Source organism: Pongo abelii, chromosome 10 (assembly GCF_028885655.2).
Source record: "Pongo abelii isolate AG06213 chromosome 10, NHGRI_mPonAbe1-v2.0_pri, whole genome shotgun sequence".
Taxonomy (NCBI): Eukaryota; Metazoa; Chordata; class Mammalia; order Primates; family Hominidae; genus Pongo; species Pongo abelii.
The window spans coordinates 53,578,742-53,639,689 of record NC_071995.2 but is presented as its reverse complement, the minus strand read 5'-3'; the positions used below and the strand labels follow the sequence as shown (position 1 = coordinate 53,639,689).

General features: G+C 52.3%; 5 protein-coding genes and 1 long non-coding RNA gene across 14 annotated transcripts; 2 read left to right on the top strand and 4 right to left on the bottom strand.

Moving 5' to 3' along the window:
- Window positions 1-10,007: 10,007 nt before the first annotated feature.
- On the bottom strand, window positions 10,008-12,778 carry LOC100440135 (uncharacterized). Its single transcript, XR_656297.4, has 2 exons — window positions 12,506-12,778; window positions 10,008-12,206 (listed from the first exon to the last, which is right to left on the bottom strand). It is a non-coding gene; the product is annotated as an uncharacterized LOC100440135 (long non-coding RNA).
- Window positions 12,779-13,479: 701 nt separating this feature from the next.
- Window positions 13,480-16,361, top strand: CD63 (CD63 molecule). Its single transcript, XM_009247858.4, has 7 exons — window positions 13,480-13,556; window positions 14,493-14,681; window positions 14,868-14,942; window positions 15,035-15,130; window positions 15,569-15,709; window positions 15,935-16,018; window positions 16,205-16,361. The coding sequence occupies exons 1-7, from the start codon at window positions 13,491-13,493 to the stop codon at window positions 16,268-16,270; spliced, it is 717 nt and encodes a 238-aa protein (XP_009246133.1). The 5' UTR covers window positions 13,480-13,490; the 3' UTR covers window positions 16,271-16,361.
- RDH5 (retinol dehydrogenase 5) lies at window positions 16,206-22,057 on the bottom strand. Of its 2 annotated transcripts, none has more exons than XM_009247855.4 (5): window positions 21,355-22,057; window positions 20,354-20,700; window positions 19,901-20,159; window positions 17,791-17,954; window positions 16,206-17,518 (listed from the first exon to the last, which is right to left on the bottom strand). In XM_009247855.4, exons 2-5 carry the CDS (start codon window positions 20,661-20,663, stop codon window positions 17,295-17,297), a joined length of 957 nt encoding a protein of 318 aa, XP_009246130.1. In that variant the 5' UTR covers window positions 20,664-20,700; window positions 21,355-22,057; the 3' UTR covers window positions 16,206-17,294. The 2 variants fall into 2 exon arrangements, with proteins under 2 accessions (XP_009246130.1, XP_002823420.1); XM_002823374.6 differs by having other exon boundaries at window positions 20,354-20,695.
- A 112-nt stretch (window positions 22,058-22,169) lies between these two features.
- BLOC1S1 (biogenesis of lysosomal organelles complex 1 subunit 1) lies at window positions 22,170-25,834 on the bottom strand. The gene is made up of 4 exons (NM_001135495.2): window positions 25,687-25,834; window positions 24,878-24,950; window positions 22,646-22,778; window positions 22,170-22,372 (listed from the first exon to the last, which is right to left on the bottom strand). Exons 1-4 carry the CDS (start codon window positions 25,829-25,831, stop codon window positions 22,262-22,264), a joined length of 462 nt encoding a protein of 153 aa, NP_001128967.2. The 5' UTR covers window positions 25,832-25,834; the 3' UTR covers window positions 22,170-22,261.
- On the top strand, window positions 24,410-55,563 carry ITGA7 (integrin subunit alpha 7). Of its 8 annotated transcripts, XM_063712164.1 has the most exons (27): window positions 24,410-24,526; window positions 29,401-29,472; window positions 38,357-38,484; window positions 38,584-38,663; window positions 40,408-40,663; window positions 41,169-41,300; window positions 41,573-41,692; window positions 42,643-42,850; window positions 42,984-43,177; window positions 43,534-43,622; window positions 43,738-43,865; window positions 44,014-44,109; window positions 44,285-44,346; window positions 44,494-44,663; window positions 45,130-45,279; window positions 45,914-46,029; window positions 46,581-46,773; window positions 46,856-46,936; window positions 47,029-47,108; window positions 47,221-47,295; window positions 47,428-47,530; window positions 48,230-48,406; window positions 48,572-48,703; window positions 51,187-51,300; window positions 51,842-51,940; window positions 52,045-52,170; window positions 54,842-55,563. In XM_063712164.1, exons 4-27 carry the CDS (start codon window positions 38,589-38,591, stop codon window positions 55,070-55,072), a joined length of 3,207 nt encoding a protein of 1,068 aa, XP_063568234.1. In that variant the 5' UTR covers window positions 24,410-24,526; window positions 29,401-29,472; window positions 38,357-38,484; window positions 38,584-38,588; the 3' UTR covers window positions 55,073-55,563. The 8 variants fall into 8 exon arrangements, with proteins under 8 accessions (XP_063568234.1, XP_063568235.1, XP_054383251.1 ...); XM_063712165.1 differs by lacking the exon at window positions 41,573-41,692; XM_054527276.2 differs by lacking the exons at window positions 24,410-24,526; window positions 41,169-41,300 and adding an exon at window positions 25,834-25,964.
- TMT1B (thiol methyltransferase 1B) lies at window positions 55,523-58,480 on the bottom strand. Its single transcript, XM_002823379.4, has 2 exons — window positions 57,884-58,480; window positions 55,523-56,318 (listed from the first exon to the last, which is right to left on the bottom strand). Exons 1-2 carry the CDS (start codon window positions 58,379-58,381, stop codon window positions 56,082-56,084), a joined length of 735 nt encoding a protein of 244 aa, XP_002823425.1. The 5' UTR covers window positions 58,382-58,480; the 3' UTR covers window positions 55,523-56,081.
- Window positions 58,481-60,948: the final 2,468 nt, after the last annotated feature.

Genomic DNA, 60,948 nt, shown 5'->3' with positions numbered 1-60,948 from the left:
GGGAAGGGTGGGAGGAGATGGCTGGAGGCTGTTATACTTGGGGAGAAATCTAGATCTCTGGATTTCTAGCTATATCTTTGGATCTGCAGGGTCTTAGAAGTCTGAGAAGGGGCTGGAGGTTGCAAGGGTGAGCATGGGAAAGAAGTCTGCGCTCAGATGCACAAGATGAAATACAGATGTGGGACCAGCCCTAGTCTTCAGGTGTGATCCTGGGCAGTCAGAGAGCAGAGTAGAACAGTACAAAGGTGAAAAAATGTTTTGAGGGTGCTTAACTTCTGACTTCAGGTTTTCCAGGCTTATTTCTGGATCTGAAAGCCCTGGAGCAATAGTCAAATTGAAAATGTTCGGGCCAGGCTGGGCGCGGTGGCTTACGCCTATAATCCCAGCACTTTGGGAGGCCGAGGCGGGCGGATCACCAGGTCAGGAGATCGGAGATCGAGACCATCCTGGCTAACATGGTGAAACCCCGTCTCTACTAAAAATACAAAAAATTAGCCGGGCATGGTGGCGGGCGCCTGTAGTCCCAGCTGCTGGGTAGGCTGAGGCAGGAGAATGGCGTGAACCCTGGAGGCGGAGCTGCAGTGAGCCGAGATAGCGCCACTGCACTCCAGCCTGGGTGACAGAGCGAGACTCCGTCTCAAAAAAAAAGAAAAAATGTTTGAAGGAATCAGGTCTTGCTAATTTCCTGGCATCCACAATGTTTATTTAATAAATGGATGAACTTTATTATTGGGCTTCTCAGAATAGAGGGGCATTGGTTTCCTCTCTGGAATTAAAGCCCAATAAAATGTCTTAAAGTTGGCTTGGCATAGGCATCAGGAGCACCAGACATAAGGATAGAGTTGGGTTGAGGAACTGGAGTAGAATAAGGGAAGAAACTGGGGATCCAGGTATGAGGGGAGGAGGTTGGGTAGGGGTTAGGAGGACCAAGCTGGGGAGCTTTGAAGAGACAATCCATTTCCATGGGTAACAGAAACTGAAAACAAAACAGACTGGAACAAAAACTTAGCTTGTTCCCTCCCTTGCTTTCAACCAAGACATGGGCATTTCAGCATTTCACCAAGTTTCTTCATCTATAATATGGGGCTACAATCCCTACCCTTAACTGGTTGTGGGGATTCCATATAAGCAATCGATAGTGGCCTTCATGGGCTTCTTCTCCTTCATGATTCTTCCTTTCCTTTCTGATTTTTCAGAGCAGTGATTGCCTTTAGCACATATTCTGGCATATCCTATGTCGTAAAATGTTTCTCTGTCATTTCTTCAGCAAAATTGGAAAGGCTGTGAGAGCAAAGTTGGTGTCACCTCCTTCTTCTCCCTTAAGAGAAGGTAGTACAGACTTCACTTCCTCACCAAACATGTATCTAGTGGCAGGTACAAAGATAAATGAGATGCAAAAGTAAGTAAGACTCAGCTCCTTTCCTCAGAGAACAGATAAACTAGAAAAGACACTAGGTAGGCCAGGCACGGTGGCTCACGCCTGTAATCCCAATACTTTGGGAGGCCGAGGTGGGTGGATCACCTGAGGTCAGGAGTTCGAGACCAGCCTGGCCAACATGGTGAAACCCCGTCTCTACTGAAAATACAAAAATTAGCCGGGCATGGTGGTGTGCACCTGTAGTCCCATCTACTCAGGAGGTTGAGGTGGGAGAATCACTTGAACCTGGAAGGCGGAGGTTGCAGTGAGCCAAGATCACACCACTGCACTCCAGCCTGGGTGACAGAGCAAGACTCTGTCAAAAAAAAAACCAAAAAAACAAAACAAAACAAAAAAACAAAGAAAGAAAGAAGGAAGGAAGAAAGGAGAGGAGAGGAGAGATTAAGTAAACAAGACCAGCCAGAACTCTAGGCCAGATGCTTCCTGCGTATCTCAATCTGGATGTTTCATGGCACTTCAAGTATCATAGGTTAGAGAACCCCTTCTTTCTCCCTAAAATGTGTCCCATCCTGCAGCTTTTCATTTTAGTGAATGACAATCATCCAGGCTAGAAATCTGAATGTCTTGTTTCACCCTTGTCCTCTTGACCATTTCTGAATCTTTGCACAGGTTGTTTCTTCTTCCTAGAACAACTCCCCCTACTACTTCCACTCTCTTCCACCCACCAATCTCTTGGCCAAGTTTACTCTTTCTTCAGGTCTCAGCATAGATCCCATCCAAGAATCCTTTCCTGACTTCAGGTCTAGAGTAGCTGCTTCTCCCAGATATATCTGCACCATTCTGTGAGGTATGGAGATTAATCACCTAGCTTCTAGACTAGAAGTAGGCTGGCTGGGTTCAGGTCCCAGCTCTCTCCCTTTTCTGGTTGTGTGAACTTGGACAAGTTATTAAACCTCTTTATACCTCAGATTCCTCACCTGTAAGATGGGGATAATTATATATATATATAGAGAGAGAGAGAGAGAGAGAGAGAGAAACGGAGTCTTGCTTTGTCGCCCAGGTTGAAGTACAGTGGCGAGATCTCGGCTCACTGCAACCTCCACCTCCCAGGTTCAAGCGATTCTCCTATCCTCAGCCGCCCGAATAGCTGGGATTACAGGCACGCGCCGCCAAGTCTGGCTAATTTTTGTATTTTTAGTAGAGACGGGGTTTCACCATGTTGGCCAGGCTGGTCTTGAACCCCTGACCTCAAGTGATCCACCCGCTTTGCCTCCCGAATTGCTGGGATTACAGGCATGAGCCACTATAGCTGGCCAAGGATAACAATATTGTACCTATTTCGTAAGGTTATGAAGATTAAATGTCTGAAAACCTGTTCTAAATGCATTAGTTATTACTGTTACCCCAACTTACAACGCTCACCTTGGGAGACCAGAGAGAGCAAGAACTTTTTCACCAAAGTATTCCTTAACAGCTTTGAATAAAGAATGAATGAGCCCTGCTAAGTGAACTTGATAAGAGTTGGGTGGGGGAAAGAAAACAGTGTATTTGTATATATGAGGGGTTATTGGTATTTGTCAAATACAGGGAATTGGAGTCAGGAACATTTGAGACAGAAAGGATTTCTATCTCCTGATAACCTCCTCAGTTTCCAAGACTAAACATAATCCAATAAGTGGACAAGACTGCCATCTGATGGTAGAATCTGGAATATCAGCTCCTTGGAGGTGGAACTAAAAGCACGGCTTAAGGGTTTTATTTTTGCATACGTTGTACATTTTCATTTTAGACTTTTAGTTTGAAAAGTTCCATATCATAATGCATTAAGCCTTGTCCTTTCTCCAGCATCTCCTAGATCTTGCCTATTTCCTTGAGTTCCCTCAGGTTTGGTCCTGTTGGGATCCCCTGAGTTTCAGGAATTAACCCCTGGGAGGTTTCTTTTAGGAGCTTCAGAACTCCAGCTGCCCCAGACTCCCTAAAAATGGGGCACTGGTGGCTTTACGGAAAATAAGTTCGGGGGGATCTGGACATTAGATCTTTCCTTATCCTAGTACATGCTAAGGTTTGGGGCCCCGCCCACTGTCCTAGTCTCCCTGGCAACTGTCTTCCTGCCAAGGGTGCCCCTCTCCCAGAGTTACCCAGGCAACCTTCAGGCCCGCCTTCTTCAAGGTCCTGACTGGTTCATAGCAAATGTGGGTCGCAGCCTAAGGGAGGCATTTAGGCTTAAAATGTACGAGCTGCCAGGAGAGAAGGAGGCTGTGTTCCGGGGGAAGGTATGAGGTTTCAGGACCTGCTAGAGAGAGAGGTGCTTGGGTAGATGGTCTGCTACATCCTCAGGAAGAGCTGCAGCTCCCTGGAGCCTGTCACCGGGGTCTGAGGCCAGAGTTGCCTGGACCGTGATCAGAAGTGCTGCTGCCAGAACAGGGGAACCATTGTAAGGGAACCCTGTAAGGGGGGACTCCCGCCACCCTGCACCTTCACCACAATGGCCACCTCCACACCCAAACTGCCTTGTCTATCAGAGCTAGGCTCAGTGGGGAGTAGCTATTTTTCTCCCCTCCCTGGGGAGGATCCCTAATCCTATCTCTTCTTCCTTTTTTTCTCCTAAAGTTTCTATTTTGAGGGTCAGTGGACTCATTCTTTGGCACTGCAGGGCTTTCTAAGGAGGGGAGGGGCTACATCTCGTTGAGATGTAGCAGAGGGGAGAGGCTTACTCCCCGGCTCTCCTGCTCTCCCTGCATGTGCCTCTGGGGGAGTGGGGAGGCTATTCTGGGCTAGGGGGTGGTGTGTTAGTAGAGTGGACCCCTTCCAGTCCTCTGCCCACAAATTCTGCAGCTCCAGAGAGGATGTCACTGTAATTACTGTCCTCTCCCACACCACATTCTAAACCCTATAATTATCTTGCTGGGATCACTTGGCAGTCTTGTTAACCTCTTTAGCCCCAAGGCCCTCTAAGAGAAGTTGGGAGTTTGGAGAAGGGGGCCAAAGAGTTTGTGTTTGGGGTGGTGGGCAGTGTGGCAGGATACAACTGGGGGACTCTAAGAATCATTTGGGATTATGTCTTCCTTTGCCTCTGGCATCCCTCCTGCTCATCCCCAATCTGTCCCCTCTCTTCTTCTCATGGCAGGCCAGCTCTACAACACCACTGGGTGCAAGCTGCTGCTTATCTTCATTCTTGGCCTCCCTGGGGTCCCCACCTCTTCCCTGAGTTCTCACCTACTGCTCCCTCTCTGGGCCCATGGTGGGTCCTCATTGCAGGCCCTATTTCTGGCAGTGGCCAATGCTGCCAGCAGGAGGCACCACTATTCCAGCTGCTGCTCCAGGAAAAGAACGGGTCTGAGTGCAATGTCAGCTTCTCCAAGGACCTTAAAACGCTGGCAGATGGGCTGATCCAGGAGGCGACAAAGCAGTAGCTGGGCTGCCAGGTGAGGGAGCTGTTGGGAAGCAGGGAGGAACTGCAGGAGTGTTCAGAGGGAATTATCTCTCCAGAGGGAATGAAGGAGAAAGCAGAGGGTAGTGAAGGTCAAAGTTGTCAAATGAGGGGCATGTGTGTGTGTGTGAACGGTGAGGGTGTGAGGATGACCAGAGGGTCTGGCTGGGATCTGGGAATGGGAGCCTGAAATTGGTGAGGGCAGGAGAAACTGGTCTGGGCTCTACCGAGGGGTGCCAGCACTCCTCACCCCTAGTTCCCTGGGCTGCAAGACCACATCCATGGGGAATAACCCAACAAGTTTGAGAACAGCCTGGGTGAGTGCCACAGGCCCTTCTTCTTTGGCAGGTATCTCAGGTCCTCTGCTGCCCCACTGCATCCCCCAGCCTGTGCTAGGCAGCTTCCAGAACCCAGGGGTTCTCTTTGTCATAGCCCTCTCACCACACTGTATTTTTTGTCTGTGCCTATAAGGTTGTAAGCACCCTGAAGGCAGGGACATGTCTTACTTATCTCCATGTTTAGGCTCCCCATACATGGATGAATACATGAATGAATTTTTCCTAAGCCCCTGCCTAGGCCTTTTGGCTTTTTAGTCCCAAGGAACAGAAACCTGAGATAACCACCCAGTCCCAGCATCACCTCTTTGTCATTTCTCCTATGTTCATCTCTGTTCCATCCTAGGAAAAACTTTAGTTGTGAGGCTCTGTGACTCTCAGGTAGATACCTCTGTGCTCCTGTGCCTGGTTCTGGGCCAGAACCACACAGCAGCTAAGATCCTGGCCAAGGGAGTGCATAAACAAGACATGAACCTGGACGAGGCTCTCAAGCAGGATGGGCTGGAGCTGTTCATCCTGCCCACTCACCAGCTGGGCATTTGGATGGACCTCGTTGTTAATGATGGCACTGGCTGGGAAGAGACCGGGACAGGAGTGACAGTGAGGGGCCAGAGGTCAGGAACTAGGGGCCCAAGAAATGGGGAAAGGAATCGAGGCGGGCCCTAAGGACAGATCCTGGTGGGGGGTGGAGCTGGAGTGTGGGGTTGCAAGAGGAGCTAGACCTTGGGGCTTGAATTGGGGGGTCTAGGCCAAGGCCAAGGCTAAGGTGAGTGTGAGGGGCAGAAGGAGGCTGATTGTCCCTCCCACCCTACCTTGGCTACGTCAGTTGGGGTGGGGTATCCAGATATTTCTCAAAGCAAAATCATTTTAATTCCCATGAGTCTAAAAACAGGGTATGATAAAGCCTTATCATTCTTTTTTGTTTGTTTTTTGAGGTCTTTGGAGAAGGACCTCAGAATGCTAGCAGATGGGCTGATCCAGGAGTGTTGCTCTGTTGCCCAGGCTGGAGTGCAGTGGCATGATCTCGGCTCACTGCAGCCTCCGTCTCCCGGGTTCAAGTGATTCTCCTGCTTCAGCCTCCCCAGTAGCTGGGATTACAGGCACGTGCCACCACACCCAGCTAATTTGTATTTTTAGTAGAGACGGGGGTCTGTCCATGTTGGTCAGGCTGGTCTCGAACTCCTGACCTCAGGTGATCCGCCTGCCTCAGCCTCCCCAAAGTGCTGGTATTACAGGTGTGAGCCACTGTGCCCAGCCACCATTTTTTATTTATTTATTTATTTTTTTGAGATGGAGTCTTGCTCTGTCACCCAGGCTAGAGTGCAGTGCTGAGATCTCACTGCAACCTCCGCCTCCCAGGTTCAAGCAATTCTCCTGCCTCAGCCTCCTGAGTAGCTGGGACTACAGGTGCATGCCACCACGCCCGGCTAATTTTTTGTATTTTAGTAGAGATGGAATTTCACTGTGTTGCCCAGGCTGGTCTCAAACTCCTGAGCTCAGGCTATCCATCCACCTCGGCCTCCGAAAGTGCTAGGATCACAGGCATGAGCCACTGCGCTCGGCCTGGCCACCATTCTTTTTTTTTGAGATGGAGTCTTTGTCACCCAGGCTGGAGTGCACTGGCACGATCTCGGCTCACTGTAACATCCGCCTCTTGTGTTCAAGTGATTCTCTTCCTCAGCCTCCCGAGTAGCTGGGATTACAGGCACATGCCACCACGCCCAGCTAATTTTTGTATTTTTAGTAGAGACAGGGTTTCACCATGTTGGCCAGGCTGGTCTCGAACTCCTGACCTCAGGTGATCCACCCGCCTCGGCTTCCCAAAGTGCTGGGATTACAGGCGTGAGCCACCGCACCCGGCCCTGGCCACCATTCTTAAAGTAATAAAACCAATTCCCTTAATTTATTCTGCGATCCTCACAACTGCCCTGTGAGGTGGGGAAGGGAGTTGTTTCCCTCCTACTCAACTGGGAGAAAGCTGAGGCTCAGGGAGAGAGGTCACCCCATTCGTGAGCAGCAGAACCAGGTCTCACACCAGGGCTTCTGGCCTCAGAAAGCATCTTGCTGGTGGCAGGTGTGACAGCACTGGAGTGGTACATCAAGACCCTGGCAGGGTGTGGTGGTTCACGCCTGTAATCCCAGCACTTTGGGAGGCCAAGGCAGGTGGATCACTTGAAGTCAGGAGTTCAAGATCAGCCTGACCAACATGGTGAAACCCCGTCCCTACTAAAAATACAAAAAGTTAGCCAGCGTGGTGGTGGGCACCTGTAATCCCAGCTACTCAGGAGGCTGAGGCAGGAGAATCACTTGAACTCGGGAGGCAAAGGTTGCAGTGAGCTGAGATCTCGCCATTGCACTCCAGCCTGGGCAACAAGAGCAAAACTCTGTCGGGAAAAAAAAAAAGAATTAAAAAAATTAGCTAGGTGTGGTGGCTGGCTACAGCCTGTAATCCCAGCTATTTGGGAGGCTGAGGCAGGAGAATCACTTGAAACTGGTAGGCGGAGGTTTTGGGGAGCCGAGTGCCACTGCACTTCAGCTTGGGTGACAGAGTGAGACTTCGTCTCAAAAAAAAAAAAAAGACCCAGATTCTTACCTGCAGGTTGACCTGTTGACCCTGAGTGGCTTTACCTCTCTAAGCTCCACTTTCCTGGAAGTGAGATAAAAAGGGACTTTGGCAATATGTTCTTCTGGATACCATGGTAATGTAGTCTTGCCAATTATGAAGGGTGTGGCCTCCCCCAAAAAGTTGGAGCAGAGATGGCCACCCAGTGACTGGAGACTCCTTTTTTTTTTTTTGAGACGGAGTCTCACTCTGTTGCCCGAGCTGGAGTGCAGTGGCACAATCTTGACTCACTGCAACCTCTGCCTCCCAGGTTCAAACAATTTTCCTGCCTCAGCCTCCTGAGTAGCTGGGATTATAGGCATGCACCACCACGCCTGGCTAATTTTTTTTTTTTTTGAGACAGAGTCTCGCTCTGTTGCCCAGGTTGGAGTGCAGTGGTGTGTTCTCAGCTCACTGCAACCTCCGCCTCCCGGGATTAGAGTGATTCTCCTGCCTCAGCCTCCTGAGTAGCTGGGATTACAGGCGTGCACCACGATGCCCGGCTAATTTTTGTATTTTTTAGTAGAGACAGGGTTTCACCATGTTGGTCAGGCTGTCTCGAACTTCTGACCTCGTGATCTGCCTGCCTTGGCCTCCCAAAGTGCTGGGATTACAGGCGTGAGCCACCGCCGCAGCCACACCTGGCTAATTTTTGTATTTGTATTAGAGATGGGGTTTCACTGTGTTGTCCAGGCTGGTCTCAAACTCTTGACCTCAGGTGATCCACCCGCCTTGGCCTCCCAAAGTGCTAGGATTATAGGCGTGAGCCACCGCGCCCGGCCTGGAGACTCCTTTGTGTTCCCCAGTCTCCACCAACTGGTAAGTACATAGTGGTGATGTTGCCGTGGAGCCCGTGCACAGTATTCCCCTGGGGGCTGCACTTAGTGCTGGTGCTGGGGCGTATAACCTACTCTCTGGAGAGCCCTGCGGGGTGGTCTATGAGCTTTTCTGCCAGCAGGACCTGCAAACGCGCAGGGGCAGCCCCTCCTTCACCCTGCGATCTGAGAGATGCCATCAGGCACCGTGCCTCTCTCCTTATCCAAAGCTGAGGCCTCTGGACTTAAATTTCAGGCCCTCATTTCAGACCCAACCTCTGGATCTTGAATTTTAGCCACCACTCTCCTTACCCTCCCAGTGGGGGGATGGCTTTGATGATGCATCCTTGTTTCCTTCTTCCCTCCCATCCCTATCTCTTCCTCTTCCCTCTCCCCACTCCTCTCTTACACCTATTTTTCAAAAATTAAAGAAAATGTTTTTTAAACCGAAGCCCAAGAAGCATTGATCCTTCATGTATTTTTGCCTCCCCTTCCCCCATCCTTCCCCATGCCTCCCACCCTCCTCTGTGTCTCCCACTTTCTCGTTTTTCCTCACCCCTCTCCCAACTCTCCTCTTCTTTTCCCTTGATTCTGGATCCCTTCTTTCTTCCTCACCTTCCTCTTATCCCCTCACCTTTTCCTGTGCTTAGATGCAGGCTACAAGCTGCTGTGCATGGCACTGGGTCTGGCTGATGCCTACATGCTCTCAGAAGGCTGCACCTTTGCTCGAGACATCTGTGGCCCCCATGCTGTGTCGCTGGGCCTAGGTGGAGGTGTGGTGGAGCTGGAGGGCAACCTGGCTTTGCTTGGTGTGGAGGGACAAGGGTCCCTGCCTCAGCGCACCTACCAGGCAACCTAGAGGCAGCAGCCTGGGCCAGCTGGGACGGCTTGGTGGCATATCTGGATGTCAGGCACTTGGAGCAGGTGCTGGGGGATCTGAAGGATGTGAAGGGCCAGGTCTGAGATCAGCCACTTCCCACTAAGAGGCCCCTCTATCCTGCACCTCAGCAAACACATGGGGCTCTGTGTCAACTTTCCAGGCTGTAGAAGTGGGCCATTCTTTGTGTGTACGTGTGTAGTAAAATATATATAACATAAAATTCAGGGACATTGAGTACATACACATTGTGCAACCATCAGCACCGTCCATCTCCACAACATTTTCATCTTTCTTTTTCTTTGAGACAGAGTCTTGCTCTGTTGCCCAGGCTGGAGTGCAATGGCACAATATCGGCTCTACTAAAAATACAAAATTACCCAGGCGTGGTGGCACATGCCTGTAATCCCAGCTACTCAGGAGGCTGAGGCAGGAGAATCTCTTGAACCCGGGAGGCAGAGGTTGTGGTGAGTTGTGCCACTGCACTCCAGCCTGGGCAACAAGAGCAAAACTCCATCTCAAAAAAAAAAACAACAAAAAACCGAAAAAAAACCACAAAAAACCTAGATGTTTATGGTTAAGGAAACAAATTAATAATAATAATAATAAAAAAGATAATATCGATTCTTACAAAATATAGTAATTAAGAAAATTAATCCTTTATCACAAACTTTTGTAGCAGAGCACATCTCTCCATATATACAAGCATTATACCTAGGGTGAATGTGTTCCTCCTCTTTTTTTTCGAGACAGAGTTTCACCGGGCACGGTGGCTCACACCTGTAATCCCAGCACTTTGGGAGGCCGAGGTGGCGGATCACGAGGTCAAGAGATCGAGACCATCCTGGCCAATATGGTGAAACCCCATCTCTACTAAAAACACAAAAATTAGCTGGGCGTAGTGGCGCGTGCCTGTAGTCCCAGCTACTTGGGAGCCTGAGGCAGGAGAATCACTTGAACACGGGAGGTGGAGGTTGCAGTGAGCCAAGATGGCGCCACTGCACTCCACCCTGGTGACAGAGTGAGACTCCGTCTCAAAAAAAAAAAAAAAAAAAGAGACAGAGTGTCACTCTTGTCACCCAGGATGGCATGCAGCAACACGATCTCTGCTCACTGCAACCTCTGCCTCCTGGGTTCAAGCAATTCTCCTGCTTCAGCCTCCCAAGTAGCTGGGACTACAGGCACACACCACTATGCTCAGCTACTTTTTGTATTTTTAGTAGAGACGGGGTTTCACCGTGTTGGCCAAGCTGGTCTCGAACTCCTGACCTCAGGTAATCCACCCGCCTAGGCCTCCCAAAATGCTGGGATCACAGGCGTGGTGAGCCACCGCGCCTGGCCCCTCCTCTTACTTTCAGGAACATTCTACTCTGTCTATGGAGCAGCTGTTCTTTCACCACTTTACTTTCTTAATAAACTTGCTTATACTTTGCACTGCGACTCGCCCTGAATTCTTTCTTGCATGAGATCCAAGAACCCTCTCTTGTGGTCTGGATTGGGACCCCTTTCCTGTAACAAATGCATTGGCTGATATGAGAATAAAGAAAAAAAAGAGGAAAAGCTAGAGTAACTTCTCTACATAATCATATCATTATATGACCGTTTTGTTAACTATGATAACAGTTAACAAAATAATTTTCTCATGTCTAATTCACAGTCCATATTTGTATGTCCCAAAATGTCTTTCATGGCTGGTTTGTTCAACCATTCAATGAAGGACCAAACATTGCAGTTGGTTGTTATGTATCTAAAGTCTCTCAATCTTGATCTTCAGACCACCTTCAACCCATCTCACCACATCCTTCCCAAGCCCTTTGAGCCAGCCAACCCCAACCTGCCATGTACTTTAAAAAATGCTCCCTTTTTTTTTTTTTTCCCACAGTCAACTGCTTCTCTGTCCCTGGAGCTCTCCCCTTTATTCTCCAAGGTCACCTTGAGCACATCCTTCTGCTCCGTGAAATCCATTCTCCTCTCCCTTTCCCTCCCTCTGAGCTTAACCAGCTGCCCCCGCAGGCTTCTGCCTTTCTTCACAGTGTGGCCAGAACTTGGTTCTGCCTGCTAGCAGAGGGCAGGGCCGCTGTCTTCCTCTCCTTGCAGCCCCCAAGCCTAGCACATGCCTGGTATCTAGCAGCAGCACAATAAGGAACCTGATGAATACTCCTTTCTTCAGCTCTCCGCTCCTCCTCCACAGCCTGCCAGCCATGGTCAGGAAGAGCAAGGTCGGGAATGGGCTTGGTGTGTCCCGCGGGAAGGCCGTGATCCTGGAAGGTGCTTCTCAGCCCAGCCCGGATCTCCTTCCTTTAGCTCTAGAGACTTCTTTTCTTCTTTGTGTACACACATACACCAAGACTCAGGAAGTGGTTCTTGAGGCAGGACCTTAAGAGCCCAAGGAGTGGGGCCGAGGCTGGAGGTGTGGGGGTATGACGGCCTGTCCTACTCTCCGGCCTGTTCACATCAGCTCCTTCTGGGGACCACCCCTGGCACAAGGGAGGGAGGCAGCTTGATCCCCCTAGCCCGCTTCCAGCCCTCACCTGGCTTTGTCTTCTGGGATAAGACGGGGAAATCCAGAGGATGTAAGCCTCTCCTGCCTTCGTGTCTTCCCCCAAGCCCTCGCTATCACAGACGGATGCAGGAGCTGTCCGGGAGGCTGGAAGCACAGACCTTGTCAATCCTCCCCCAGAGGGCGGGACCCGACGCGGACGTGTCTTGATTGACTGGGTAGCGTGGCTTCGGGGAAGGGCTTCCTCCCTTTTTCTCAGACTAGGAGCCCTGGAAAATGGAGAAGCTGTGCTAATAGAGGGGGGCCGGAAATCCCCACTCTAGAATGCTCTAGAATGTTGGGAGACACCCAGGATGTGAGCCAGGGACTTTCTGGAAGTGTTTGTTCTGGCCCCACCCGACCCCAGGCAGTCCCCAGCTGTCTGCACAGTCGGATGGGGAGGGGGCTTGCACAGAGTTGGAGCCAGAGGAAAGAGCTGGGCTACGGTAGGATGGGGAAACCTCACAGACCACATTGTCACCCGGCCTCAGCTCTCCGCCCCGGCGCTCAGAGGGTAACTCTCACCCACCTCGTCTGCTTCTCTGAACCAGAGTGACCCAGGCTGCGCTCCGCCCCGCTCTCCTACCCCGAGTTGGCACGGAGGTATAGCGCCAGAGGGGGGCCCCAGGCGCCCTGAGGTCTTGCCCTTGCGGCTTTCCCTTTGCGGGAGTGGGCGCCTTCTTCCGGGTAGGGGCCACGTGGCCCTGGCCGGGCGGGGGGCTCGGCCCACCACGCGCCGGGCCCAGTGACTAAGGCCGCAGCTGTTCCCGCGTCACATGAGGGAGGCCGGCGGCCACTCGGCGGGGGAGGGGACCGTGGCTGGAGCCCGGGGCGGGGCCGCGCAGCAGGCGGGGCGGGAGCCGGGGGGCGCAGCTAGAGAGCCCCGGAGCCGCGGCGGGAGAGGAGCGCGCAGCCTTGGGAAGACCAGGTGAGGCCGCGGGCTGGGAGAGACCACCCGCAGTCCCTTCCTCCAGGGCCCGCCCCAGGCCCGCAGAGACTCGCCCGGCGCTCTCCAGCCGCCCTCGAGCAACTTGGCTTCGAAGTTCCCTGGGCCCGGGCAGGGTGTGGCGGGGGTGCTGGCTGCACTTTTTTTTTTTTGGTGGGCAGGGAGGTCACAGCCCAGGGGAAAGGGGCTGGAGCGGGGGTCGGGGTTGGGCTGAAGACCATTTCTCCAGGCTGGGTGTTGGGTGGGGAGAGGGTGTTTGACGCCCGGAGACTGGCGGGTCGAGGGTCGGCGTCAGGCTCAAGCCCCTGCCGGCGCCCTTGGATCTGTCCTGGGCCCCAGAGGCGGCGGGGCGGGGTCCGGGCTTCGCGGCCGTCGCCCCCACCTCTCTCCTGCGGGTAAAGAGGGGGCTGGGAGACGTGGATCCGACCGCGGGTTTCCGGGTGGGAGGGGCCGGGAATCGGGGCCGTGAAGGGAAGCCCTCGAGGGCCGGCCGGGAGCCCGGAAACCGAGGTCCCCCTTCGGCCAGTTTTAATCCCCCGCCCTCCCCTCTGCCCCAGGCCCGGCAGCCATGGCGGTGGAAGGAGGAATGAAATGTGTGAAGTTCTTGCTCTACGTCCTCCTGCTGGCCTTTTGCGTGAGTGGCGAGGAGTCCTGGGGGGCGCGCCGGCAGGGTGCGGGGAGACCTGGCTTCACAGTGGTGAGGGCTGAGGGAATGAGAATTAAGGCAGCTGGAGACCAGATGTGGAAAGAAAGCCAGGGAAAGACAGCGCGGCCACTCCCTCCTCCAGTTTTCCTGGACACCTGAGGCTTGTTTCCACCGAGAATGGCCATCCTGGGTGTGCAGCAACCCCTACCCCCATCCCTCCTGGCCCTTCCTGTCTGGTGACCCAACCATTTGTGATATGGGGCAGTGGGGCAACCAGCCAACCGCCTGATGCTATCGCCACGGGGCTTCCCTTCGCTCTCCCTTCTCCCCTCTCTTCCTCCCCAACCCTCTCGTCCCTCTCCAGCCCCTCTCCCCTTTCCCTCCTCCCAGCGCTTGGGGGTGAGGAGGGGCTCTACCCACTTCAATTTGTTCCTGCCCTGGGCTCCTGGCTTGAGAGGCTACTGTTTCTCTAGGGAGGGGCACATCACTCTTGCCCCCTTTTCCTCTTCCCTTCTCCTGGTCTAACTGGCCAGAGGAACCTTAGTCACAGCTGATGCGCGCGTGGGATGTGCACTTGGAGGATAGTGAGGGGGCAGTTCTGGGAGAGAATTGAGCTGGGAGCCCTGGAGGCCTGTAGAAAGCATTATTCTAGGTCAGAAATACATGTCTTGGGGTCAAGGCTTTCTGGGAGGTCTTTGAATTTGGTCACGTCCCTGATTAAAGAGCCGGGAGGGGATCAGGGGAGGTAGGGGCTGGTAATGATGGGTCATCCCCCTTCCCCACAGCCAAAGAAATTCCCTGGAGGTGTGAGAATCTCTTTTCCGGATGGGGTCAAGTCTGTGTCCTAGGTGTACCCCCTGCCCTCCACCATGGAGGGCCACTGTGTTGTGGATCTGGCCTAATCCTCACCTGATTTCCTCTTAGGCCTGTGCAGTGGGTCTGATTGCCGTGGGTGTCGGTGCACAGCTTGTCCTGAGTCAGACCATAATCCAGGGGGCTACCCCTGGCTCTCTGTTGCCAGTGGTCATCATCGCAGTGGGTGTCTTCCTTTTCCTGGTGGCTTTTGTGGGCTGCTGCGGGGCCTGCAAGGAGAACTATTGTCTTATGATCACGGTGAGTGGGGGGCGGGACCAACATGGGTGGTCTGGGACTGCCAGAGCAGCTTGGTTCGGGCTCAAGAAGGTGGGTGAGGTGGGTGGGTGAGGAAGACCTTTGTGAGTGTCCAGGGACCGGCTGTGCCAGAACAGGCCCCTGTAATACATAGACTCCAAACTTGACTCCTGTCCTTTGCTCCTGCAGTTTGCCATCTTCCTGTCTCTTATCATGGTGGTGGAGGTGGCCGCAGCCATTGCTGGCTATGTGTTTAGAGATAAGGTAAGCAGGGAATAATGGGAAGGGCCTGCCTCAGCCGGGTCTGGGACCCAGGTGCTTGAATTCTGACTGCAACAGTGCTCTTCCGTACTCAGGTGATGTCAGAGTTTAATAACAACTTCCGGCAGCAGATGGAGAATTACCCGAAAAACAACCACACTGCTTCGATCCTGGACAGGATGCAGGCAGATGTGAGTGGGATTGCTGGGAGCTGGGGTGGTGGGAATAGAGAATTCTCATCTCCAAGGCTGGGTGTGGTGGCTCACGCCTGTAATAGCACTTTTGGAGGCCGAGGTGGGCAGATCACCTGAAGTCAGAAGTTCGAGACTAGCCTGGCCAACATGGCAAAACCCCGTCTCTACTAAAAATACAAATATTAGCCAGGTGTGGTGGTGAGTGAGTGCCTGTAATCCCACCTACTCAGGAGGGTGAGGCAGGAGAATCGCTTGAACCCGGGAGGCGGAGGTTGCAGTGAGCCGAGATCGAGCCACCGCTGGGCTCTTGTCTGGGCAACAGAGCAAGTCACTGTCTCAAAAAAAAAAAAAAAAAAAAAAAAAAATTCTCATCTCCATATTGAAGGTGAAGGTTCACTGAACAACCTTCTTCTCCATATTTCTTCTCTCCCCCAGTTTAAGTGCTGTGGGGCTGCTAACTACACAGATTGGGAGAAAATCCCTTCCATGTCGAAGAACCGAGTCCCTGACTCCTGCTGCGTTAATGTTACTGTGGGCTGTGGGATTAATTTCAACGAGAAGGCGATCCATAAGGAGGTAGGGATGAGACTGTGTATGGGACTTGGGAAACCTGAGAAATGTTTTAGAAGGCAAGAGACCCAGGATGGAGGTGGACAGGGTCAGGGATGGGGAGGGGATCTGGAAATGCTAAGGGTGGGGTGAAAGGTACAGGGGCAGAGAAGAGACTGATGGACCAGGGGAGGGGGTTGGGGTGGGAAGTTTCTGATGGTGCTTTTGTCCTTTGTGCCTGCCACCCTTCAGGGCTGTGTGGAGAAGATTGGGGGCTGGCTGAGGAAAAATGTGCTGGTGGTGGCTGCAGCAGCCCTTGGAATTGCTTTTGTCGAGGTAAGAGATAACCCTGAGCAGGGGCTGGGACTCCGTCCAGGGTGCCTGGAGGGAAGGGGCTGAGGGGAGGAGGGTGCTGAGCAGGAGGTACTGGCCTGGGAGTGTGTGTTTGGAGTCTCTTGCATGGGTCTGGGGTAGCTAGCCCTTCTGACTCCTCTGCACCCCCGTCCCCATCTTTCCTTCTAGGTTTTGGGAATTGTCTTTGCCTGCTGCCTCGTGAAGAGTATCAGAAGTGGCTACGAGGTGATGTAGGGGTCTGGTATCTTCAGCCTCCTCATCTGGGGGAGTGGAATAGTATCCTCCAGGTTTTTCAATTAAACGGATTATTTTTTCAGACCAAAAAGAGAGATGGTCTGTGTTTGTCTTAGAGTGATGCTTGATTCCTTCCTTTCCTTACCCATGTTCCCTGTCCTCTGGGACCTTACTGCATGTGTACTTCGAGAAGGTCTATTTTGGGGGGTGTTTGGGAAAGGAGGACTTTGCTGAAGGTGTTGGTTGGGCAGGCAGTGGGAGAAGTGAGGAGCCAGAGACTGTGGTGCTTTCTGCCCCCTAGTCTTATGCTGCCAGGCTCACTATGAACATTCATGAAACCATCTGCTGCGTAAGTCAAAGCAGTTCCCCAGAAAGGTCCCACCTGGGAGAGCCCAGCCCACATCTGCCTTGGACATCTTCCTGGCCTTCTGTGCACCGCTAAGGGCCCAGCACCTCCCTTCCTGGCCAATCCTCAAGGGATCCAGCTCCTTTCAAAGTATGATAAGTTGCCTTTACACCTGTGTGGCCAGTGTCCTTAGCAGGAGAATTTACGTGAATATTGCCTTTTCTTCCATGGAAGCCACCCAGCCTGGCCCCGAACGCTCTTCATCACCTGCTCTTCTCCCCCAAGAAATATGAAGACCATTTCCAGTACAGACACTGAATTGCAACCTTATTCCCCTTCAGAAAATAAGGGAAATGTATTAAAGTGCCCTCTGATGGCCACTCCTCGAGGTGCAGCTGTAGATGTGAGGCAGTTCCCTGGCGCCCCGCTGTGGGTGCTAGCTGTTTTGTGGGCACTGAACAGGCCAGAGACCGTGAGCATGTCGGTTTGGAGTAGTTGGCACTTAAATGGGGTCAGCCTTCCACTGGGCACATTTCTGCCCACCTTCTTTTTATTTTTTAAACAATACACTTTTGTTAGTGCTTATTTTGTGGCAGGCACCAGGCAGTACCAGGGTGGGGGCAGAAATCAATCAAAGTTCGTGTCCTTGAAAAACAATCTGTTGCTGGAAGGCTGGATTCAGTAGACTGCTTGGGCAGGCTTGGGAAGGACCCAGGTGAGCACAGCATCCACCAGGCTGGCTGGCAGGTAGGAGGCAGGCAGCCAGAGCAGCTTGGCATCCCAGCCTGGGCTGTAGCGGGTTCGGGGGTGTCGAGCAGTCAGGGCATGCTCCAGGCATCGGCTCACCTTGGTTAGGTCCGGGTCACAGATCAGGTTCATGATGCGCTGTTGCATTTTCAGGTCTGCAGCCCCATAGGTGGTTGCAATCAGTTTCCCTTCCTCACTCCAGCCCATCTTAGGTACTGTCTTCTGGGGCCCTGGGCTTGTCACCCTCAGTCCCCTCCTCAGTGTGGGGAGTGGGCAGGTTCCACATGGCCTGGGCACTCTTGTAACATCCTGTTCACCCTCAACCCTGTCCTGGGTGCCCCACCCACCTCCCAGCAGGCTTATGCAGGACTGGCCTTTCTGGTACTCGTTTCCCTTCATGTGCCCCTGTGTGGGCCTGGCTACTCACACTTGGTGAGGAAGGCCCCCCCATAGTGGGCCTGTGTGGCAGGAGGTAGCCGTGCCCAGCAGGCCTGCAGGGTTTTCTCCAGACTCTCCAGGTTGGTCACAGGGGTTCGGAAGAAGCCAGGCTCCACGATGGAGACTCGTATCCCAAAATGAGCTACATCCCGCCTAGAGTGGGGGGCAGAGGGAAGTTGCTGGGTTCTTGCCCTGTAGGGAGGGGACTTTGAGGGACATGGGTTGGAGAGCTGAGAAAGTTACCACAGACCAGGGACAAGAGTTTTGAAGGAGATGCCTACTGCCCCGGGACAAGGGTCAAGTGGGGTAGAGGGAGGAAAGTATTTTTGAGGTTTGTTTTCTTTGATCTAGAGCAGGGGTCAGCACGTTTTTTTTTTTTTAAAGGGCCAGAGTTAATATTTTAAGCATGGCAGGCCAATAAACAAAATTAATGATATTATCAGGTACTTATATAACAGTTTACAATGTACCATTTAAAAATAAAAAAACCATTATCAGCTTGTAAGCAGCTGGCCAGATCTGGCTTGAGTACTGAGTTTGCCGATTCCTGACCTAGAGGAACCCCATTCCCTTGCTCCCAAAACACAGGGTTGAGCCTGAGTGCTGGATATTGAAGGGTATAGTCTCATATTTGCTGGAGGGTAAGCTGATGGGGAAAGTGGGGCTACATCCCACTGCCCTGGCACAGATGTAGAAATCCAAGTATAGGTAAGGAGCAGGAGGGGAGGGGAGAAAAAAAAATCCAAGTATAAAGTATGTGTTCCAGTATGCAGTGGCTCACGCCTATAATCCCAACACTTTGGGAGGCCCAGGCGGAAGCATCGCTTGAGGCCGGGAGTTTGAGACAAGTCTGGTCACCACAGCAAGAACCCATCTGTAAAAAAATACTAGCCAGGCATGCTGGCACGCGTGCCTGTGGTCTCAGCTACTCAGGAGGCTGAGGCGGATATCGCTTGAGCTGCTTGAGCCTAGGAGTTTGAAGCTCAGTGGGCTGTGACTGCACCACTGCACTCCATCCTGGGTGAGAGCAAGACCTTGTCTCAGAACTAAAAAAAAAAGTATGTGTTCCATGATGCTGCCTGGAAAATTAAGGCTGAGAGACAGGGACAAAAAGAGACATTCAGGTTATTTGCTGAGTGATGGTGACAAAGGCAGGCTTCCTTAGAAGGTGGACTAAGCTTAGGCGCCTTATACTTCTGCTAAGAACTCAGGCCTTGGGCTGTGTGTGGTGGCTCACGCCTGTAATCCCAGCACTTTGGGAGGCCGGGTCGGGTGGATCACCTAAGGTCAGGAGTTCAAAACCAGCCTGGCCAACATGGTGTAACCCCATCTCTACTAAAAATACAAAAAAAAAAAAAAAAAAAAAAAGCTGGGAGTGGTGGCACGTGCCTGTAATCCCAGCTAATCGGGAGGCTGAGGCAGGACAATCACAGGAACCTGAGAGGCAGGGGTTGCAGTGAGCTGAGATCTCGCCATTGCACTCCAGCCTAGGCAACAAGAGCAAAACGCTTAAAAAAACAAAAAAAAACTCAGGCCCTACTCCTGTTGTCTCCTTTGTGCTCCCATGGAACTTTGAATCTTATTGTTTAAAGATGAGAGGCAAGGCCAGGCGTGGTGGCTCACACCTGTAATCCCAGCACTTTGGGAGGCTGAGGTGGGCGGATCACGAGGTCAGGAGTTTGAGACCAACCTGGCTAACATAGTGAAACCCTGTCTCTACTAAAAATACAAAAATTAGCCGAGCATGGTGGCGTGTGCCTGTAGTCTCAGCTACTTAGGAGGCTGCGGCAGGAGAATCGCTTGAACCCGGGAGGCGGAAGTTGTGGTGAGCCGAGATCGTGCCACTGCACTCCAGCCTGGTGACAGAGCAAGATCAGTCTCAAAAAACAAAAAACAAACGTGTTAAAAATGGGTAAAGAGAAGTAATCTACTTATGGTCACAAAGCTTACATAAGGGTGGGGTTTGAACCCATGAAGTCTAGCCCTAAACTGGCTCTTCTTAACTATTCCAATGTGCTGCATCTTAACCATCTCTGCTGGCCCACATTTGTTGAGTGGGCTGCTCTTAGTCCTGGAACCCAGAGCCCTGTACCCCTCACCTCAGGCTGTCAGAGAAGGCCTCCAGGCCAAATTTGGAGACACAGTAGCCCCCACCATTGGCTGCCAGGCGACCCAGGACGCTGGTGATGTTGATCACCCGGCCCCGGGCTTGCTGCAGCAGAGGCAGCAGGGCAAGGGTGACCCCGATGGGACCCATTGTATTCACATTCAGCACCCGCTGGAAATCATCCCGGGTCAGCCATGGTGTGGGTCCGATGATACCAGCCACACCAGCATTATTCACCAGACCAAAAAGCCCTGTGGGGAGATGAGAAGGATGCTGGGGGTAGGTGAAGCACTCCCACAGCCCCCGCTTCTTCCTGGGAGCATCTGAAAACTGCTCCTCCTCAAATTGTCCCTTTAGCTTACCACAGCCCTTGCAGGTGACTCCTGGGGTCACTGTGGGGATCAGGACACCCCACACCATATTCCTGGTGGTCTACCATACTTACCTGCTTCCTTAACGTGCGTCTCCACCCACTTGGCTGCCTGCTGGACGCTCTGGGGATCAGTGATATCCAGCAGGGTGGTGTGGAGGCGGGAGGAGGCTACCCGCTGCAGGTCCTCGGCCCCGGAGGGGGTCAGGCAGCTGGCCAGGACTCGGAAGCCTCTCTGGTCCAGCTGCAGTGCCAGAAGGCGCCCAAAGCCTGAGTCACAGCCGGTGATGAAGACAAAGGCATCGCTGGCGGGCAGGCTCTGCCGGTCCCTGAGCAACCACAGCACTGCCCAGAGTAAGGCACCCAGCAGCAGAGGCAGCCACATAGCTGGAGCCCAAGTGACCTACAGGTGGCAGCCTAGGCTGGGCAGAAAAACTTGTCCAGTTTACTGCGGCCCTCAAGCCCTTTCCCCTAATACCTTCCCTAGCTGGAAGCATCTGGTGTGAGCATATTGAGAAATTATCTGGTTGGCAGATAATTGGCCAACCATGGCTCATCTGTTCAAAGCAAAGATGTGGGCAGACCCTGTATTTGTGGCTAACTTAACTAAAACCACATGAGCCAGATCCTGTGTACAGACCTGCTGTATGGAGCACAGGCATTTTTTTTTTTCTTTTTTTTGAGGTGGAGTCTCACTCTGTCGCCCAGGCTGGAGTGCAACAGAGGCATCTTCTTGCTTGCCTCACACCACCTCTCCTTCTAAACCAGGGACACTGAACCTTCTATATGCAACTTGGGTCTTGTGTTTGGAATGATGTATAGGGCCAAGAACCCTGCATTTAGTCCTGGTGGCCTCAGGTTTGCTGTGTGATACTGAGCATCTCACTGTCTCTCTGACCCTATTTTCTCATCTACCAAGTGGGGCTAAGACCCACCAGGTCCACCGCAGAGTTGTGGAGGATCAAAGGGGATAATGTGTGAGGAAGCATGTTAAAAGCTGAAAGTTTTAAGCTGGCAATACATGTAATATCTGGCTAGTCTTCTCATAGTTCCCCCAGCTCCCAGTATCCACTTACCTCCTGTGGGGAAAGCTGGCAGGTACTACAGCGCCCGAAGCTGATTCTTTTGCTTTTGTTTAAGAGACTGCTCCCAGTCTTCCTAGCCTCCCACACTAACTACTGCTAAGGCCAAAGTCCGGAGTGGGTGGAATTGGATGCCAGGCGTATTAAGTGTATGTGTGACAGGGTGGGGATAGGACTGAGGAGGAGGAGGAGCCAGGGAGGCTGGAGCTTGCCTGGCTGAAGCCAGGACTTGGCAGAGGCCAGATTTGCCTAGGCTCCCCCCACCCCTTGGCTGTCTTTCTCAGCCTGGGTTCCTGACCATCTATGTCATGGTCTCCGAGGAGGAGGGAGCTGTCAAGGATGGCAGCTGCATTGCTCTGTTGGTAACGGTTACTGGACCTGTCATTCCTCCCCCTTCTCAGCCCTGAAGTGCCCCCAGGAATTAATCTCCCACCTGGCTCAGACTCATGACACTGCTTAGTGTTAGCCTGGGGGGGGGCCATGAGCACGTGGAGAGGCAGAAAGCCAGAGCTGGGGACCAGGCCTGTACCTTGCCTTGTTTCTCTTCTGTAGGAAACAAGTCCTGAATTAGGAAGCTTGGGGCAGGGCTACTAGGACCTTCTCAGGAGGGATGGGAACTCCCACCCTCTGCTTGCCTAACAGACACCTGCACAAGGGCCATGGAGGAGAAGAGAGTTGGGACAGTAAGAGGAAGCTAGTTCCACCCTCTACCCAAAAGGTACCTGTCCCTCAGGGAAACCACCTTTGAACCTTCCACTCCCACCCCCGACACTGGAGCTAGTAGCTCTCTGAAACACACCACAGAGAAACGGAGGCTTGTGTTTTATTCAAGGCTTGTCAGCTTCCCTCCTTCCCCCTGTGGGTGAGGTAGGAGTGATAGGGTTCCGGGAGGGAACAGGGGCTAGGAAGGGGCAGACTGCAGCTGCCCTTTGTAGACATATTCCAGTGCAGTGGCAATGGTGCGCATGTCCAGCTCAATGCTCCGAGCCCAGTTCTCCACATCCCCAATTTCCTGGGAAGGGGGAAAGGACGTGAGAGCCCAGGAATCAGAATGGCTAGATATGGCTTCCAGTCTGGGGAATACGTTTTATTCATCTCCTGGAAAAGGCTTACTTGGACCCACCAACTGCTTTTCTTTCTTTCTCTACCTTTTCTGACACTGGGGCTATAGATGGGGTTTCTGGGACCACCCTACTTCCTCCTTAACCTAAACCTGAGGTAACCTGACTGGAGGCAGCCAATGGGGGCCCAGGATTGGGGTGGTGAGGTAGGGAGTATGGCCTACCTTGAGTGCCTGGTTGAAGTTCTCCACCATTCCGATCCACTGGCCTGTCTGCTTGGCAAATTGGGCAGCCTGGACCTGTAGGGTCTTCACCTCATGGTCCAGCTTTCTCTGGTTCATGTAGGCCTGGGCCACACTGGGGGGTTGGAGGAGGGAGGAGATCAGCTCACCCGGCTAGTTGGGGGTGGTCTCCGGGACTAATATTCCATTGCAGCAGTGGGAGTTCAGCCAAGAATCAGGGCTCATAATTTTGGCCATTTTTGGATGTGATGCAAATGACTACCAGTACATGCAAATAAACCCAGCTCCTTCCTTTCACTCCCAGGATTCCCAGGAGAGCCAAGCTCAGAGCTGACTAGAAACATACCAGCTCCAAACCCCAAAAAGGAGTTCCTGCAGCTGAGTGGGGGAAGGGAGGGAAAACCTGGGGTGATATCCCTGAGGAAAAAGCTGGGAGGGAAAAAGGGGCATGGAAAAACTGGGAAAATCCAGCAGGAGAAACACATCTGGCAGTGATTGGAAGCCTAGGGATCTATGCAAGAAGTTGGAGAGGGAAATTGGGCCCCTCCCTGAAGCCGGGTTAGGATGGAAGCACAAACCCCCTCCCCAGGAACCCTGGGTCAAAAGAGGGTATCCCAGGGGTTTCTTCTCGGCTCTCAGTTGCTCTCCCAAGCCTTTGCCTTCGCCCACACAGATCAAGGAACACACACACACACACACACACACACACACACACACACACACACATGCTCCCTCCCTTCTGCCTTAGGCACTATTTTTTCTTTTCAATCAAGGTACGGGCTGTGGTCACCATTACTATCATGGGGTTGGTGTCCCCAACTTTCCGCCAGTGTTTTTTGCCCTCCTCAACCCCTGCAATAATTGTTCTCCTTTATTGGCTGTTGAATTTTTCACTTCCCACCCCAAAGCTCTAGTCAGGCAGGAGATTCCACATCCGGTGCCCCCACCCACTGGAATGTGTAGGGGCTGGAGCGGGGAAGGGGTTGGTGGGGGCTGAGGGCGTGGGCAGGACACCTGACGGGGGCCAAGATAGACTGAGCCTTTGTTTTCCTTTCCGGGGAATGAGAGGAGCCGTGGGCAGCAACACAAAACCCTTTCTAATCTGGCTTTGGCTTAGCTGCCCTCTAAGCTGAAAGTGGGGTGGCATCTAGCAAAGGAAAAGAAGAGGAAGAAGCCTGGGCCAATCTCACAAACGATGGGCACAGCAGAGCCCAGGAGGTGCCAGTGTGGGAGGGAGGAAATGGGAGGGCAGACCCTGCTCCTTCTTTTTGGGAGACGGCTGGGTCACTGTCAAGGGTGGGGTAGGAACTGAAACAGACTCCCCTGAGAATTCCTGAACTCCTGGTTTTCCCCATTGACCACCTGCTTCTATATTTACACTGAGTAAAGAGAGCTGCCTGGAGAGAAGGGAGACCAGAGGCCCCAACCACAACTTTCTTTTTCTCAACCTTCCCCCAAGATGAGTAATGAAGATGACCCCAGCCCCTGCATGGCTCACTTGGATGACTCAGTCTCTGGATTCACACCAAGCTGTTCTACTTGATCTGGGGTGGAAGGTACCATACTGCCTGTCTTCCAACAGGCAGACTAGCAAATCATCATCTCTGCACGCTTCTGGGTCACTCAGGGTCAAGAGACAATGTTCTTTGCTTTTTCCCAAGTCTTTGGCTGTTACTGGCATTCTCATTTAGGGCTGGGGCAGGGTGTGGTCCCTAGAGACCCAGTAGGAAGGTAAGAGACAGTCTGGCTCTGCCATAGCTCCTGGAACAGGTTCTACTCTCACCACCACCAGCTGTGCCATCTCTTTCCTGCCAGCTGCTCCCCAGGCTTGCCAGAGGGTGGGAGGCAGACAACGAGAGGGTGGTAAGCTGTAATGAAGGAGGGTGCTCTCCCTCCTGCTGAAGTGACAGCTGGACTTGGAAGGGTGAAGGGAGGTGGGCAGATGGCATCAAGTTGTAAATGCCAGGGAAGTTAACGTGGGGAAGGGGAAATCTGGCTGCTTCTCTAACCACTGCAGCTGTTCCTCCCCTGCCCAGTGCTAGGACTCAGAGTTGACTCAAGTTGCTCTACAAAGAGCTGGGAGGGGCGGGGTACGATAGGGGAATTAGTGGAACATCCCACCCCTTCAACAGCGGTCTGAGTGCCAGACTGGCCAGTACCTAAACTTGGGCGGGGTGGGGAAGGAGGAAACTGATGTTGATAAGAGGTTCATACCCCACATTGAGGTGATCCACCAAAGCTTCTGTCAGGCAGGTCGCTGCAGTGATAGCCTCTCGCCTCCTCTTCTCTGGGGAGAGGGGGAAAAGGAATTGGAGGGGAGACTTGGTTTTTTGAGGGGTAGTGTTAAAGGTTCCCTACCCATCCATTACTATTCTGCTAGTTGCCGAAATTTCTTAACTAATCTCTGAATGCCGGAGCTGAAAAGGACCTTGCAAAACATAGCGCAACCTCTTTCATTTTAGAGATGAGGAAACTGGTACCCTGGGAGGGAAATGGACTCACTCAGGGATGCCAGGAAGTCAGCGGCAGCGCCCAGGACTCCTGACTCCCAGGCACTCTTTCTCCATTACTTGGCCGCAGAATCGGTAACTCCGAGATTTCCAGCCCGGACTCAGGAAACAACTGCCCCACCTCCGTTCCGGTTATTTCAGGCCTCCCAGAAGCCCATCTCTGGGGGGTTCCCCACACCCTCCTCCCTCCAGAGTCACTCCTTCCCGCCGCCAGGACGAGAGGCTCCCAGGGCCAATAGGCAGGGCGCTCCGGGGCAGGGGCGGGGCTAAGGTGCGGCAGGTCGGGGGTTGGAGGCGTTGCCGAGGGGACCGGAGTATTGCCCAAGGGACCGGAGCCAGTTGGCAAGGGAAAGGAGTTTCAAAAAAAGCCGCCCTGAAATTCCCTCTCCCCCATGCCCGTTGCCTGCTAGCTGGCGTCTTTCCCTGGATATGGGTAGTTACTCGAGATCCAGGCTCCAGGCTGAAGCTAGGCCGCGGCCGAAGAGAAAACGGCTGACAGGATATTTGGCTCACCCTGCAGCTCCTTGCGTTCATTCTGCTTGGCCTGGTGTTCTTTTAGGAGGCGGGACAGCATGGTCACGTCGGGCTGGGGGCTGGGTACGCCGGGCCCCCTCCGGCTCCGGAAGCTGGAACGCTCACCTCGGCTCCCCGGGGCCATGTCACGTGACCGCTGTGTCACGTGAGGTTGGGAACCGCCCTCTTGAGACGTTGGGTGGAGATCTTGGCGGGGAAGAGAGGTTGAGGGTTGCTGAGGGCAGGTGAAGTGTTCTTTATTGGGAGCTTAGTTTTTGGTGAGTGTTGGAAGAAGTATTTTCTAATACTTATATTGCCAAGCCAGTTTTTAACATTTCCTGTGGATCTCAGGCTTCGAGGGCCGGTGGTGTCAGGCCGTCTATCACCGTTTGGTTGAGGGAGCAGAAGCTCCCTGGACTCATTTAAATTATTCTCCTTCCCTCTCCTTACCTCCTGGTAGTGCTAGCTGGTTCTCAGTTGATTCCCAGTTCCTTCCCTCAAGGAGAGAATGCTTTCCTGTCTCTCCCAACCCTCTTTCTTCTCACTGCCCCACTGAAGTCTCTCAGCTCTGGGTGATCATTGTAGAGAAGCATTTTAGGCACTTCAGACAGCCTCCTAGGGAGCTTGGCTAACTTGGCGGGCTGTGTGAATGTAGAATTTCATCTCTGTCCTTTTGTGGTCAGGAATGCGAACCCATTTCAGTCTTAGCAGAAGCGTAAGTGCTGTGCCAAAGTAAAAAGTAATTTATATAAGGTCTCTGTGAACTAAAAAGAAATGCTTCCGGGATTAACTCCAGCGAGAACAATTATAAACATCATGAGCATATTCTTGCTACTGGTACAATCTCTCTCGGTGCACCTTGCACTAACATGTTGGGTGACTTTGGGCAAGTTGCTCACCATTCTAGGTTCTAGTTTTCTCTTTAGTAAAACTGGGAGAAGGGATTGGATTAAATCGGTGGTTGTCAACCCTGGCTAAGCATTAGAATCTAAACATTAGAATCACAGAAATCACAAGGCTTATAAAAATGCCTTGATTAGCCGGGTGCGGTGGCTCACGCCCGTAATCCCAGCACTTTGGGAGGCCGAGGCGAGCGGCTCACGAGGTCAGGAGTTCGAGACCAGGCTAACCAACATGGTGAAACCTTGTCTCTACTAAAAATACAAAATTTAGCCAGGCGTGGTGGCGCACGCCTGTAATCCCAGCTACTCAGGAGGCTGAGGCAGGAGAATCGCTTGAATCTGGGAGGCAGAGGTTGCAATGAGCCGAGATCACGCCACTGAACTCCAGCCTGGGCGACAGAGTGGGATTCTGTCTCAAAAAAAAAAAAAAGCCTTGATTCCAGACTAATTAAATAGAATCTAAGGAGTGAAGACCAAATATCAGTATATATATATGTATGTACATATGTATATATGTGTATATATGTATGTATATGTATATATGTATATATAAAATTATTATTATTTTTTGAGACAGAGTCTCGCTCTGTCGCCTAGGCTGGAGTGCAGTGGTGTGATCTCAGCTGACTGCAACCTCCACCTCCTGGGTTCAAGCGATTCTCCTGCCTCAGCCTCCTGAGTAGCTGGGATTACAGGCGTGTGCCACCACACTTGGCTAATTTTTGTATTTTTAGTAGAGACGGGGTTTCACCATGTTGGTCAGACTGGTCTTGAACTCCTGACCTCAGGTGATCTGCCCACCTCGGCCTCCCAAAGTGCTGGGATTACAGGTGTGAGCCACCGTGCCCGGCCTCATCAGTATATTTTAAAAGCTGTTCTGGTGATTCTAATGTGTATCCAGGGTTGAAACTCACTGGGCTAAACCATATCTAAAACTATTTCCAACTTTGGCATTCTCTCATTTTGTGATTCGTTGGCATAGTTGAAGTTGACGTCATTATATTTACTTGCAGGGGGAGGAGAAATGGGTGCTGATTGAGTTAGAAGAAAACATTCTTGAATTTTCTGAGTAAGATTTGAGAATTACTGATCAATGATTCATTCAGCTTTTTGCAGAATAGCATCCCAAATCCTGGGAGATGTGCAACTGTCAAAGGATTAGTGAGGAGAAGCACATGAAATGCTTAAGTGGCAGCATAAAGCAAAACACTTTAAGTGCCAAAATAAAAATTCTAATAAAAACATTAGATACTGTGTATATGTATCTAAATTATATGTGTACTGTACCTTCTTTTTAAACATTTCTTAGTACTCATCATAGTCAAGCACTTTACATGTATGTATTCATTTAATCCCTAGAACAGTTCTATGGAATATTATTATGAGTATTGCAAATTTGCAGATGAAGAATCTGAGGTACAACGCAGTTAAGTAATAGAGTTCATTAGTGGTAGAGCTAGGTTACAAATCCAGGCTATCTGACTCTAGAGCCTGAGTCTTACCACTGTATATTGCATAAACCACAGTTGAGACCCCAGGAGGGTAGACCCAGAGCACTTTTCTGGGAATCTCTCTGTCTCTAATCATTATGCCCCTCTAGCTTGCTGGGCATGAGCTGTAGGGAATCCTGGCAGGGGAGGAGTGTTTGGGAAGAGGCTCTGCTCCAGAGAAGGGCTAATCAATAGAAGCGGGAAGAGTGAGAACATCACAGGGCAGCCTGGCTCTGTCCTTCCCCCTCTCTGGCTCCAGCTTCCAACTGCAGTGAGCAAGCAAAATAGAGGCAGATTGGAAATGCCTGGTGCCTCACCTCCAGAGCTGTGGGGCCTGGAAGAGAAGGACATGGGTTGCGAGTGTCAAGATAATGGTGACATGGGATAAGTGAAACAGGGTGAGGGCTAATGTCGGGGGTTAGTGTTGGGTGGGTCTCAAGGGTGAGTCTAAATGTTAAGATTAGGCCGACTCAGGGAGAGTGTCAGGCCCATCCTGTATTACCCTCACCCTTCTTGGCACAACTGCCTGACATTTTCACAATTGGTATGGAGACTGCCAGGATTCTGCAGACATTAGCCTCTCCCTCCTCTCCCATACACTGGCTGTTCCTTTGCCCTAGAGCTGAGCAGAGGACATGGGGTATCTGTATCTAGTGTCCCCATCTGATCTCTCTAGGGTTATCCTCCATCTGTTCTTTTTCTGGGCCTTTATTATTCACTCTCTAACCTTAGTTTCTGCTGCGGTTGAAGCTTAGCTTCACTTGTCCTTGGGAGAGATGGACACAAGTCGCATACATATCTATCTGGAGAATGACTCTTGAAATTTGAAGTCACTTTCTGCTCACCTCTCCTTACAATTTCCTACTCAGATTATTTTCCCTTGGACTGAATGAATGCAACTCCACACTCCTTTCTTCACTCATTTCCCTCTTCTTTTGAGGTCTCTTTCAGAGTTAGCTTTAATTAGCAAGCTCCAAACTGACTGGCTGGGCCAAACAGGGCTGGAAGCTGCTGAGTTGTTAGAGGTTGGATGAGGGCTGAGGGAGGACACAGAGTGAGTAGACAAGGCTTCACATACTGGGAAATCTGGCTGGGCTTCAAGAGAGGGGGTTGGTGGTGGTGTGGCTAAGTTCCAAATGTTGGCCAGAAGCCAGTGCTCAAAGAAAGGGGGCCCTCAAGACAGTCTAAATGGCTCCCTTTGGTAAGTGACCTCCCAGTCCTTCTCAAGTGTAAGGGTTTCTTTTGGATCGTCAAAGACCAGAGCGGTCAAGCTGTTTCCCCACTGAATTCCCTCAATCACATTTATGTTCTTTTCCTCCCAGCCACTCCCATAGTTCAAGCTTTGACTACAACCAGAATTCAGAGGCAGGCAGAAGGATTCCAGTGCTGGAGAGGTGAGTGAAGTGAAAAAGTTCTCATGGTGTGTGTGTTGGGATGGAAAAGCCTGACCCTGGGACATAAGCTCCAAGCCTCTGTTGCCAGATGAGGTGGAGGGAGAAGTTAGCCCTGAAGTGTGTGTTCTGGAAGTGTTTGCTTGTAAGCTAGAGACAACAGTTGCAAAAAATGTGATTTGAGGGAGCTGAAAAATACTGATCTCAAAGCGGGGAAGAAGATGTTGAAAAGGGAAGGAGCTGGAGAAAGCCTCAGCTTCCACTCATACAAGAGCTAAAGGGCTAAAATCTTGGCTGGATCTGGACATTTCTCAACTTCTAAAATTTTGGAAATTTTTGTAAAAATTATTAATCTTTCATTTTTAAATTTATTTTAAAAATTCAGTTTCTCAGTCATACTAGCCACGTTTCTTTTTCTTTTTCTTTTTTTTTTGAGACAGAGTCTCACTCTGTTGCCCAGGCTGAAGTACAGTGTATTAATCTGTTCCATGGAGTGGAGTGGATAATCTATTCCAAGGATTATCATTTTACTTTGTTAATGGTATCCTTAGAAGCACAACATTTTTTAATTTTTTTTTTTTTTTTTTTTTGAGACAGAGTCTCACTCTGTCCCCCAGGCTGGAGTGCAGTGGTGCTATCTCTGCTCACTGCAGCCTCTGCCTTCTGGGTTCAAGCGATTCTTGTGCCTCAGCCTCCTGAGTAGCTGGGATTACAGGTGTGTACCACCACGCCCAGCTGATTTTTGCATTTTTAGTAGAGATGGGTTTTTGTCATATTGGCCAGGCTGGTCTCAAACTCCTGACCTCAAGTGATCCGCCTTCCTCCCTCCCAAAGTGCTGGGATTACGGGTGTGAGCCACTATGTCTGGCTTGGAAATTATTTTGAAATAATTATAGATCAGAGGAAGTTGTAAAAATAGCACATGAAGTCTTGTGTACCTTTCACTCAGTTTCCCCTAATGGTGACATCTTATGTAACTAGCATAAAATCAAAACCAAAAAGTTGATATTGGTACAGTATTGTTAACTGGCCTGCAGGCCTTACTCAGTTTTCACCATTTTTTACATGCATTTATTTGTTTGTTTTTAGTTCTGTGCAGTTTTATATCATGTATAGATTTGGATAATCACCACCACAATCAAGATACAAAACCCATCACCACAAAGGAACCCCCTTGTGCTATTCCTTTATATTTGTCCCCACCCCCCTCCATCCTTGTCCCCTGGCAGCCAGTAATCTGGTCTTCATCTCTATAGTTTTGTCATTTTGAGAATGGTATGCGAGTGGAATAATACAGTTTCAGCATTTTTTGTTTGGAGACAGGGTCTCACTCTATTGCCCAGGCTGGAGTGCAGTGGCAAGATCATGGCTCACTGCAGCCTTCATCTCCTGGGCTCAAGTGACGCTCCCGCCTAGCCTCCTGAGTAGCTGGGACCACAGATTTGGCTAACTTTTGTATTTTTTGTAGAGATGGAGGTCTCCCTATGTTGCCCAGGCTGGTCTCCAACTCCTGGGCTCAAGTGATCCTCCTGCCTTGGCCTCTCAAAGTGCTGGGATTACAGGCATGAGCCACTGTGCCCAGCTCAGCATTAATTTTTAATTTAACTAATTCCTAAGCTCTTGACTGAAATACAAGAAGTTCTCTAACAGTTTATTTATTTTAATATTGAGCTTACCCCATTCTCTGGATCCTTCTAGTTTTTTTTTTTTTTTTTCTTTTTTTCTGACATGGAGTCTCTGTCACCCAGGCTGGAGTGCAGTGGTGCCATCTCAGCTCACTGCAACCTCCGTCTCCTGCGTTCAAGTGATTCTTATGCCTCAGTCTCCAGAGTAGCTGGGATTACAGGTACCCGCCACCACACCCGGCTAATTTTTGTATTTTTAGTAGAGACAGGGTTTCACTGTGTTGGTCCGGCTGGTCTTGAACTTCTGATCTCAGGTGATCCGCCTGCTTCGGCCTCCCAAAGTGCTGGGATTATAGGCGTGAACCACCGCGCCCGGCCCCCTCTAGTTTCTCAATTTCCCTCTTCACCTACAATATTATCTTTCACTCCAACATTCTGGTCTCATTTCTCCTTGAGAGAAATCTACATGTCTAAATTTACTAGGCTGGTCTAGCGTGCTCTTATGTGTTCCCCTGTCTCCCTTGCCCCTCTATTTATAGCCAGGCTAATTTTGGGTGGCCTCTCTCTCTCTTCTTTCCTGATCTTTCCTCCTGTGGTGGTGAGGTGACTTCTCAAATATTTGGAGAGAGGAGGTCAGAAGCAGATTCTTGGCATCTGATTTCAGCCCTGGATCACAGAAGCCAGTGGAGTGGGAATGGAGACAGGCAAAAGCTGCAGGTGCCGATAGAAGGCAGCTTGGGCTCTAAAGGCATTCTGAGCTGGGGTCAGGGGCGGGGGGGCCTGGGCAGGGAGTCAGTAGTCCCAGTTCTATCCTAATTTTGCAATTCTGCATTCCGATGTCAGCTCTTCTCTACTGTGTGGGGCTCTGTGATATTAAAAAGGATGGGGAGGGCATGGTGAAAGTAGAATCCTGGTGCCAGCCCTTCTGACAGCATATGTATTTCCTTATAGTACCTGTTTAGAGATGTGTTAGTGCTCTGGAGGGGATATCCACAGGTGTAGTATTGGAAAACAGAGGGCCAGACTTCCAAATGTCTGTTAACTTATCCAAGGCAAAGACTGTCCCAGGGCAGCAGAGTGAGAACCCACTTTTTTTTTTTTTTTTTCAAAGAAGTATAATCCTTAACAATGAATTAGGAAAGACAAAGAGAACACAGGAAGAGGAAGGAGGTAGGACACTTATTGGAACTTTTAAGAAAGGGAAAGAGAAGAAAGAATCTTAAGAATATGATAGTGTTTGAAGAGCAGAGACAACATTAGAAACATTGAGAAATACTCTGAGAAAGATTCCAAGTGTGACAGAGACAAGAATGATGACAAAATAGAATTTGGGATGAGACAAAATCAGATAGTGAGAGAGAGAAGGGAAGATGGACAGATGTGTATTCACAAGACCAACACCAGTAAGTGAGGGGAATAGGAAGGGGAAGTGGGAGCATTCGAGGTTCCCATTATGCCAAATTATTTCCTGTCTCTCCTCCTGGCCCCATTTCTGTATCAGAGTTATAAATAGCAGAGAGTTGGAAAGTGTACCCCCACCCCCTTGCCTCTGTCCCAGCCTGAGGGAAAGGGAGAGGAAGAGGGACAGGCCATTGGGTCCCTGTGGAGATCCCATCTCAGCCCCACCCAGGTCCTGCTGAGCCAGCCCAGGACTCTGCCCCCTCCCATCCCCTTTCACGAATAGGAAATGTGCAGTCCTGGGAAGGGTCTGGTAGCTGGGGACACCCTTTACATTCCTCTGCCTCTTGGGTCCAGTCTCTTTCATCTTGGCCTTCTTTGACACCCACTCCTCTCCCCACTGCTTAATTTCCTCTTCCTGTAATCATCCCCAGTCGTTTTCTTTTCTCCCTTCATTCCATCCCTTGTCAATTAACCTCTTGCCCTTCTTTCTTCCTCTCTATTCCTTTCCTTTTTCCATTTCTCCATTTGCTCCCCGTATCTCCCGAGTTTCTCTCTCTCTTCTTGCCTCTTTTTCTCTGTTCCCTTGAATCCTGACGATGTGTCTAGCACTGCTGTGGTCATTGCCGGGCTGGGGGCGGGGGATGGGATAGGATTGGGGAGGGCAGCGGTCTGATCCCAACAGCAGAAAGAGTGCTCTATGTGACCATGGGGGAACTGCACCCAGGCCCAGGACCGCTCCCCTTTCATTTCCTCTCTATCTGCACATCTCTCTTCCCAGGTTGTCTTTTAGCGTCTTGCCAACTTCTCATCTCTTACCCTCCTTCCTCTGTTTCAGCCCCTCTCTTTCTATCTGTACTTCTCTCCCTCCGCATTCCAAGGCGCCGCCTCCATCACTCCCGGGGTGGGGATGGGGTGGGGGGAGAAGGGGAGAGGAGAGCGCCGCGCAGGGGCGGAGCCGGAGACGGTGCTGGGCTTGGGGGGCGTGGTGGTGGGGGGTCAGCAAGGCTAGTTTCCACCCCAGCCACCAGCCTGGGCATCCCCTTGGAGACGCGCTTGGGTCTCCACCTGCCGCGGGAGCGAGGGGCGGAGTCGGGGGCGGGGCCTGGGTGGCGTCCCCGGGAGAGGAGGCGAGAGCCGGAGTGGACCCCGGAGCTGCGGCTGCTGTAGTTGTCCTAGCCGGTGCTGGGGCGGCGAGGTGGCGGAGCGGCGGGCGGGAGGGAGGGCTGGCGGGGCGAATGACTGGGAGACGTCTGAAAGACCAACGAGACTTCGGAGACCAGAGACGCCCCTGGGGGGACCTGGGGCTTGGGGCGTGCGAGAGTTCCCTTGCATTCGCTGGGAGCGCGCGCGGGGATCGTCCCATGGCCGGGGCTCGGAGCCGCGACCCTTGGGGGGCCTCCGGGATTTGCTACCTTTTTGGCTCCCTGCTCGTCGAACTGCTTTTCTCACGGGCTGTCGCCTTCAATCTGGACGTGATGGGTGCGTTGCTCAAGGAGGGCGAGCCAGGCAGCCTCTTCGGCTTCTCTGTGGCCCTGCACCGGCAGTTGCAGCCCCAACCCCAGAGCTGGTGAGTCACCGCACCCGCCCAGAGTCGCCATGCCCGAGCCACAGATCGTCCCCCTCACCACTCTGCGGGCCACCTCATTTCTCTGTTTTCTAGCCCCACCAAGACCTAGACTGCCCACAGACATCCCACATCCCAACCTGGAGCCTTGCCTCATCTGGCTTGCGTCTGAAGCTGCACTTCCCGGCCCTGAGACCCAGTATTTTGCTTTAGGGATGAGTTGGAAAGCAAGGTTCTTGTCTTGGCAGCGAACCATCTCCTTCTTCTGGGCCTTTCCCCCAACTTGCATCCTTGATCCAGCCCCAGGGCCTCTGGCTCCCCTGCTTCTTCCAAGGGCTGAATTCCCCAAGGGAGGGAGACTGTCTGTGTCTGCTTAGAATGGGAGGAGATGGAAAGGACATAGAAGTTGAGGATGCCATGAGAGGGATGCATGCAGGGCAGACTCCAGAAATAACTTCCTGCTGGAGCATTGCCATGGATGGAATGAGGGCAGCAGGGCACTGGAAGTCCAGGAGAGAGCTTCCACTTCTGTGGCTTAAGATCACGGGAAGATTGGGAGAGGATCTGCAGGTCTGGCAACCTGCAGTAGGTGGCTTGGTGATAGAGAGTGGCAGCAAACTGAACCCTCAAAGTACTAGTAGCAGTAGTAATAGCCACAGCAGCTGTAGCAGTGAGAGATCCAGGAAAGATGCTGGCCAGGCTGCTCCCCTTCCTCCTCCTTAGCAAATTCCCAACTCCAGGAATCTCAGCAGCAGGGAAAGGCCAGGAGGAGTAAGGGGTGGAGGACAATGCTAATTCTTTCTAATCAGTTCAGGACTCATGGGAGATGGATATACTTTTGTGAGGGGCCTGTGACTGGTCATGTTGCCTGTATCCTTGGCTCTCGCTACATGTCCGATTGTAAAAAGGGAGGCCAGAGGTGAAGAAAGCTTCTCACCTGCTCCTGCTAGGGGGCTTTTCTCTCTTCAACCAGTGCCTAAGCCACATTAAGTATCCATTACCGGGATCAATGCTGTCCACTGGGACTGTCTTCTCCCTCTACTATTGGTCTGGGGGCAGGGGGGCAGGGACAAGAGCTTATTTCTCCTCACTTGCTTGGGGAGTAGGGGCCTAGCTCTAATCTTTCTTCTTCCATTATCCCTATCATCTGGTAGCAGGGTCAGTGGTCCCCAAAACTTTGGGAGAGATAGAAAGCAACGGACTTCATCTCCTCTTCTGTTTACCATCTGCTTCCTCTTTCACCTTTGCTCCCTCCCTCCCTTCCTCCCTCCTTCTCCATCTGCCGGAGTTCGAGGACTGGAGGCCTTTTTAGGACATGCTGAACTCTCTAAGCTATTTCCAGGCAGATTCTAGGTTATTTTTAATAGCTTGGTCTCTTGTCATTTCCCCCTCCTCTCTGAAGGTGGCCCCTGATTCCATCTCCCAGAGCCAAGCTGGGGCCTTTCCCAGAGGGCCTGACTGCCTCACCCTGCTTTTGCTTCAGCAGGGGGTGCTCTGCTGCTGGGGGGCGGGGGGCATGTGAGAGGCCAGGCACCTGCTCAGTCCCTAGCTTTTGAGTTGCAGGTGGCCTGCCTTAGCACTCACTGATGAAAAAAACTTCTTGCCTATTTTGATGTCTTTTAGTCTAGCTCTGGGATGAGACTTTAACCTTTGCTGTGTGGTTCCAGCCTCATTTATTTCCTTCAATTGTAAAATGGATATAAACAATAGTATTGCTACATAGGGTTGTTGTGCAGATTAAGAGTTCTTAATATATGTAAAATGCTTAGAATAGTGCATAGCCCGCAGTGAGTGCTGTGAAAGTGTTAGTAGTATTGCTATTCTTGTATTGTGATTCACAGAGCGCCTTACAGAGATTCTGGATCCAAAGGCTTGGCTAGAGGGCCTCCCTGGCTGAGCCAGCCTTCCAGGCCAAGCATCCTCCCCAGAGGGCCACCCAGATTGAGAGGGGCCAAAGAGGGGCTGGACTTGGGCTGGGGCCCTGGAGTGTGTGGAGAATCGAGAAGTGCAGTGGTCATGGGCTACTCCTTTGTCTTCACTTAGCTGAGCTCCCAGGGGGTCCCTCTGCCCCCAGCTGCCAACACTTTTTTTTTTTTTTTTTTGCTTTTCTCTTTGCAGTGGCTGCACTGTGGCTGTCCAGAAGCCTGGGGTGGTTAGGGCTCATGGCATGAAGCCAGGAAGGAGTGTGTGTGTGGCTGGACCAGAGGTGGAGGGACTAGAGAGGATGTGGCTGGGTGCTCTTGTTCCACTAGGGATCGACTGGTCTCTTCTCCACCAAGAGCGGACTGGGCATATCTATGCACTCAGCTTATTTCTTCCACATGGGACCCTCCCCTCCTCCCTACTTTTGGCCTCCAGAGGAGATGTGAACATAGAATAAGGTTAACTTATCTGGGTGCTTAGCTATGCACTGACCAGCTGTGATACTGGGTATCTCTATGAGTCCACAAAATGTGTGTGTTCAGTAAACACATTCTGACACTCCCTATGGGGCAAGCACAAAGACAAAAAGACAGCCCCGACCCTCAGAGAGATGGCCACTTCTATGTTTGGAGGCTGGGGGTACTGCTGACTTGCCTGAAGGTTGCCATTTATTTGTGCAGGGCTGTATCACCCCGTTTCCTTTTCTGCCCAGGGTACCCTCATCTCCCTACTCTCTCATTCCCTTTCTGGGGTGGTCTCAGTGTTCTAGAGACAGGTCAGTCACTGGGTGGAGTGGCAAAGTGTTGGAGTTAGGCCCATGTGGATTTGAATTCCAGCATCACTGCTTAATGTCTTTGAGTGAGTTTCCTCATCTGAAAGACAAGAAAAGAATCCTTATCTCATAGGACTGTTGTGATGATTAAATGACATAATGCATGTGACTTGCCTATCCTGGTGCTTGGCACATATGTGGACAGTGATGAATGTTAGTTTCTCATATCCCTGGTGTCTAGCCTCGGATCTGATGTCATAGTAGGTGCTGAATAAATATGATTTCCTTGTCTCACCAGCGCCTGACACAGGGCTTGGCATACAATAGACTCTCAATAAGTAGTTGAATGCCAAATGTGTCTTCTCTTCTCTACTACTCCCTATACCCCTTCTCTTTCTTGACACCGGCTCTGACAAGGGATGGCAGCTGCTAAGAGATGAGGAGGAGTTGTGGGAAGGAAGAATGGTTCTCTGCCCTCCCCCTCCACCCCATCAGACCTGGCACAGTGCCCCACAGATGCCTGTCTGTAATACTGCCTAACATGGTTTTGGGCCTTGCCCCCCAGGAAGGGAGATGGAGGAGAAGAGTGTGGGAGAGAGGCCTTGAGGTTTGTCCCGCTGCCACTTCTGAGTCTCTCCTTCTGCAAAGAGAAGACCCATGGAGCCAGCTGGGTGTCAGTCATCTCACCTCACCCGCCTTCACTCTGGCCTGGGGGTTCAGCCCCAGGGGACCCAGGCAGCCTCCATTCCCAGCACTGTGCTCCCCTGGGGAAGACGCCTTGGCTGTGATCATGGAAAATTGTCCTGCCAAGAAAGTTGTAGCTGGGAAAGAGGCTGAGGGGGAGGCAGGAGAGAAGACTGGGTGGGGGTGGAAGGGAAGGAAAAATCATGGACATCGGGAGAAGGAAGGATGGGGAAGGGGATTCAGGATGTCGGGAAGAGAATGGGGTAGCATTGGAGGCAGAAGGAGAAACTTGTCCCTACCTCCATGCCAGCCAGGGTGACTGATCGAATCCTGGGCTGGCACAGCTTCTGGGAGGTGGGGTCTTTGCTGGGTCCCTGATGAGGGGGCAGTGGGTCTGTATGTAGCCTCTTGCCTGGCCTCTGAAGCTGGTCCCTGAGCCACACTCTGATGCCAGTCTGGGGCCCTGTTACTTTTGCTCCCAGCATTCTTGGCATTTCTGGCTGGGTTTCAACTGGACTGGGTTGGGGAGCAGGGCAGAGCTTGGGGATGGGGCCAAGGAGGGGGTAGGGAAGGCCTACTCAGGAACAGGTGCTGGGAACAGGCGGTTCTTTCAAACCAGCACTGTTGGCCTGACTGCTCGGGTTGGCATGTTTGTGTGTGTGTGTGTGTGTGTGTGTGTATCTACTGTGTATGTTGATCCCTCATCCAGATAGTATGTACATGCAACGTGATGACTGCATGACCAACTATATTAATTTGTCCTTGCCAGGGTTTGAGAAAACTGACATTTGCCCCTTCTCTTTAGTCCTTGAACACTCTCTTTAGTACTGAGGGGTTGGGCCTGGGCAGCTCTAAGGAGGTTGGGTCATTCTGACCTCTAACTCCTGTCCCTGTCGCTGCCCCTCCCCCATCTTGCAGGCTGCTGGTGGGTGCTCCCCAGGCCCTGGCTCTTCCTGGGCAGCAGGCGAATCGCACTGGAGGCCTCTTCGCTTGCCCCTTGAGCCTGGAGGAGACTGACTGCTACAGAGTGGACATCGACCAGGGAGGTGTGGCCCTGCATGAACAGAGTGGGGGAAACGTGTGAGCGGGGAGGAGAGGACTTGGGCTCCTCTTCCCTCCCCTAATTCCCAGTGTCCTCCCTCTAGCTGATATGCAAAAGGAAAGCAAGGAGAACCAGTGGTTGGGAGTCAGTGTTCGGAGCCAGGGGCCTGGGGGCAAGATTGTTGTGAGTATTGCTTCTCATGACTGAATGCACGGATGGGGGGTGTGTGTGTGTGTGTTTTTATGGTGTGTGCATATGCATAGGTGTGCTTAGAGAACACAAGTTAGGAATATGATATGATTCCAAGTACATCAGGGAGATACAAAAAGGTGTGAGACATGGTCCTTGTCCTTATAAATGTAAAAACGTCTGTCTATTCATTCATCCATCCATTTGTCAAACTCTTACTGAGAACCTTTTAAGCATCAGGCATTGTGCTAGTTACTACAAGGGGAAGGCTGGGCTTGGTGGCTCATGCCTATAATCCCAGCACTTTCGGAGGCCGAGGCAGGTGGATCACCTGAGGTCAGGAGTTCGAGACCAGCCTGACCAACACGGCAAAACCCTGTCTCTACTAAAAATACAAAAAATTAGCCAGGCGTGGCCAGGCGCGGTGGCTCACGCTTGTAATCCCAGCACTTTGGGAGGCTGAGGCGGGCGGATCACGAGGTCAGGAGATCGAGACCACGGTGAAACCCCGTCTCTACTAAAAACACAAAAAATTAGCCGGGCGTGGTGGCGGCGCCTGTAGTTCCAGCTACTCGGAGAGGCTGAGGCAGGAGAATGGTGTGAACCCGGGAGGCGGAGCTTGCAGTGAGCCGAGATCGCGCCATTGCACTCCAGCCTGGGTGACAGAGCGAGACTCCGTCTCAAAAAAAAAAAAAAAAAAAAAAAAAATTAGCCGGGCGTGGTGGCAGGCGCCTGTAATCCCAGGTACTCGGGAGGCTGAGGCAGGAGAATCACTTGAACCTGGGAGGAGGAGGTTGCAGTGAGCTGAGATCGCACCATTGTACTCTAGCCTGGGAGACAAGAGCAAAATTCCATCTCAAAACAAAACAAACAAACAAACAAAAAAACTAGGGCTCTCTGTTTCTCTCTCTCTATCTTTCAGTAACACGCATAGACACACAATTACCAATACAGATCACTGTGGGGCAGAATCTGGTTCATGTTAAGTGAGTGGTCTAGTCTCTAGTCTGTAAAAGTCCAAAGCAGGAGTAGAGAGAAGACTTCTGCAGAGGGGGTGATTTGAGCCAGGCTTTAATAATCGGTAATACCTAGCCTGTGCAACATAGTGGGACTTCATCTTTATAAAAAATAAAAACAAATTAGCCAGTCATGGTGGTACATGCCTGTAGTCCCAGCTACACAGGAGGCTGAGGTGGGAGGATCACTTGAGCCCTGGAGGTCGAGGCTGCAGTGAGCCATGATTGTGCCACTGCACTCCAGCCTGAGTGACAGAGTGAGAACTTGCTTCAAAAAAAAAAAAATAATAATAATAATACTTGGAGAGTGAAGCGGACAGGAAGTTCTTTGCAGATGAGGTGGTGACACTTACAAAGGTCCAGGGACAGGGCCAAGCTTGGCATTTTGGAGGACTGTGACATGATCAGGGAGACACACATCGTATGTGGTGGCTTAGTTGTGTCTTTTGGCTCCAGGCAGAATGTGGAACAAGGAGATCTCCATTTGAGGGCAAAGAAGTGGGTGCAGACAGGTTGCTGGGTTATGCATGGACCTGTGTAACACTGGCAGGGTAATGGTGCTTGAGTGGTGCCGGCATAGGGGGGTGTGTGTATGTGTGCATGTGCGTGTGCATGTGAGCACACATGTATCAGTGTCTGCCAAATCTCTGCATATGGGCAGCATGCCTCAAGCAGGTCCCTGACCCACAGAGTGAAATGATCCCCATCCCTTCCTCCCCCAGACCTGTGCACACCGATATGAGGCAAGGCAGCGAGTGGACCAGATCCTGGAGACGCGGGATATGATTGGTCGCTGCTTTGTGCTCAGCCAGGACCTGGCCATCCGGGATGAGTTGGATGGTGGGGAATGGAAGTTCTGTGAGGGACGCCCCCAAGGCCATGAACAATTTGGGTTCTGCCAGCAGGGCACAGCTGCCGCCTTCTCCCCTGATAGCCACTACCTCCTCTTTGGGGCCCCAGGAACCTATAATTGGAAGGGTGAGTCACTCCTCGGGAAGGGGAGAAGGGGACCAAAACCTCCTCTTACCTCAGAGACAGGGTCGGGGATGGCACATGGCCAAGCATGACCACATGTGTACTGCTGTATGGCCCCAGGGCACTGCCATGCCTTCCACCCCATTAAGCTAGTGCACACGTGAATGGGGGGTGCCTCCTTTCCCTCGCACGGCCAAGTGTTCCTCAACATGCTGGCATGGGCCCCAAGTGCACGCTGGGCCTGCAGCTGGGGCCTGCATGCTCCAACACACTAGCCCACACCTCATCACTGCCATTCCCGTCTCTGCACGCTGCTGCTGGCTGAGCTGACACTCGGTGAGTGTGATGCCACGTCTGGGGGACCCTAGGAAGCCTGGGTTGGGGACAGGGTGGGGAGGGGGCTAGAAAGAAGAGGCGGGGCCTCCCCGTGTGCCTGTCTAACTCAGTGTCCGGCCTGAGGGGTGTTCCTTGCGCCCTGCCCTGGGCACTAACAGGTCTGTCCTTGCAGGCACGGCCAGGGTGGAGCTCTGTGCACAGGGCTCAGCGGACCTGGCACACTTGGACGACGGTCCCTACGAGGCGGGGGGAGAGAAGGAGCAGGACCCCCGCCTCATCCCGGTCCCTGCCAACAGCTACTTTGGTAGGGACCTCTCCCCGGCCCAGAACTGCTCTAAACCTCTGCTCCTCTCTCTTGTCCTCCCTCTCCCTGCTCCCATCCTTCTGTCTCTGTTTCTGTCTCTCACCTTGTCTCTCTCTGTCTTTCTGTCTCTGGCTGTGATCTCTCTGGTCTCTTTTTCTCTCTCTGCCTCTTCTTCTTCCACCATTTTCTGGCCTTTCTGTGGCTCTGTCTCCCTACTCTGTGGCACCTCCTCTGGATGTCTCCTCCCTGGTGTCTCACCCCACCCCCCACAGGGTTGCTTTTTGTGACCAACATTGATAGCTCAGACCCCGACCAGCTGGTGTATAAAACTTTGGACCCTGCTGACCGGCTCCCAGGACCAGCCGGAGACTTGGCCCTCAATAGCTACTTAGGTTTGTAAGCTCCCACCTCCTGGACTCTAGGGGCATGGCCCAGCCTCCCCTCCTTCCCCAGGGAACTCGACCTTTGGTGCCTTATAATCTCCTCCTCCCCCACCACACACCCAGGGAGACATACATTGGGCCCAAATTGCAGAGAAGAGCTGGGTCCAGTGATCAGGCCTAAGAAGAGGAGGCCCCCAGGGTGATGGCCTCTGGGCTGTGAGCCAGGGGTCTCCATGGAGGAAGATTCAGGTGGAGTGAGAGGGCCAGGGCTGAGGATATTCTGGGAAGGACAGTCCTGTCTTCTAGGGGGACTTTCCCTGGGGGATGGTTGGTGGGCACATATTGAAGAAAGGGCTAGTGTTGTTGGTAAGTCCCTCTCGTTGTCTCATCTGCATTCCTCTGCAGAGGAGGAGGAAACCAGGCCTGGGAGATGTTTGGGTGAAGCAGGCTCTCTCTCACTCCCCCTTTTCTCCCCCTCATCCCTGTGAAGACTTCCCCTCCCTGCCAGGATGAGGGAGTTGGGGGAAAGAGGTGCACTGGGTGGGATTCGGGCCTGAGAGGGACCTCTAGCTCTTCTAGCTCTCTGGGTGTGGGCAGGGTGAGGCCACTGTGCTCAGCCTCCTACCTGGGCTCCTGGCCTTCTCAGCTATCACCTTTCTCTCTCTTGCCCAGTCCCTGAGGCTGACCTCACTGCACTTTTTGTGCCAAGCTTGTCTCTGGGCCTGGTGGGTGTGGGAGGCTGCCAGGCCCTGTGGGGAGGAAGAGCCATCCAGCTGTAGTGCTGATGACTTGGGGGGACCTATCTTTTGGCTCTCAACCTAGGGGAGGGGGCAGGGTGCAGGTGAGCTGTGACTTGGCTCTTAACCTGTGGGGAGGGGGCAGGGGCTGGGGGAGCTGTGACACACCCCAGCTTCTGAGTCTTGGGGTGAAGACTTAGGGGTAAGTCACCCTTCCCCCAGGCTTCTCTATTGACTCGGGGAAAGGTCTGGTGCATGCAGAAGAGCTGAGCTTTGTGGCTGGAGCCCCCCGTGCCAACCACAAGGGTGCAGTGGTCATCCTGCGCAAGGACAGCGCCAGTCGCCTGGTGCCCGAGGTTATGCTGTCTGGGGAGCGCCTGACCTCTGGCTTCGGCTACTCACTGGCTGTGGCTGACCTCAACAGTGATGGGTGAGTGGGTAGAGGGTTGTGCCACCTGAGGGAGGCTGGGTCTGGTAGCCCCAGTCTGGCTGAGGCCACTCAGCCTCCTGCTGGCTCCTCTGGCCAGGGAGGACCCGCACTGAATGTTTCCCTCTCTCCATAGCTGGCCAGACCTGATAGTGGGTGCCCCCTACTTCTTTGAGCGCCAAGAAGAACTGGGGGGTGCCGTTTATGTGTACTTGAACCAGGGGGGTCACTGGGCTGGGATCTCCCCTCTCCGGCTCTGCGGCTCCCCTGACTCCATGTTCGGGATCAGCCTGGCTGTCCTGGGGGACCTCAACCAAGATGGCTTTCCAGGTGTGACTGGGAACTGGAAAGGCTCGGGGAGGGAGGGGCCACAGGAGGGATGGGGAAGCCCCTCAGAGGTCAGGGTGTAGTCTTCTGAAGACTCAGGGAGAGAGGGTCCCTAGGCTTATGTCTGAGCTTTACCATTTACCAGCCTTCTGACCTTGGCAAGTTCCTAACCTTTTTGCATTAGTAATATCTGCAGGGAGTGGCCAAGAGGATTAAAGATGATGTACGTAGAGTGCCTGGGATTTTGTAGCCTCTCAATAAAATAGAAAACATATCTGAGTGACTGGGGGGAGTTGAGGCCTGGATCTTGTCTGCAAGGCCCCCAGCCAGCGTGACTGCCTTTTCCCTGTGCCCTGCAGATATTGCAGTGGGTGCCCCCTTTGATGGTGATGGGAAAGTCTTCATCTACCATGGGAGCAGCCTGGGGGTTGTCGCCAAACCTTCACAGGTGAAGGGAGTCGCTGGGATGAGGGAATGGGTGTGGGTGGAATCAGCAGAGGCATCAGGGGAGGCAGAGGCCTGTGGGAGGTGGGATTGAGGGAGGCTGACAGCCGGTTCTCTAGGTGCTGGAAGGCGAGGCTGTGGGCATCAAGAGCTTTGGCTACTCCCTGTCAGGCGGCTTGGATATGGATGGGAACCAATACCCTGACCTGCTGGTGGGCTCCCTGGCTGACACCGCAGTGCTCTTCAGGTGAGCACCCCCTGACCTTCTCCCTCCCTGAGGCCGTCAGCCCCTCCCTGTGACTCTGGCCTCGACCTCAGTGCCAAATCTAATGCTGAAGAGTGTTTCCCAGCCTTGTGTTCTCACATTTCTTGTGCTCTTGACTCCCCAATCCCAGGGCCAGACCCATCCTCCATGTCTCCCATGAAGTCTCTATTGCTCCACGAAGCATCGACCTGGAGCAGCCCAACTGTGCTGGTGGCCACTCGGTCTGGTGAGGCGGGATCGGGTGGCACCTGGACCCTGACAGCTTCCCCTGCCCTCTCTTTGATCCCTTTATCTCCCCAGTTTGGGGCTGGGGCTGTGACAGGATGTGACAGATGGGGTGGGGGTAGGGGCCTTGGCCCATCAGCCTCGTTTGGCTCAGGAGCCACCCTTTGCCCCCGCAGTGTGGACCTAAGGGTCTGTTTCAGCTACATTGCAGTCCCCAGCAGCTATAGCCCTACTGTGGGTGAGTGCGGTCCCCCCTCTGTGGCTTGCCCTTTTGGGTTTCTCAGGGAGGGGGGTCACTTTGAGGTGGTAGAAGAGCACCCTCGGAATGGGGTGAGCTGGAGCAGCTCTGCAGCTCAGCGGCTCCTCCTCTCCCAACATACCACAGCCCTGGACTACGTGTTAGACGCGGACACAGACCGGAGGCTCCGGGGCCAGGTTCCCCGTGTGACGTTCCCGAGCCGTAACCCAGAAGAACCCAAGCACCAGGCCTCGGGCACCGTGTGGCTGAAGCACCAGCATGACCGAGTCTGTGGAGACGCCATGTTCCAGCTCCAGGTGGACACTGACCCCTTGGCTTCTGACGGTCGTTGTCATGGCTCCATCTCTTTTCCCTGATTCTTCTTAGCTGCTTCTTCCCGAGCACACTCGTGCCTCCTTCTAAGACCTAGACACGTGGGAAGCCTGTCTTCTGAGCTCACTTCCTCCTCATCTGCTGCCCTCTCCTGTCATTTCTGCACTCCCTGGAGGAGGAGGAGGTGCAAGGGGCTTCATGTCCCCTCTTCTAGCTGAATGAAGGAGGTGGCAGCTTTTATCATCACATCTGGTCCTCAAAGCCCTAAAGGTTTCCCCTGTCCCCTACCCCAGTCTTTCTCCCTCCTCCTTGCTCAGTTCTCCACCTCTCTCATTCATCTCCCTAAGCTTCTTTCCAAGTTTTAGAATTGGTCCTAGGTCTGGCTGGGGCACTGAGCAGGGCTGAGGCCTGGGGATTGTTCCAGTGAGGAACAGACCTTCCTCTTCCTAGGAAAACGTCAAAGACAAGCTTCGGGCCATTGTAGTGACCTTGTCCTACAGTCTCCAGACCCCTCGGCTCCGGCGACAGGCTCCTGGCCAGGGGCTGCCTCCAGTGGCCCCCATCCTCAATGCCCACCAGCCCAGCACCCAGCGGGCAGAGGTGAGCATGGGTTCTGGTTTAGCCCAGGAAGAGGAGCTGGGAGGGCAAAGATCACGGTCCCTCCCCAGTGACACCAATTCACAGCTCACAAAGCCCTTTCACGTATGCTACTCCAGTAATTCCTCATATCTCTAGGTGCCCGAATGACCATCTTCCTAGTCAAAGGGACAGAGCTCCTCTACTCCATGTAGTCATTCAGGGGGCTTAGGTTGATGGGATTCTGTAATCTTCAAATGCGGCCTTCAAGCTCTTGAAGTCACATTCATCCCATTCAGCTGGAAGGGGGAACATGAGGCCCCTTGCTTGCATGGTTTTTATGGCTGGCCCAGAAGTGGTGCCCTTGACATCTTTTCCCGTTCTAAATCTGGAACTCAGTTACATGCATGTGAGCTGGGGCAGTGTGGCCCAGCTCTTGACTTGCTGCTAGTCTCTACCACGGCATGGTAGTGCTCCCATCATTTTACTGCAGAGGAGAGGACTCAGTTCAGGGTCACATGGCTAGTAAGCTGCAGATCTGAGAGTTGAGCACAGGTTGTTTAATTCTGTGATACTCTAACCCACCATATGCCATGGTGACAGGTTTGCCCCCTGCCTTGCCCCCTAGGAATGCCCCTTATCTCATGTCTCTCCCCAGATCCACTTCTTGAAGCAAGGCTGTGGTGAAGACAAGATCTGCCAGAGCAATCTGCAGCTGGTCCGTGCCCGCTTCTGCACCCGGATCAGCGACACAGAATTCCAGCCTCTGCCCATGTGAGGGGGTCAGAGAGCAGGGTGGGGGTGGGAGGGCAAGAGTTCAAGGATGGAGAGAAAGCCCTCTCAGGAGGACCAGTCAGAGGGAAGGGCTGAGCCTCCAGAGAAGGCAGAAGGTGGAAGAGGACCTGCCGATGGACTTGGAGACTGAGATGAGGGTCAGTGATGGAGCCACGGGGGCTCCCATGGCAAGGAATAGCAGTCCTTCACAGTACACTAATAATATGCAGTCTACATACATCTCATTGGTTAGTCTTCAAACCTCTGTGAGGTAGGAATTATATTAGTCTCATTTTATAGATGGAGAACTGAGGCCTAGAGAGGTTAAGTTACTTGCCCAAGGTAAGTAATGGTGGAGCTGAGATGAGAACGGAGGTCCCCTGACTCCCAGTCGTGTGTACAGAGGCCTGAGGCTTAGACGGGTGTGATGGGGCCCTGGGGTGGGAAGAGAGGCTCAGGGAGTGAAGGCAGGTACTGGGGGAGCAGACTGGGAGGGGGAGTGGTAGGGGGAGGTGTTCAGAACTTAGCAGGAGTGGGGTCTGACTCTCCAGGGATGCGGATGGAACAACAGCCCTGTTTGCACTGAGTGGGCAGCCAGTCATTGGCCTGGAGCTGATGGTCACCAACCTGCCATCGGACCCAGCCCAGCCCCAGGCTGATGGGGATGATGCCCATGAAGCCCAGCTCCTGGTCATGCTTCCTGACTCACTGCACTACTCAGGAGTCCGGGCCCTGGACCCTGCGGTGAGGACCTGGGGGCAGGATGGGGTGGGGTCTTGAAGGGCTCCAGTAACCCAGACTGACCTTGCCTTCTCTCCCATTCCAGGAGAAGCCACTCTGCCTGTCCAATGAGAATGCCTCCCATGTTGAGTGTGAGCTGGGGAACCCCATGAAGAGAGGTGCCCAGGTTGGCACATCTGCCCTTATCCCTACGTGAGTAGCCTCTCCATAAGCCCATAGACCACCCTTGACTCTAATCTCTTTCCACCCTTGGCCTAGGTCACCTTCTACCTCATCCTTAGCACCTCAGGGATCAGCATTGAGACCACGGAACTGGAGGTAGAGCTGCTGTTGGCCACGTAAGCCAGGCAGGGCCGGAGGGGTGAGGTGGGGGTAGTCATATTGACCTCATCTGACCCCTTGGGAGGTGCCTGTGCCTGATGCCCGTACTTGCCCCTGCCTACTCACCAGGATCAGTGAGCAGGAGCTGCATCCAGTCTCTGCACGAGCCCGTGTCTTCATTGAGCTGCCACTGTCCATCGCAGGGTGAGCCTGGCCCAAGTGGGCACCTCCATTGGAGGGAGGGGGCATTGCCACTTCTAAACCTTGGCCAGGGCCCTGCCTCCATTGAGCCAGGCCCCAGACCTTCTCACCCCTGTTCTGACCTCTCCACGCCAGGATGGCCATTCCCCAGCAACTCTTCTTCTCTGGCGTGGTGAGGGGCGAGAGAGCCATGCAGTCTGAGTGGGATGTGGGCAGCAAGGTCAAGTATGAGGTCACGGTAAGTGTCAGGGATGAGGCCCCTCCACAGTCGCCCTCCCTCCTTGGCACAGAGGAGAGGCTGAGCTGTGTCCCCAGGGCTGGGGCTCTTCTACCATGTGGCAGCATGCAGTTTGAGGCCTCTGTCCTGCATATGGACCTTGGCTGTGGGAAGGTGTTCCTGCTGGGGCCTCACTTGACCATCTCCTGGTCATTCTGTCTGGCTGTCTCACCTGCTGGTCTGGTAGGCCATGAGAGTCCAGGGAAGCTTCTCTGCTGTGGGCCTCAGCTGGGGGATGGGAACATGGGGCGGGGGTCAATGTCTCTGCCTAGAACTCTGCCTTTGCTTGGCTGGGGCCTCTCCTCACACCTTCCAGGGACACTTCCAGGGTTTCCTGGATTTGGTGGGTGGAGAGAATGGTGCCTGGTGGGGTCTAGGATCCTGAGTATTTGTTGAAATTGTGTTTCCTGAGGGCCTTCTCTTCAGCCCTTGTTCCTTCCATCTCTGTGGATTTAGGATCCACTTGAAAGCTGAGTTCCTTGGCTGGGCATGGTGGCTCATGCCTGTAATCACAGCACTACGGGAGGGCCAAGGTGGCAGGATCGCTTGAGCCCGGGAGTTAGAGACAAGCCTGGGCAACATAGATCCGGTCTCTACAAAAAATTAAAAAAAAAAAAGAAAAACTGAGGTCCCTCCCCTCATACTCTCTTTTTCCCACAGGTTTCCAACCAAGGCCAGTCGCTCAAAACCCTGGGCTCTGCCTTCCTCAACATCATGTGGCCTCATGAGATTGCCAATGGGAAGTGGTTGCTGTACCCAGTGCGGGTGGAGCTGGAGGGCGGGCAGGGGCCTGGGCAGAAAGGGCTTTGCTCTCCCAGGCCCAACATCCTCCACCTGGTGAGGCTTAGGTAGGGGTGGGGGTTAGATGTTGGGACAGATGTTATGGGGAGTAAGGGTAGTGAGTGCAGTGATGGGGCAGGAGGAAGGCGGTGGAGAAGAGATTCAATCTCAGCACGGCTGTGATTGGAGGGACACTCACTAAGACCCCCCTTCTGTGTCCAGGATGTGGACAGTAGGGATAGGAGGCGGCGGGAGCTGGAGCCGCCTGAGCAGCAGGAGCCTGGTGAGCAGCAGGAGCCCAGCATGTCCTGGTGGCCAGTGTCCTCTGCTGAGAAGAAGAAAAACATCACCCTGGTGAGGGCAGGCCAGACTTGGGGCAGCCAGAATGGGGGTGTGCGGTGGAGCCAGAGCTCCAGGGTGCTCTGTGTCCAGGAAGGGTAGCCTGTTGAGACACATGACAGTCTGGGTGCAAGTTGACCAGATGTTCCCATCACAATTCATAGGAGGGGGTGCCCGGGAGACAGCTACTGACACTGCAGACCCCCTTCCTGCTCAGCCCCTGCAATTGCTCACTCTAGAACAGGTCACTCCACCTGAAGCCAGTTAGCCAGCCAAGCAATTGATTCGCATTACGTTTATATAAAGCATTACATTTTATAGGTGATGGGATGGGGTTAGCCCGTCCTCACACTTTGAGGTCCGTTTGTCGTTCTTTTAACTCTTATAAGATAAAAAAGTCAATTTGTGTAAGGACACTTGCTTGATTTTTACAGTATTAAAAATGTTCAGTTCTTTTTTGTTGTTGTTGAGACGGAGTCTTGCTCTGTCACCCAGGCTGTAGTGCAGTGGCACGATCTCAGCTCACTGCAACCTCCGCCTCCGTGGTTCAAGCGATTCTCCTTCCTCAGCCTCCCGAGTAGCTGGGACTACAGGTGCATGCCACCACACCCGGCTAATTTTTGTATTTTTAGTAGAGACGGGGTTTCACCATGTTGGCCAGGCTGGCTGGTCTCGAAATCCTAACCTCAAGCGATCTGCCTGCCTCGGCCTCCCAAAGTGCTGGGATTATAGGCCTGAGCCATGCGCTCGGCAAAAACACTAAATTCTAAAAGTTCTAATAATTAAGACGACAGTATATTATGTGTGATTTATTAAGTTTACCCCTTTTGAGCAGTTTTGCTTTCCCCTTTTCTGCTTGTTTTGCAGAGTTGTGTTGTTTAGGTGAAGGTATTGAGCAGATCCGCACATGCTCTGTGTCCCTCCCTGCTAGGATGGGGCTCGCAGTGAGAATATGGTGGGGACGTAGATTAGGAGATCTTTGGCCTGATTGTAAGGAGGTGGAGGTAAACCCCAGGTAGAGCCAAGGAGATCCTTTGCAGGGGAATGTCAGCAGCTGCTGCAGTCCCTGCTTTGGGCCCTCAGCTCCCCTGGGAGCATGGCATGAGGCAAACTGAAGAACGTCAGGGGATGTGGGAACCCATGTTGTGGCTGTTGCTCTATTACATGGATAGTCCTCCCTTCTCCAAGTGACCGATTTCCTCTGAGAGGCCTGCCTTTTAAATGGGAACTTTGAAATAGATTCTTTTTGTTTTCATGTTAAAATATATTTATTTATTTAAATGACAAAAATTATATTTATCATGTATAATACAATGTTTTGAAATATGTATATACTGTGGAATGGCTATATTGAGGTAATTAACACATGCATCACCTCACACACTTATTTTTGTGGTAAGAACACTTAAAATCTACTCTCTTAGTGATTCTCAAGAATACAATATGTTGTTATTAACTAGAGTCCCCATGTTGTGCAATAGATCTCTTAAATAGATATCTCTTCCTTCTGTCTAACTGAAACTTTGTATCTTTTGACCACCATCTCCTCCATCCCCCCCAGCCACACCCCGCCTCCACCCCAGCCCTAGGTAACAACTATTCTACTCTCTACTTCTATGAGTTCAACTTTCAGATTCCACATATAAGTGAGATAATGCAGTATTTATCTTTCTGAGTCTGGCTTACTTTGCTTAACATAATGTCTAAAGTAGATTCTTTTACAAAAAAGGCAGAAGGCCTTGCTCTTAGACAGCTTGGCTAAGGATTCTTGAATGGCTCAAAAGTGGCAAAATAAAAGATAACTCAAAGAATTCAGACACTCTAAAGCCATTCTTCTGTGTCTGGATTGTGGTGTGATGAATATAACATAACTTTCAGGCAAATGGGTTGTGAGGTGGTGATTGGGCCAAATGGATTTAGGTCAGTCCTGGAAAGAACAGAGCCTGAGTCTCCTGTCCCCTAAGGAGCTCCTGAGGCAGCCTTCTCCTCCTTCAGTGAGTTTGGATTTAGGGCAGGGGTGTGGCTTTGCCGAATATGGACCTGAGTTCAAATATTTGCTCCATCACTCATTAGCTTTGCTAGTGCTGTGACCTGAGGCAGGTCGCTTGGCCTCCTTCGGCCTCCTCAGTTTCTTCCTTTGAAAAATGAGGTTGATAATGTGCACCTTGCAGGACTGTTGCAAAGCTTAAGTGAGATAAGTGCCCAACAAGTAGTAGGTGCTCAATAAATGGGACTGTCATTAGGTAACATAAGCATCACTTGGGGAAGCTACTCTGCCTGTGCTGTCAAGTGAGAGATTCCCTTCCATGCTGCCCCCTCCACACATTTCAAAGCTGAATAGCTCAGATTTGGGGCAGGCAGCTATTTTGGATATAAGATTAGTTTGAGAAGACTTCCTGGAGGAGGGGAGTTGAGGTCAAGTAAGGAAAATGGGAGAGATGGCAGTCTCAGCAGGGTTGAGCTGAGTGGCTTAGACCCCTGTCTGTCCTTATCCCTAGGACTGCGCCCGGGGCACGGCCAACTGTGTGGTGTTCAGCTGCCCACTCTACAGCTTTGACCGCGCAGCTGTGCTGCATGTCTGGGGCCGTCTCTGGAACAGCACCTTTCTGGAGGTGAGGATACCACTGGGGCTCTAGTCTGTGTTTCTTCTTCCTCCAAAGCCCCTCCAGGACTCACTTCTCCTCCTCCCTCCTCACTGTCCAAATGCAGCATCCTTTTTTTTTTTTTTTTTTTTGAGACGGAGTCTTCCTTTTTCCCCCAGGCTGGAGTGCAGTGGCACGATCTCAGCTCACTGCAACCTCTGCCTCCCAGGTTCAAGATTCTCCTGCCTCAGCCTCCTGAGTAGCTGGGATTACAGGCACATGCCACCACACCCGGTATTTTTGTATTTTTCATAGAGACGGGGTTTTGCCCTGTTGGCCAGGCTGATCTCAAACTCCTGACCTCAGGTGATCCACCCTCCTTGGCCTCCCAAAGTGCTGGGATTACAGGTGTGAGCCACTGCGCCCAGCCCAAACGCAGCATACTCTTAACCCAAACCAGGCAGAAACATCCTCTGTGTTGGGCACCATTACATTTAAAATTTCAGGAGGTAAGGGGAAGGAGGGAGACATGGGGCATTTAGGAGAAGGGTCTCCTTCCCTGTTCCCTTAGGAGTACTCAGCTGTGAAGTCCCTGGAAGTGATTGTCCGGGCCAACATCACAGTGAAGTCCTCCATAAAGAACTTGATGCTCCGAGATGCCTCCATAGTGGTGAGCTGCAGGGCTGGGGGTAGGTGGGGAAGACTCTCTTCTTTCCTGTTCCCTCCAGCTCTTGTTCCATTGACCTCTTGCTCCATTGACCCCTTGCTCCCCAGATCCCAGTGATGGTATACTTGGACCCCATGGCTGTGGTGGCAGAAGGAGTGCCCTGGTGGGTCATCCTCCTGGCTGTACTGGCTGGGCTGCTGGTGCTAGCACTGCTGGTGCTGCTCCTGTGGAAGGTGAGGCTTGGAGAAGGTGGGGTTGATGGGGGTGGACTTCCTGGTCGGGTGAGCAGCATTTTGTATTGTGGTTCTGTCACCCACCCACACACTCATGTATTGAGCAAATCTGCACTGAACACTTGCCCTGCATGTCTCAGGAACTCTATTAGTCCCTGGATGTTTCAAAGATAAATCAGGTGCAGGCTGGGTGCAGTGGCTCATGCCTGGAATCTCAACACTTTGGGAGGCCTAGGCAGGTGGATCACTTGAGGTCACGAGTTCGAGACCAGCCTGCACAACATGGTGAAACCCCATCTCTACTCAAAATACAAAATTAGCTGGGTGTGGTGGCACACACCTGTAGATCCAGCTACTTGGGAGGCTGAGGCAGGAGAATCGATTGAACTCGAAAGGTGGGTTTGCAGTGAGCCGAGATGGCACCATTGCACTCCAGCCTGGGTGACAAAGCGAGACTCCATCTCAAAAAAAAAAAAAAAAAGAAAGCCAGGCATGGTGGCTCATGCCTGTAATCCCAGCACTTTGGGAGGCTGAGGTGGGTGGATCACCTGAGATCAGGAGTTCAAGACCAAGCTGACCAACATGGTGAAATCCTGTCTCTATTAAAAATACAAACAAACAAACAAAAATTAGCTGGGCATGGTGGGGGGGGCGCCTGTAATCCCAGCTACTTGGGAGGCTGAGACAGGAGAATCGCTTGAACCCGGGAGGTGGAGGTTGCAGTGAGCCGAGATTGCGCCACTGCACTCCAACCTGGGGGACCGGTCAGGACTCTGTCTCAAAAAAAAAAAAAGAAATCAGATGCAGATCTCGTTCTCAGGGATTTTATAGTCCAGTGGGATGGGAGTGGTGAGCCTGTAGTCAAGGACAAGGCAGGAAGTGTTGAGTTGAGAAAATGGAGTGGGAGTTTAGAGGGAAAAACGCTTGAGAGGAGGTAGCACTGGAACCAGTCCTTAGAGGAAGGTGGGGTAGTAGGGTCAGGATGTAAGGGGATGAGGTAGGTGGGGTCCAGCAGGACCATGGTAGGCAAAGTCATGGAGGCAGAGAAGTGTGATCTGACTTAACCAGAATGTGGCAGTGAAAACTGGAAAGGTAAATGTGGCCAAGAAGGCCAACAAGCATGGAGAACAGCCTCCAGGGAACTGCCCTCATGGCGGAACTCGGAGCTTCCACATACCAGGCTCTGCATGGAAGCATTCTTGTACACCCAGAGCTGTATACCGAATCATATTGGCATCTAGGGCTCAATGTAAAAGTATGCACATGCACACGTCAGTACATGGAATCACATACATCACCAGGGGTCATATGCTGAGCCATCTGCTACATCTGGGGCTGTGTTCAGAACCACATGTGTCCTTGGGGCTCTGGAGAACTGCCCCTGCCTGTGTCTGCTCTTTGGGACCAATCAAAGACTGAGCCACCCTTTGGCAAGTGTGGCTCTGGACCAGGCTCTGGAGTGGCATCCAAGCTGTTGGGAACCTTCCCAGTCTTAGGGGAGATTGATGCCTCTGTGAAACTGGTCCCAGGATGCTTGCTCCCTGCTCTCATGGAAGGAAGACAGAGCAGAGATAGGGGCTCCCATCCTTCCTCAATCTTTCCATCCTCTGCCTCCTCTGCCCTGCTTCTCCCTCAACATCCCAGTGTGGCTTCTTCCATCGGAGCAGCCAGAGCTCATCTTTTCCCACCAACTATCACCGGGCCTGTCTGGCTGTGCAGCCTTCAGCCATGGAAGTTGGGGGTCCAGGGACTGTGGGGTAACTGTTGTGTGTGTGCATGTGTATATGTGTGTGTGGGTACGTATGTGTGTGAATATAAGGAGAATTCCCAGCATTCAGGGGATCAGGAATGTTCAGGGTGAAAAATGAGATTGCATGAGAGTGACGTGAGGTGAGAGGTAATTGGAAGGGTGCAGATATAAGGGTAAGTCTACAAAGCCTGAGGCGTGCACAAAGGGTTGGTGGGCTCATGGGGTGTGAGCATGTGGGAGTGTGGGGAGGTCGCATGCATGCTTTTTTCTATGGGCATGAGTGTGCAAGGAGATGAATGTGTAAGGAGATGCCATGCAGTCTGAGCATGTAGGAGTCTTGGGCCTCTGAGTGTGAGTGTGCAGGGGCACATTCCCACCCTGGTGTGTAAGGGCCAGCATGGTCCTCATTTAGGGTGGGGCTAGACTACTGTATTGATGGACAAGAGGGCATTGCTGTAAGGGGCATGCTGCCCAAGGTACAAGTACACAGGGTGCATGTTTATGAGGCTTGAGAGGTATCATTTCAGAGATGCAGGGGACTAGGAAGCCATTTTCTTCCTCAGGTCTTGTTTGTGTTCTGGGGGACACTATTGGGTCTCTTAAGAAGCTAGAGTGGGTAGAAATCTTGAGTCAGGTCCTGATGCTCCACCCTCAAGGTCCTCTTTCAGGGGCCAAGGGAGATACCCTTGGTCCTGCCTCTTGGACGCCCTCCTGGTCTCTCTCTTGCTGTGAATGAGAACCTGGGGACATGACACTGATGGGAGCACCGTGGGTGTTGCCCACCGCACCAGATGCTGTTCAGCCTATTTCCTTTCTGCCGCAGCAGGGATGGTGAGGGCGAGGAGCTGTGCCATGGTAGGCATCTGCTCCAGGGACCGCAGCTCTTCAGGCTCCTCATGGTCTGGCCTGGTGTCCTTATAGATGGGATTCTTCAAACGGGCGAAGCACCCCGAGGCCACCGTGCCCCAGTACCATGCGGTGAAGATTCCTCGGGAAGACCGACAGCAGTTCAAGGAGGAGAAGACGGGCACCATCCTGAGGAATAACTGGGGCAGCCCCCGGCGGGAGGGCCCGGATGCACACCCCATCCTGGCTGCCGACGGGCATCCCGAGCTGGGCCCCGATGGGCATCCAGGGCCAAGCACCGCCTAGGTTCCCATGTCCCAGCCTGGCCTGTGGCTGCCCTCCATCCCTTCCCCAGAGATGGCTCCTTGGGATGAAGAGGGTAGAGTGGGCTGCTGGTGTCGCATCAAGATTTGGCAGGATTGGCTTCCTCAGGGGCACAGATCTCTCCCACCCACAAGAACTCCTCCCACCCAACTTCCCCTTAGAGTGCTGTGAGATGAGAGCGGGTAAATCAGGGACAGGGCCATGGGGTAGGGTGAGAAGGGCAGGGGTGTCCTGATGCAAAGGTAGGGAGAAGGGAGCCTAATCCCTTCCTCTCCCATTCACCCTGTGTAACAGGACCCCAAGGACCTGCCTCCCCGGAAGTGCCTTAGCCTAGAGGGTCGGGGAGGAGGTTGTGTCACTGACTCAGGGGCTGCTCCCTCTCTAGTTTCCCCTCTCATCTGACCTTAGTTTGCTGCATCAGTCTAGTGGTTTCGTGGTTTTGTCTATTTATTAAAAAATATTTGAGAACAAAACCTCTGCCTCTTAGAGTCTTGCTCCGGCATCCCCAGCGTCTCTGATTCTCCCTGGTGCCCCCATCTCAGGATGAAGGTGGTAGTGGGGAAAGAGGGTCAGGGGGGCTTGGCAGGGATGCACGCACCATGACTTTTGTGACCAGTTCCTAGAGACACATGGGTGTAGCCTCAGGAGGAAAGCGAGAGGAGCTTTACCATGGGAACGAAGGAAAGGGACAACATTGGGAGGCAAACGTTGGGAGACTAGTCCAGAAACTTGCAGTTGAGGATACAACAGGGTCCTAGTGTTCCTCCCTGTGGTCAGGGTAGAAGTAGAGCTTTTTCACTCTCGAAGGCGGGATTGAAATTAGAGATTGCCCTGGCAGATGTTGGGGAGAGAGGGACTAGGAGGTGGTACATGAATGGCTTCTCTCATTCTGCTAGGTCCCTCTCAGTGGAAGATAGATAGGCTGGTGGGGGACTTGTTCTAATTGGAGGCTGGGGAAGGAGGAAATGAGTGCCTTGAGGCTTGGGAAAGATTATTTGACAGCCTTTCCCATGATGTGGGGCCCAACAGGTAGCCACTTAAAGGGAGGGGGCTGTCGTTCCATTTGGATTTCGGAGAACTGGGCGTTCTCAAGATCCTTCCAGGTCTCTCTGGTGAGGCAGCAGCCATCCCCAATGTGTTTCCAGGTGGGCTCGAAAACTTGCTGCCACATGAAGGCCCAGCTTCCATATGGTTCTGCCACATGCTCCCAGAAAAAGAGCACACCTCCCTGGGAGGGATGAGAGAGTTAGTGTCACTGGGCTCCATTCTGACCCTGCTCCCTATCGCGCTGATCAAGGCAGTCAAACTTCTTGGTGAAATGGGAGCTGCTGGTCTGAGAGTTCATGGAGCAAACTGTCGTGCCCCTGACCTTTTCTGCATCCCCCGCTACCGCCTTCAAAGTGCGTGTAAAAAACCTCATAACTGAAGGGAGTGGCTGGTGGGAGATCTTTAAAGGCTGACCAGAATAACTGAGGGCATGCAGAAGGGGAAATTGAGAAACAGGAATGGAGGGTTCATTGTATTATTATTATTATTATTTTATTTTATTTTTTTTGAGACGGAGTCTCAGTCTGTTGCTCAGGCTGGAGTGCAATGGCGTGATCTCGGCTCACTGCAACCTCCACCTCCCAGGTTCAAGCGATTCTCCTGCCTCAGCCTCCCGAGTAGCTGGGATTACAGGCATGAGCCACCACGCCTGGCGGCTACTTTTTGTATTTTTCAGTAGAGACAGGGTTTCACCATGTTGGCCAGTCTGGTTTCAAACTCCTGGCCTCAAGAGATCCACCTGCCTTGCCTCCCAAAGTGCTGGATTACAGGCGTGAGCCACCTCGCCCAGCTGGGCTCATTGTATTCTGAGATACACGCACAACCTCTCTCACAAAACCCAGATGCATACACAAGCTGCTTCCTGGACATCGCTGTGAACATCCCAGGGAAACCTCAGGCCCAACTCTTGACTGAAACTGGGGTTCCTCAAGCTCCTCACCTCACTATACTCTCCCTAGGTGATCTCAAACCTAGTAAGTCCAAAACAGCTTTCTTCCATCTCAGCAAATGGCACTTTTCATCGGCTCTCCCCTCAGTTGCTCATGCTAGAAACCTGGAAACTATTCTGAACGTTCTCTCCACAATCTGATGGATTCTACTCTACTTCCCCTACTATCTTTACCTAGAATACTCTTTTATTTTCCCCACCCCGTCCACACTCTGCTTAATCCCTCAGATCTCTCTCTCTCTCTCTTTCTATTTATTTATTTATTTATTTTTTTGATACAGGGTCTCACTCTGTGGCCCAGGCTGGAGTGCAGTGGTGCGATCATAGTTCACTGAACTTTGAACTCTCGGGCTCAAGTGATCCTCCCACCTCAGCTTCCTGAGTAGCTAGGACTGTAGGCAGGCGCCACCATGCCTGGCTAGCTTTTGTATTTTTTTTTTTTGTAGAGACAGCGTCTCACTATGTTGCCTTGGCTGGTCTCAAACTCCTGGGCTCAAGTCATCCTCCTGCTTCAGCCTCCCAAGCACAGATCTCGATTTAAACCTCAGTCCCTTAGGTGTCCTCTCCGCTCCCCTCCCTGTCCCACGGTGGTAGGTGATTCTCCTGTTGCTTCCACAGCACCCAATTGTGCCCCGTCGTGGCACTGGTCATGTCTCCTATTCACCAGCAGGTTGGGGTGGATGGGGTGTCTAATGTGCTACTTACTACCTCAGACGCCCCATTCTGGGGGCCGAACCCTGGGGTGGCTGATGCTGCGTTTGCCTGCCCCCCACCCATCCCCTTCCCACTCTGCTTACCGGTCTCAGGACTCTCTGGACCTCCTGCAGGACCTTCCTCGGGCTCTGCACAGAGCACAGCACCAGGGTGCATACCACCACATCCATGGAGCCATCAGCCAGCTCTCTCATGTCCTCTCCAGGAGCCACCACAAACCGCTCATATTGGAGGTGCCTGTTCTCAGCCATGCTCTTTGTCAGGAACTTCTCAAAGTGGGGATTTGGGTCTAGGCAGGTGACCCTGCAGCCCGGTGGGTAGAACTGAAAGTTGGCTCCGGTTCCGCAGCCCAGCTCCAGTAGGGCCACTTTCCCGGAGGCTCCTGTAAGCCCCTTTATCCGGCTGAAGAGCTCCCGTTTCTTGCTCTCCACCTTGCGGTTGCACTTGGGAGTCAGCACGGCCATCAGGTAGGGGAAGTAGCTTTTACACAGGGGCTGCCAGCAGCCCAGCAGAGCCATGAGGTGCAGGGGCAGGGTAAGAAGCAGCACCAGCAGCTGCAGGAGTGGGACCAGGACGTCCATGGCAGACCAGCTCTGAGCTGTGCTTCCGCTGGGGCACTGGCTTTTTCCCTGCTCAGCCTCTGCAGGCACTGGCGTCCCCTCCTGCTGTGATAGGACTTTGCTCCTTGTCTCCTACTTGACAATTTCCTGTTTGCCAGAGTTGAGTGGGTGTATGGAATTCCTCCAGAGGGCGCAGGTCCCACAGCCCCACAAGCTCTTCAATGACTTTTATGTGGGCGGAGGGACAGGTGGTACCCATGTTCCTGAGTTCTGGGGCACTGTGCCCAGCTGAAGGGGGGCAGGGGCTGCTGAGTCATCTCAGAAGGAGTGGGAAGGGGTAAGGGGATATGTTTCAGATGACAGACTCATGGCGGGGGAGTGTGGGGGGCTGGCAGGGCGTTGGGGGTGGGTGGGTAGTGGTGAATGCTGGGGACAGAGTTGACTCATGGGACATGTCCTGGCCTCATTCCGTCCTCAGGTCAGGCACTTCAGAGGGGCCATAGGAAGGGAAGGGTGCTCTTGGCAGAGGAAAAAGTAGGTCTACAGGACAGAGACAGCATGCCCTCTCCTGGAAAGGGTGAGAAGTTTAGTTCTGTGGGGAATGGGGTGAGTTGGAGAAATAGGGGGAAGTGAGGTCAGAGAATAGCCACTTTTTAGAGATCCTTCCCTCTCTCCCTCCCTTCCTCCCTTCCTCCCTTCTTTCCTTCTTTCCTTTTTTTGAGACAGGGTCTCTGCTGCCCAGGCTGGGGTGCAGTGGCAGCAGTCTCAGCTCACTGCAACCTCAATCTCCCTAGGCTCAAGCGATCCTCCTACATCAGCCTCCTGATTTTCTGGGACTACAGGTGCACACCACCATGCCCGGCTATTTTTTTTTTTCTGTATTTTGTAGAGAGAGGGTTTCACCCTGTTGCCCAGGTTGCTCTTGAACTCCTGGGCTCAAGTGATCCACCCACCTCGACCTCCCAAAGTGCTGGGATTACAGTTGTGAGCCACTGTGCCCTGCTGAGAAGAATTCTTTTTACGAAACATTATTAAACAATTTTTTTTGGAAGAGGCAGTACATTCACTTAGTACAAAATTAAAAAGATACTAAAGAGATTACAGGAGAAATTCTCTCTTCTACTCCTGTGTCCCAACCACTCAGATCTCCTCTCTGGAGGTGCTAAATACCACATTGCCAATTTCTTGTGAATCCTTCCAGAGATGACCTGTGAATGAGCAGGGAACACACACACCACGTGTTTAGATCCATATACATATATACGTATACATATTCCCTTGTCTTTTACAAATGGTAGTATATTGTACACACTCTTGTATACCTTGCTTTCCCCCCTTCTTAACAATGTATTGGATTTAGTAGATAATAGCAAATGGGTTTCCAAAGTGATTATACCCATTTACACGTCCACCAGCAATATTTGGTTTTATGTGTCTTTTATGTGTTCATATTATTATTGATGCATAGATTCCTCTTTTATTCACTGATTTGTAACCTAATACCCTATTTATTTATTTACAGTTTCTTTGAGGTATAATATATATAAGAAGGTTTACATATTTACAGTATATTAGATTAGTTTTGACACAGTATATAGCTGGGAAACCATTACCACAGTCGAGATAGTGAACATGTCTATGTGTTAGGCTTTTGCATTGCTGTTAAGAAATATCTAAGGCTGGTTAATTTGTAAAGAAAAAAAGTTTAATTGGTTCGTAGTTCTGCAGGCTGCACAGGAAGCATGGCACCAGTATCTGCTTGGCCTCTGGTGAGGGTCTCAGGGAGCTTACAATCATGGTGGAAGATGAAGGGGAGCAGCGTATCACATGGTGAGAGAGGGAGCAAGAGAGACCTTGCGTGAACTGCCAGAGCGAGAACTCACTCATCACCAAGGGGATGGCACTGAGCCACTGATGAGGGGCGGGACCTCAGGAGCCAAACACCTCCCACCAGGCCCCACCTCTGACATTGAGGATTACATTTCAACATGAGATTTGGAGGGACAAACATCCAAACTATATCAGTTTCCTTGTGCTTCTTTGTAATCCATTCTCCCCTCTTTCATCCCCATCTTCAGGTAACCACTGATCTGCTCTCTGTCAGTATAGATTAATTTCTCTCCTCTCCTCTCCTCTCCTCTCCTCTCCTCTCCTCTCCTCTCCTCTCCTCTCCTCTCCTCTCCTCCCCTCTCCTCTCCTCCCCTCTCCTCTCCTCCCCTCTCCTCCCCTCCCCTCCCCTCCCCTCCTCTCCCCTCCCCTCCCCTCCCCTCTCCTCTCCTCTTCTTCTCTTGTCTTCTTTTCTCAGACAGAGTCTCACTCTGTGGCCCAGGCTGGAGTGCAGTGGTTTGATCTTGGCTCATTGCAACCTCCACCTCCCAGGTTCAAGTGACTCTCCTGCCTCAGCCTACTGAGTAGCTGGGATTACAAGCATGCACCACCATACCCAGCTAATTTTTGTATTTTTAGTAGAGACGGTGTTTCACCATATTGGCCAGGCTGGTCTCAAACTCCTGACCTCGGGTGATCCGCCCACCTTGGCCTCCCAAATAGTTTGCATTTTCTAGAATTTTGTGTAAATGAAATCCTAT

Coding starts and splice junctions, on each gene's coding strand:
- CD63 (XM_009247858.4), top strand. CDS start 13,491: ATGGCGGTGGAAGGAGGAATGAAATGTGTGAAGTTCTTGCTCTACGTC. Junction 13,557..14,492: donor TCCTCCTGCTGGCCTTTTGC/GTGAGTGGCGAG, acceptor ATTTCCTCTTAG/GCCTGTGCAGTGGGTCTGAT. Junction 15,131..15,568: donor TGGACAGGATGCAGGCAGAT/GTGAGTGGGATT, acceptor TCTCTCCCCCAG/TTTAAGTGCTGTGGGGCTGC.
- RDH5 (XM_009247855.4), bottom strand. CDS start 20,663: ATGTGGCTGCCTCTGCTGCTGGGTGCCTTACTCTGGGCAGTGCTGTGG. Junction 20,160..20,353: donor GACGCACGTTAAGGAAGCAG/GTAAGTATGGTA, acceptor ATCTCCCCACAG/GGCTTTTTGGTCTGGTGAAT. Junction 17,955..19,900: donor GCCTTCTCTGACAGCCTGAG/GTGAGGGGTACA, acceptor CCCCCACTCTAG/GCGGGATGTAGCTCATTTTG.
- BLOC1S1 (NM_001135495.2), bottom strand. CDS start 25,831: ATGGCCCCGGGGAGCCGAGGTGAGCGTTCCAGCTTCCGGAGCCGGAGG. Junction 22,779..24,877: donor GTGGATCACCTCAATGTGGG/GTATGAACCTCT, acceptor CCAACCCCCCAG/TGTGGCCCAGGCCTACATGA. Junction 22,373..22,645: donor ACTTCAACCAGGCACTCAAG/GTAGGCCATACT, acceptor CCCCCTTCCCAG/GAAATTGGGGATGTGGAGAA.
- ITGA7 (XM_024256537.2), top strand. CDS start 33,731: ATGACTGGGAGACGTCTGAAAGACCAACGAGACTTCGGAGACCAGAGA. Junction 38,485..38,583: donor AGTGGACATCGACCAGGGAG/GTGTGGCCCTGC, acceptor TCCTCCCTCTAG/CTGATATGCAAAAGGAAAGC. Junction 40,664..41,168: donor AGGAACCTATAATTGGAAGG/GTGAGTCACTCC, acceptor CTGTCCTTGCAG/GCACGGCCAGGGTGGAGCTC.
- TMT1B (XM_002823379.4), bottom strand. CDS start 58,381: ATGGACGTCCTGGTCCCACTCCTGCAGCTGCTGGTGCTGCTTCTTACC. Junction 56,319..57,883: donor TCCAGAGAGTCCTGAGACCG/GTAAGCAGAGTG, acceptor CATCCCTCCCAG/GGAGGTGTGCTCTTTTTCTG.